The sequence below is a fragment of the Leptidea sinapis genome, chromosome 2 (genome assembly GCF_905404315.1).
Source record: "Leptidea sinapis chromosome 2, ilLepSina1.1, whole genome shotgun sequence".
In the NCBI taxonomy this organism is placed as follows: Eukaryota; Metazoa; Arthropoda; class Insecta; order Lepidoptera; family Pieridae; genus Leptidea; species Leptidea sinapis.
In genome coordinates, this window is record NC_066266.1 from 26,864,570 (window position 1) to 26,936,658 (window position 72,089).

The window sequence follows — 72,089 nt, forward strand, 5'->3', positions numbered from 1 at the left end:
TAAAAAGGACTCCAAAGAGAATTTAATTTTGTACATAAAAACTTTATAGTCGGTAACCTTCTTTTAAGAATTGGCTGAAAAAAAACTTCAAAAACAAAACCATTCCTTTTTCAAAGTGGACGTTTCCGGATAACAATTTTATCATTCACATTTTTCTTTCTGTTTTAAATTTTTTTCAAGATCGATGGGTCTTGTTTAAAAAATTTATGCTAAAAAGCACATAACATTTATTTATCATGCCTCTTTCAGTTGAAGAATGTGCTAGGATCATGGCTTTTCTGGAACTAGGCATCAGTATGCGTCGCACTGCAAGAATGGTGGGTGTGACGGTACGAACGGTCCAGAAGGTAAAGCGAAGGTACGAAGAGACTGGACACCATCTGAGGAGACCTTGTAATGGCAGACCCAGGTGTACCAGTGCCCGAGAAGATCGTTATTATTTCCACTGTGTTAAGAAATCGCCACCAAAATGCAGTTGAAGTCCAGCAACAGCTACTTCAGACCCGGAGGGACTACATTAGTGACAGTACAGTGAGAAGAAGACGTGCTGAAGCAAATTTGAAACCCCGAAGACCAGCGAGTGGCCCAAAACTCGAGAGTCAGCATCTAGTAGCGAGACTGCGATACGCCCGTGAACACATGCAGTGGGATGAAGAAGAATGGTCAAGAATTTTGTTTGCAGATGAGTCTCGATTCTCCCTTTACACTTCTGATGGAAGGCGAAGTGTTTACAGGTGAGCGATACCTTCAAGCCTGCATCTCAGAAAGAGTCCAATACGGTGGAGGCAGTGTACATGTATGGGCTGGCATATCTTCAGAAGGTCGCACAGAACTAGTAGCCATAGAAAATGGCACCCTCACTAGTCACTGAGCAAAGATATGCTCAAGAGATTCTCAATGAGTATGCAGGGCCGAATTTAGCGAATATGGGTGATGGATCGATGCTGATGCATGATAATGCCCGGCCACACACGGCTCATATCGTACAAGAGTATATTCAGGAGGTCGGTATCAGCGTGATGGCTTGGCCATCAAGAAGTCCTGACCTCAACCCGATTGAACATGCCTGGGATGAGCTTGGGAGGCTAGTCAGAAATCGCAGACCACCACCTACTACCCTCAGGGCACTAAAGCAGGCCCTGGTAGAAGAACGGGAGAATATTCCCCAACATCGGCTCCGAAACCTAGTGTTCAGTATGCCAAACCGGCTCGAAGCTGTAATCAGAGCTCGAGGAGGCAATACCAGTTATTAAAAATTAAATAACATGTTTCATCATAAATCACATTTTAGTTGAATTTTTTTTACACTAAACTAAAAATGTCTATTTTCATTGTTATATCTTTTTTAAGTTAAAAATGTTACTAATGTATAATTTTAGTTTCTAAGAATTAAAGCCTATAAATTTTGCAACAAAACGTTTTTAATCTTAAATCTCTACCTTCTATAGTTAAGAAAAAAAAAATAATTTGAAAAGTGTGATACTTACTTTTGCAGGCCAGTGTATGTTCGTAGCATACTCGAGTATTGTACACAAATTTGGAACCCTCAGTATGATATATATATTAACAGATTAGAATCAATCCAACGCAGATTTGTTAAATACCTTGAATATAAGTGCAAGACATACGACAATGATTATGAGTCAAGATGCAGGAGATATCATATATTACCACTCCACGAGAGACGCAAAATAGCTGATATTCTATTCTTAACAAAAATAGCACAATGTCACATTGACGCTCCCCATCTTCTCTCGAATATAAATTTAAATATTCGCAGAATATCTGCAAGACATCCTAAATATTTACATATACCCCACTGTGCGTCAATTACAAACAAAACTCATTCTTCTCAAGAGCATCTCACTGCGTAAATAATCTTAAAGGCTTTCGTGATTTTGACCTGTTTAATTCATCCACAAATTCTATCAGATCAAAAATTACTAAAAACAGGTTTAATGTGTTTCCCTAACTGTTACTATAAACATAATTGAACGTAGTGTTTAAATTCTCTCTGAACATAATAAATGTAATACCTATGTAATTATTAACAAACTAGCTGACCCAGCAAACGTTGTATTGCCGATATTAAAATCGCGATACAAAAGTAACTGTTGATCGTAGATGGTAGAAAATTTGTAGTTGTATGTATTTTTTAATGCTGACTCATAATCAACCACCCTTAACATTTAGGGTATGAAAAATAGATGTTGGCCGATTCTCAGACCTACTCAATATGCTCACAAAATTTCATGAGAATCGGTCAAGCCGTTTCGGAGGAGTACGGGAACGAACATTGTGACACGAGAATTTTATATATAAGATTATATATAATACTTGTATAAGAAAAAAAAAGAAAAAAGATGTACCTATATTACGCTATGTGTTATTAGAAACAATATGCGGAAACTATTAAATGGTGTAAAATGTTCACACTATTATTTAGTAATTAAGTTATTGTAACACTAAGTTTTCCAAATAAAATACAAAGCAATCTAACTTTTAAAAACCGTTCCGTTACCTGTAACGGTACCAACTTACCCCTTCCTACTCAGGATTTTTTTTAAATGGACAAATGAGCGTACGGGTCACCTGATGTTAAGTGGTCACAGCCGCCCACATTCTTTTACAACACCAAAGGAATCACAGGAGCGTTCCGGGGCTTTTAGAAAGGTGTACGGGCTGATTTTAAAGATATCAATGTCAAGGAAGAAAGGTCACTGAAAACGGCACTGTAAGGGAACGCCAGGCATCCTGATGGTGGAGATGATATCTTAAATGTGGCGAGTCATGCGAAAGTGGAATTCGGCGGCAGGAATCAGGTCAAGCAGCTGTTTGGAACACTCCCAGCAACGCCAAGGGATCTAGCCGTTCACAGAGCACTGGATCCCCGACAATTCGAGCAGCTATGCGTTGCACGCGGTCAATAGGTTCGAGCTGATAATGGGGTGCGTCGGATCAGAGATGACAGCAATACAGGCAGTATGTGGTGTTCCTGCGCTTTCGGAGAGCGCTAGAATATAGGTCAGCTTGAAGTATTACCGTGATCTATTAATGAACCCCAGCTTCTTCGGAGCCAATTCCTTGACACCTTCCAGATGACCTATAGACATGAGTCCTCATAATCTACTCTTTAAAAAACCCTTGACACTCACACCTCACAGACATATTTTCGTAAGTTTTAATCGTAAAAAAATACTTTACACAAAGTTCATTAAATTTATAATTTGTTAAAATAATTAAAACATTCGAATAACACAAAAATAGTTGTATACTAGCCCTGGGTAGGTATTTGGTAATGGTTGCTCAATAAGTGTAAAAAATATCGATAAACTGTAATTGTGAGGTATTCCCTATTAACACTTTCACTGCTAACTCTTATCTTTAAGATGCACTTTTACTCATCTAATAAATAAAATTCTCGTGTCATGGTGTTAAACTTTGAACTCCTCCGAAACGGCTTGACCGATTCTCATGAAATTTTGAGTGCATATTGAGTAGGTCTGAGAATCGGACATCTAATTTTCATCCCCCGAAATGTTAAGGGTGGTCCACACGAAATTTTTTGACATTTTTTTTAAATTTGTTTGATTATGAGTTAGCATTAAAAAATACATACAACTTCATATTTTCACCCATCTACGATCAACAGTTACTTTAGTATCGCGATTTTAATATCGGAAATACAACGTTTGCTGGGTCAACTAGTTTTTATATAAAGTTATTCCTTTTTTACATCTCTTTAAAATGAAAATAAAATCTGGTAACTAATTTGTAGCCTTGTTCCTTAATAAAAAATTAAATTAAATTAAATCAATTAGTCTCATAACCATTACCGTGAGTTTACGACATAAAAGGCGACTAACGGCCATTCCCAATCTACTATCTACAGATAGAGATAAAATACTACCTTCTACTGTCAGTAAATAGCTGTCTATAATCTGAAACTGTCCCAATATACCCGATAAGTCACTCTTATCGCCTTATATTGGGATACGTGAATTACAATTTCCATACAAACTTCTAAAGTCGCTAAGCTATACGTCGTCCCATTGACAGAGTTACCGTTGATAAGTTTATTGGGACAGAAAAGTCAACGATAGTTACGAGCTTTATCTCAAGTAAGAGATAGACTGAATATTGGGAATGGCCGTAAGAGATACATAGAAGGGGGATGGGCAGCAGCAGTTATTTTATTTATTTTTATTCCACAACATTCCTTTTCCATACAAAAAGCATCCTACCGAGAAGCGTCAACATCTACTGCGATCGCAAATGGCAGAAACTCCGCCCCAAATGGCAACAGTCACTGTAAGGCCCCGCCCCTCAGTCCCCGTCGGCCCCACACGTGGTAGCTACGGTAGCAGTCACATGAGCGACGGGGCAGAGTGCGAAGAATCCCCGGGTTCAGCAGCGCTACAAACGAAGACCATCAACCCTGGCAACATATAATGTCAAAACACTGTGGACCGACGCGGACGAGGAGTTGGAGGAAGCTTTGAGCAGGATCAGCAGTGTAATGACAAAATACATGACATCCGTAGGTCGCATCTAGCCCGCTGTATAATCTTTACAATATAAGTGAACGCAACTGTTTTAGTGCGTTTTAGTTCCGACCACGAAGCGTGTTTGCGTCACATTAGGAAGATGGGAAAAGATAAAATAAAGTATGTAGGAGTAATATCACATTCTATATTCACCCCCTTATTCATAATGGTCCGCTAACTTTAAACAGCCCCTAAGGAGTGTTTTTCTCAATCTGACTTAGGTAAATAGAAGAAGACAGAGTGAGAATTGGCAATGGTTTAAGTTGGCAGACTATTATGAATAAGCGGGTAAGTCTTTATTGAAACTGAACAGTTGATGGCATGTTCTTGTGATATGTGCCTTTGACCACTGTGGGTATTTCTAGTAATAAAATTAAAACTGCCGACGATTGTTGAGAAGTATATTAGTTTAGATTCAAATACACACATATATAATATACAAAATCTTAATTTGATTAGCCAATTGAATTTAATTACTTACAAAATGCAAATTTATACGAAAGCTTACATTTTAACTAAGACTTGAACAAAACAATGCTAATAACTATATTTATAACTACTTATACAATACTATGATTGCATTAAATTAAATAACTACTTTTAAACAAACCGTCTCCAAATTTAAAGTATAAAATAACAAAATAAAGGCTTAGTTATATACACCTTAAAGGTGTGCATACCTTTAATATTACCTTCCGAAATCGGCATACACCAAAGTCGTAAGTGTCGTACGGCACACTACACCCTCACCAAGTTCTGAACCTTATTTTCTTTATAAGATGGTTTATTTTGCAAATTCAAAAACACTTTATTCATGTAGGTCACAGAAATGACACTTATGAATGTCAAAAAAAAAATATATAAATATTGTTTCTTATTGAATTTACCGCTACTTCGTAAAGGGTTGAGCTAATGAAAAGAAGTAGCAAGAAACTCATTGCCACTCTTTTAAGTCAAGATTTACATTTTAGTTGTTTTACAAATCATTTCAATTACAATATATGCAGTGACGCAACAAAAATACTCAAAAGTCAAAAACTGAAAGGCTTACATGAGTAAGTCAAAAAAAGAAAAAAAAGTAAATTAATACTTATAAACACAAGAGTTATTGAGTATAGTAGATGCATCAATCCACACATACCGTAAATAAATAGAGGCGAGCATTTCATAAAATAAAATATTTAATAACTTTAACTTTAAATGAAATAATAATAATAAAAAAACACATCAAGCAGACCTCGCGGTAACAAGATCATCCAGCCCCCATCTATAGCTTTCTGATACACTAAAAGCATCCTTATTATAAGCAATCTATTAATACAAGTAAAATTAAACAATTTGTTATGTTTTTGAAGTGATAACCCTCACTTCTAAGATTAATACAAAAATAAAATTTGAAGACAAATTTTTATGAACGATGTGGGAATGGAACCCGACGACCTGTCGCGTTCCGTGCGAGTGCTTTTCCAACTCAGCCAACCATTCAGATGAAGCCACAACTCTCAGGTTGGCAAAAAAAAAAGATTTTATGACGATACGTTACTCGAACGGTTAACTCAGTTCGAAGAGCACTCGCACGGAGCGCGAGAGGTTGTGGGTTTGAGTACAGTCCGTTCATAAAATTTGGCGTTAGGAAAAAAGTTAAAAACAAAAGAAAAGATGATCCTTTACGACAGTATACTACCTATTTACGAAACAGCTGGCCTCAGGAACACCGAAAAGAAAACAGTAAATGAATATTTAAAACTTACAATTATTAACACTGCCTTAAACTTACATTTGTACATATTATTATAGTCATCAATATTTGTTAATGACACTCCTATAAAATCAATGCATAAGCAACAATGTTAATACTTCTTCTCTACAAGTTCTTGATTACAAGAGACTTTATTTTGCAGACAAACTGTTCAGTTTTGCGGAGTTATGTTATCTTATGAATCTTTCTGTAAATGATTAAGTTAAAAAAAAAATTGCCAGATACTGACGATAGAAGTGAAAACTTAGAAATTTTAGTATTAAAATTTGAAATTTCATAATGTTTTATAACTACTTAATTATTAATATCAACTATATTCAATAATATATTGATCAGTCAAAAACACTATATCAATAATGCACAGTAAATACTCATTGAACTTTGCTCAATACGTCAGCTGTATAGCTATAGTAGATATGATACTGCTATAACAATTTCGGTGACGCGGAATATTCTATACTTTAATAAGACCTTTCTAATGTGTTCACATGAGCCTCATATAATGTAGTACTTAGAAATGAAACAAACATTGGTCTGTACAACGTAACTAAGAGGCTTTCATTAATAGAAGAGGACTACAGAAGTAATTATTATTACATATTATGTTTCTGTATATGTTTAACAAGAGCTTGTTTCTGATTAAATTTCAGCGAACAAATGTCACAAGTATATATAACATCATCAGTATGTATTATTTTATGCAACATCAAATTAGCAGAATCATTAAAACTCTTACCACAAATACTACACGAGTAAGGTTTATCACCAGTGTGAATTCTTTTATGTTTTTTTAAAGAAGCCCATTGATTGAAACTCTTACGACAAACATCGCAAGAGTAAGGTTTATCACCTGTATGTGTTCTTTTATGTGTAATCAAAGTACCAGATGCACGGAAACTCTTACAACAAACATTACACGCGTAAGGTTTATCACCGGTATGAATTCTGTTATGGGTCTTCAATTGACCAGATTCACTGAAACTCTTACCACAGTTATTACACGAGTAAGGTTTATCACCAGAATGTATTACATTATGTTTCTTCAATGTACCATATTGAGTGAAACGCTTACCACAAACATTGCAAGAGTAAGGTTTATCACCTGTATGTGTTCTTTTATGTGTCTTCAAAGTACTATTTACACGGAAACTCTTACCGCAAACATTACACGCGTAAGGTTTATCACCTGTATGTGTTCTTTCATGTGTCTTCAAAGTACCAGATTCACGGAAACTCTTACCACAAACATTACACGCGTAAGGTTTCTCACCGGTATGTATTCTGTTATGGGTCTTCAATTGACTAGATACTCTGAAACTCTTACCACACACACTACACGAGTAAGGCCTATCACCAGTATGTATTCTTTTATGATTGCTCAAATTACGAGATTGATTGAAACTCTTACCACAAACATTGCAAGAGTAAAGTTTATCACTGGTATGTATTAATTTATGGTTCTCCAATTGACCAGATTGATAGAAATTCTTACCACAAATATTGCATGAGTAAGCTTTATCTGTATGTATTCTGTTATGTCTCTTCAAAGCCCAAGCTCGATAGAAACTCTTACCACAAACTTTGCATGTGTAAGGTTTATCACTGGTATGCATTACATTATGTTTCTTCAATGTACCATATTGACTGAATCTCTTACCACAAACATTACACGGGTAAGGTTTTTCACCTGTATGCATTATTTTATGTTTCTTCAAATTACCACTTTGAATGAAACTCTTACCGCAAACATTACACAAGTAAGGTTTATCACCTGTATGTAGTCTTTTATGTTTCTTTAAAGAACTACATTGATTGAAACTCTTACCACAAACATCGCAAGAGTAAGGTTTATCACCTGTATGTGTTCTTTTATGTGTAATCAAAGTACCAGATGCACGGAAACTCTTACCACAAACATTACACGCGTAAGGTTTATCACCAGTATGAATTCTGTTATGGGTCTTCAATTGACCAGATTCACTGAAACTCTTACCACAGTTATTACACGAGTAAGGTTTATCACCAGAATGTATTCTTTTATGATTATTCAAATTACGAGATTGATTGAAACTCTTATGTTTATCAACAGTGTATTGGCATTTTCGTCGCTTTAAATCATTGGATCTTATTCCGCTATCATTACTAGAGTGAGAAATTTCATGTGTATGTATTGTATTATGTTCCTTCGAACCACCAATTTGTGAGGGCGCTGTACCAATAATATTATAAGAATAAGCATTTTTATCTAGATCCATATTGTTATGTTGGTCAAAATCAACAGATTCAGTGTTCGTTTCACTTAAGATAGTGGCAGTAGACTTTTTATTTGCATATCTTTTATTTTCTTTCTTTGATTCGCTAAATGAACTATACGTTAGACCATTAATATTATCGGGATGGGGCTTTTTATCTGCATCTATTCCGTTATGTCCGCCCAGGTCAGATTGATTGGACAAAGAAGTTCTAGTAGCTCCAGTTACATTGTTTGAATGCGACTTTTGATCTGGAATTGATTTCTTTGTTATCTTTAAATCAACAGACTTCTTGAACGTACTTTCACTCTTATTGCAAGGAAGGATTACTTCTGCGTATTTTTTATTGTTTAGCTCATTACGGACTGCTAGTTGTTTAACTGTAAAGTATAAAAGTAAAATTAAATAAAAAGAGATGTTTAATTCAGGACGTACCTAACAATTCCTTCGGTTAGAGGAAATGTCCTTTGTAAATAACATTTGTATTCTAGACATAGGAATATGTTTATGTATGATGAGTCAGATAATCATAATTCACACAGTGTAACTAAAGTATGCACTAGTTTCATTGTATAGTAGGGACAATTTAAGAGTTTGCATTAGAAACTTCATATTAACTGGACACTGGGCGATTTATCTATATTTATAATTTAGCCTATAGGAGTCATTAAGAGCATTACCCCATCTAACCCTGTTTGATTGGTGACAATACCAGTACTTGAGCAGAGATATTAGCTCAAATTTTAAGCATGTCTCCTTGATTAACTACTGAAAAAGGATTTTATATGACATTAGGTCAAAAGCTTTGGACAAACCCAAAAAAACATGCACACACCTGCGTTTTTCTATCAGTATAGTACAGAACAGTCTGCTTGAAAAGGCACAGAATTGCGTATTCCGTTGAAGTTGCGGTCTAAAACTAAACTGCGCGTCATAGAAATTCATTGTCATATCTAACTGTTCATCAACTATTCAAAAAATAAGCTGAGATTGTTCACAATGATATTGGCCGGTTATTGGATCTCTCCTATTTTTAATGACAGGTACAACCACTGTCATCATCATCTTGTCTGGTAGATAACTATGGCTAATGCACAGTTTGCAGAGTTAATTGAGGACTATGGAAAGGTGTACACCACCATATCGCAGGTGCTCAATGCTGAGGCCATCGTGACCTGGTGATTTCCCGAATTTCATGGTTTTTATCGCCGCTTCAACCTTTTCTAGCGTGAAATGCAGTAGTCTCTACACAGAGTCCACAGTGCTACGACCATCGTCTCTATAATTAATTGCACAGGGCTTAACTTTAAATTTCGCCTTAAACATATTGGCTATATTGTGACATCCACTACCACCTACTTCAACCGGAGAGCTCGGCCTTGCGTTCATACTACTCACTACACTAAATGTTCGCCTCATACGATGTAGACAAGATGTCTATTTTTATTTGGTCCTCATTCTTGGCACCATTTGAGTGTACTTTCAATTACATTACGTGACTCCCTCATGTCATCGTTATATGTCCCACATACCGACCTTCAATGCCACACTCAAGACTGAAAACAAAGACGAGCCCTCACATGAGCGGGTCCACAGGTCCAGATGCTCTGCCACCTTTTATAATAAAAGATTGCCTGCGCATTCTAGCTGAACCAGACAAGGAGAACCAGAGCTATTCTGGTAAACTATTACATATTACTCCGAAACAAAGTTGATAACCCCGATACCCTGAGTAGAAGAGGAATTGGTGGCTTGAGGTCTTAATACGTCAAGAAGTTGTCAGAGGAACTTGGTAGTCTACAACCCATCACTTATTAATAATAATCTTACCATCACAATGATAATTAACATCCTCCAATCTGACCAAGCTCACTCTTAGTTCTTTACTACATAGCTGCTTGACTGATAATATATTGTTTGCTTGTTCATCTAAATGCCAGTTTGGTGTCCAACCTGAAAATTTTATAACAATAAAATATAAGATATTAACCTTACAAGTTTGACCAGATCTACGCCGGCAGATGATTCCACAAAGTGGGTGTTTGAGGCAACAACAGCTGTATAATATATTACAATATCATTACCTGGTAACTCATGCTCTTCCACATCTATCTCATCTTTACACTCCTGCTTAATGATCGGTTCATCTTGCATGTTGTCTTCGTTCAGATGCCCATCATGACAGTCTGGCAGATTGACGAATTCTGAAATTACAGAAGATACAGCAAAATTAATATACACCCTGCGACTGGAACTTTTAAAATTAACTATTATGTGGGAGGCCAGCCAGTCTTGGTGCATAATCACACGGCACAAAGCCGAATGGCTTGGGTCAGGCACCACAGACTATTTTGCATTGGCGTATGCTCTGTCCAAACTGGTCGAGTCGCCAACGCGGCTTACAGATGTGGATAGCCATATGTCGTCCTTATTTGATTGTCTATTGACTACACACCCCGATAGTTAACAGTTCGCTATCGAGGGACCTTTTTCGGAACGTCAGACGATTGGTCCGGAGTGTAGTGCCTATCCAACTGCCATGACGCAGACCACCAGCGACCCACCACTTTTGGCACTACAAGTCAGCATATTTTGCTAGGATGCGCTCTTTTTTTGCATGATACCCTTGATGTTACGTTTATTTCTCTTCGGATGATCCCAAAGCCAAAGCAGCAGTCGATGTGATAATACAGGGAATGTATATTTTTATACAAAGTTTTGAAGTACCTATCGGTGGGAGAACACAGCCCTATTGCAATGCGTCAGTTAAAGCAGCACCTGAATGCAAAAACAGGCATATCCTATTATAATATATCAAGCCAATCGCTACAGGACGAAGTGTGTTTTAATAGTACGTGTGCTATAACAAACGGGTCGCTATAGAGCAAAGTATATTATTTATAGTACAACACAGGCCGGTCGTTCTTTGAAAAGCTGTTGAAGGAATCGCGTCTTATTTCAAATCAGTGTTTATAGCAGACAGCCCTGCTTCTTGTGACATAGTTACGAATTCGTTTAATTCCAAATCTTCCGTGCGTATAGACGTTAGACTGATCACAGACAAAAGTCTGAAGCGTGCATGAAAATTAAATCAAATTCATCTACAGGGCCAGATGCTGTGCCACCTTTTATTCTAAAAGATTGCCTGCACATTCAAGCTGAACTACTAAAATACTTGTTTAATTTATATTTTCACACTTCGACATATCCCGATTACTGGAAAATATTGAGAGTCATTCCTATCCCTAAAGAGTGAAAATTGAGAATTTCAGACCTATTGCCATTCTCCGTGTTTTTGCTAAGCTGTTAGAAATTGCTATCAACAGTCAGATTAAGTAGCAAATCAACATAGGTTTCGAACTGGTCGCTCCAACTTGTTAAACCTCATTAACTTCGTAGACTACGCCAAAACTGAAATAGATTTTGGTCGGTAAATTGACGTTGCTTACTTTGACTTAAAAAATCTTTCGACGGACTAGAAACGAATGTCCTTTTGCAGAAGCTATCCCTCGTAGGAAATTTATAGCGTTTTAACAAATAGCTGAATTCAAATCCGATACTTTTAGAACATCTTCAGGGGTAAGTGAAGGAAGCAACTTGGGACCCACTTTATTTTTAATCATGATCTGCCTGAAGCTGTTAATCTTGCCAAATGTTTAATGTTTGCAGATGACTTTAAACTCTTACTCCAGCGATAGGCGACATTTCAAATTGCAGTTTACTCGAACAGGATATCAATAATGTTTGGGGTAAAAATAATTCCTTTGAATTTAATGAGTCTAAATGCAAAATCATAACTTTATCTCACAAACATCTCAATATCGTCTCTAACTACACCTTGTCGGGCGTAATACTGTAAAGGGTTACACAGAGTCGAGACCTTGGTCTGACCATTAATGTATAGCTCACTTTTAGCGACCACATCAATAAAATCTGTAAAGAACCGCATAAACTGTTTCGATTAGTTTTGCGCCAAAGTAACCGTTTATTCGATCCGCGTGTAATTATCACACTATATAATGCCTACGTGACGACATACGTTAAACGCCCATAGACATTGTAGACAAATCAAACAAGAGTCAGTGTTGCCCACTCAAAAAATAATTAAAATAAAACAGAATGGACGGGCAATTTAAGTTATTTTTTTACGAAATAAAATTTGAAATGCAGAAACAAACAAACATTATATTCGAAAAAATTAATCAAAAGTTACAACCCCTTATAGAAGAAAATAAAATCATGAAAAACAAAATAGAAATTTTGGAAAAGAAGATAAATAATAAATATTTGGAAAAAGAAAAATAACATTATAATATTTGGATTGCCAGAAGAAGAGAAATCGTCATCAGATTTGCTCCAAAATATAAAAGATACATTGAAAACAGATCTAAAAATCACTCTGGAAGCAACCGATGTTTCGTAGGTTCATCATATTGGTCCTTTAAACAAAAAAAAGTCAAGCAAGACCCGTTTTGCTTGCGTTTACAAATAGCTGGAAGGCAAACGAGATACTGAAAGCTAAAAAAACGCTTAAAAATATCCATGTTACAGAGGATTTTCCTAAGGAAGTGTTAGAAAGAAGGAAAGAATTGAAACTCTTGGAAGAACGCGCGAAAGGAAAGATTGCTTAACGAAAAAAGGGAAAAGAGATCTATCTACTTCGCCAGGAAACCAGACAAAGAGCAAAAATCCAACAAACGCTTACTTATCAAAAGAAAACAGGAAAAACGGATTCGATATTATAAGACTTAAATCAAACTTACAAACGAATACTTCTAACTCATCTCAAACTAAGTATCAATTCAACACTACAAACCGTAGACAGGATATACCCAACCCGGCTGGTCACCGTGGGATTTTAAGTGACCAAAACCCTCCATCACATGGATCAAGCATAAAAAGCCAAAGTTCATCAAAAATTTGCATGTATAAAGTCACTAGCTTCAACAACACGCTTTCTAGAACTAATCCAAGCACTAGAAAATGTAAATCATGATATTATAGGCCTTGCTGAAGTCAGAAGAATAGGATACGAGATTGAACACAACATATCTTTAAAAGAAAGAAAGTTCTGTTTTAAAGGCAAAGAAAAGGTCTTCATGGAGTGGGCTTCTTAATAAAGAAACATTTAAAACCCAATATAGTTAACATTAACGGTATATCCGAAAGAGTAGCCTTACTTCAAATAAGACTCGAGAGCAAAGTATTATTGCATATGAACAAATTCTATAAAGATCTAGAAAATAGCCCGAGATCTAGTAGACGAAAATCTCCTAGTTATGGGAGATTTTAATGCGAAGATTGTACACGCTCAGATTCACGATCGCCTAATAATGGAACAGCACGGTTATAGCACCAGAAATAAAAGAGGAGAAAGACTTCTACAATAAGCCTATGAGATATGATATCACCTGGATTTCTCCAGGAGAGAGGATAAAAAATAAAGTGGACTACATACTGAGCAACAAACCATAACATATTTCTAACTTAGAAATATTAATTAAAGTTAACTTCCCATCTGATCATAGACTTGTGCGAGCTTCAGTCACTTTATATGGCAAACGTTGTTTTGCCATATAAAGTATAAATCACGCGATAGTTTTATAAGTAATAAAATATTGCCTATATTATAGCCTGTACATCATTTTGTTCTATTGTCAATAGTTTTTGCAGCGCACGCAAAAATAGGTTTTCGATTTTACACCTTGTGTTACAAAATAGCAATTTTATTACGGATCCCTAATTTTGAAAAAAAAAAACATAGCCTATAGCCTTCCTCGATAAATGGACTACCCAACACTGAAAGAATCATTCAAATCGGACCAGTAGTACCAGAGATTAGCGCGTTCAAACAAACAAACAAACAAACAAACACTGCAGCTTTATATATTAGTATTAGTATAGATTACAAAATCATTACCTGGTAACTCATGTTCTTCCACATCTATCTCATCTTTACACTCCTGTTTAATGATCGGTTCATCTCGCATGTTGTCTTCGTTCAGATGCTCATCATGACACTCTGGCAGATTGACGAATTCTGAAGTTACAGAAGATACAGCAAAATTAATATACACCCTGCAACTGGAACTTTTAAAATTAACTATTATGTGGGAGGCCAGCCAGTCTTGGTGGATAATCACACGGCACAATGCCGAATGGCTTGGGTCAGGCACCACAGACTACGCGGAGCGATCTGTGCATAATTTTGTATAGGCGTATGCTCTGTCCAAACTGGTCGAGTCGCCAACGCGGCTCACAGATGTGGTTAGCCATATGTCGTCCTTATTTGATTGTCTATTGACTACACATCCCGATAGTTAACAGTACGCTATCGAGTGACCTTTTTCGGAACGTCAAACGATTGGTCCGGAGTGTAGTGCCTATCCAACTGCCATGACGCAGACCACCAGCGACCCACCACTTTTGGTACTACAAGTCAGCATATTTTGCTAGGATGCGCTCTTTTTTTGCATGATACCCTTGATGTTACGTTTATTTCTCTTCGGATGATCCCAAAGCCAAAGCAGCAGTCGATGTGATAATACAGGGAATGTATATTTTTATACAAAGTTTTGAAGTACCTATCGGTGGGAGAACACAGCCCTATTGCAATGCGTCAGTTAAAGCAGCACCTGAATGCAAAAACAGGCATATCCTATTATAATATATCAAGCCAATCGCTACAGGGCGAAGTGTGTTTTAATAGTAGGTGTGCTATAACAAGCGGGTCGCTATAGAGCAAAGTATGTTTTTTATAGTATATTTATTTATTTATTAAAGCACACCACATCATATACAATACAATTTTCTTAATCTAATGTTACAATTAGTAGTTCTAAAGTATACGACAATTATGGTGAACATAAAAATTACAAAAAATACTCCCTAAATACTTCTGAAAAATAGAACTAATACTATCTAAACTATAATAAAAACAAAAAATTAAAATGAAAATGAAAGTACAAATTATAACTTTAACTTATTAAAATAATGAAAATAATGAAGACGAAAAAAAAAGAAAAACTACTTATTTGACAAATGCGATTGAGTACGAGCTAAGTGTTTAACAACACTTTCTTTAAACCTGACCAGCCCACCACCGAATATATCAAGTTCTGAATTGGTATCGTTTAACTTATTGTACTCGCGAAGAATTCGAGCGAGAGGCGCCTGAACTCCCAGGTTGGTTTTTACAGAAGGAACTTGGAAGATTCTCTTGATTTTGAACCTTGGGAATAAATATGGGACAGCAAGGTTAATATTCTGCAAGAGGTTACTACATTGTATTTGACCGTTTAAGAGTTTGTACAAAAATATTACTCCGGAAAGAGATCTCCGATCAAGCAATGAAATCATATTAAATTTCCTGAGGCGCTGATGGTACGGGTGTCTATGAGAGAATCCAGTACTAATGTATGCAAGGTGTCGTGTGAATGCTCTTTGGATACTGTCGATGCGTTGCGAATGGATCGTATATAGGGGATTCCATATAATACTACCATATTCGATATGACTAGAGCGTTATATAGAATTGTTTTCGTTTTGGAGCCGAAACAATTCGAGTTTCGCTTTAGAAATCCTAACATTCGTGCCGATGTGGTAACTACTTTATTATCTTGTGCAATAAACGTTAGTTTGCTATCAATAGTTACGCCCAAGTCACGAATTTCCTGCACTTCTTTTAATGGTGCGCCATCGAGCTCATACACTGTAACAAGCGGTTTTTTTTTCTAGTGTACTTAATATGAAAACATTTGCTTGCATTTAGGATCATACCATTTAATAGGCACCAATCTTTTATACCATTGAGATCACTTTGAACAAAAGCAGCCTCAGAGGCAGAGTTGATAACTTTATAAATGTTTAAATCATCGGCGAAGAGAGATGCTTCACAATATTTGATATGATTCCTAACGTCATTCACAAATATCAAAAAGAGCAACGGTCCTAGGTGGGATCCCTGGGGAACACCAGATCGCGCAATATATGAATTAGATTCAGCGCCTCCTACAACTACTGACTGAAGTCTATTATGAAGATATGACTCGAACCACTTCAATAAGTTTCCTCCAATTCCATAATTACTTAGCTTCTGAATCAATAAAGGGTGACTGACTTTATCGAAGGCATTACTAAAGTCTGTATATATCGCATCAATCTGGCGCCCATTGTCCAATTCTTGACATACTTCGGTGACAAAAGAGATGAGGTTCGTTTGAATTGAACGGCCCTTCCTGAAACCATGTTGTTCATCGGAGATCAAACTGTCAATATTTTTGGAGATAACAGGATGAAGGACGGATTCAAAAAGCTTGGAATAACAAGACAAAATGCATATAGGACGGTAATTTTTTACGTCGGTAATATCCCCCTTTTTATATACAGGTACAACACGAGACTTTTTCCATTCTTCAGTATAACACAGGCCGGTCGTTCTTTGAAAAGCTGTTGAAGGAATCGCGTCTTATTTCAAATCGGTGTTTATAGCAGACAGCCCTGCTTCTTGTGACATAGTTACGAATTCGTTTAATTCCAAATCTTCCGTGCGTATAGACGTTAGACTGATCACAGACTAAAGTCTGAAGCAAGCGTGCATGAAAATTAAATCAAATTCGTCTACAGGGCAAGATGCTGTGCCACCTTTTATACTAAAAGATTGCCTGCGCATTCAAGCTGAACCACTAAAATACTTGTTTAAATTTTCTTTTCACACTTCGACATATCCCGATAACTGGAAAATATTGAGAGTCATTCCTATCCCTAAAGAGAGAAAATTGAGAATTTCAGACCTATTGCCATTCTCCGTGTTTTTGCTAAGCTGTTAGAAATTGCTATCAACAGTCAGATTAAGTAGCAAATCAACATAGGTTTCGAACTGGTCGCTCCAACTTGTTAAACCTCATTAACTTCGTAGACTACGCCACAACTGAAATGGATTTTGGTCGGTAAATTGACGTTGCTTACTTTGACTTAAAAAATCTTTCGACGGACTAGAAACGAATGTCCTTTTGCAGAAGCTATCCCTCGTAGGAAATTTATAGCGTTTTAACAAATAGCTGAATTCAAATCCGATACTATTAGAACATCTTCAGGGGTAAGTGAAGGAAGCACCTTGGGACCCACTTTATTTTTAATCATGATCTTTCTGAAGCTGTTAATTTTGCCAAATGTTTAATGTTTGCAGATGACTTTAAACTCTTACTCCAGCGATAGGCGACATTTCAAATTGCAGTTTACTCCAACAGGATATCAATAATGTTTGGGGTAAAAATAATTTCTTTGAATTTAATGAGTCTAAATGCAAAATCATAACTTTATCTCACAAACATCTCAATATCGTCTCTAACTATACCTTGCCGGGCGTAATACTGGTAAAGGGTTACACAGAGTCGAGACCTTGGTCTGACCATTAATGTATAGCTCACTTTTAGCGACCACATCAATAAAATCTGTAAAGAACCGCATAAACTGTTTCGATTAGTTTTGCGCCAAAGTAACCGTTTAACCTATCCGCGTGTAATTATCACACTATATAATGCCTACGTGACGACATACGTTAAACGCCCATAGACATTGTAGACAAATCAAACAAGAGTCAGTGTTGCCCACTCAAAAAATAATTAAAATAAAACAGAATGGACGGGCAATTTAAGTTATTTTTTTACGAAATAAAATTTAAAATGCAGAAACAAACAAACATTATATTCGAAAAAAAATAATCAAAAGTTACAACCCCTTATAGAAGAAAACAAAATCATAAAAAAACAAAATAGAAATATTGAAAAAGAAATTATTTAGAAAAAGATAGAAAGAAAAATAACATTATAATATTTTGATTGTCAGAAGAAGAGAAATCGTCATCAGATTTGTTCCAAAAAATAAAAGATCGTTGAAAACAGATCTAAAAATCACTCTGGAAGCAACTGATGTCTCAAAGGTTCATCGTATTGGTCTCTTAAACAAAAAAAGTCAAGCAAGACCCGATTTGCTTGCGTTTACATCATCATTAGATCAAGCATAAAAAGCCAAAGTTCATTAAAAAATTGCATGTATAATGTAAAGTCACTAGCTTCAACAACACGCTTTCTAGAACTAATCCAAGCACTAGAAAATGTAAATCATGATATTATAGGCCTTACTGAAGTCAGAAGAATAGGAAACGAGATTGTAGACGACATATCTTTAAAAGAAAGAAAGTTCTGTTTTAAAGGCAAAGAAAAGGTCTTCATGGAGTGGGCTTCTTAATAAAGAAACATTTAAAACCCAATATAGTTAACATTAACAGTATATCCGAAAGCGTAGCCTTACTTCAAATAAGACTCGAGAGCAAAGTATTATTGCATATGAACAAATGAACAAATTCTATAAAGATCTAGAAAATAGCCCGAGATCTAGTAGACGAAAATCTCCTAGTTATGGGAGATTTTAATGCGAAGATTGTACACGCTCAGATTCACGATCGCCTAATAATGGAACAACACGGTTATGGCACCAGAAATAAAAGAGGAGAAAGACTTCTACAATAAGCCTATGAGATATGATATCACCTGGATTTCTCCAGGAGAGAGGATAAAAAATAAAGTGGACTACATACTGAGCAACAAGCCATAACATATTTCTAACTTAGAAATACTAATTAAAGTTAACTTCCCATCTGATCATAGACTTGTGCGAGCTTCAGTCACTCTAAAAACACAAAATCTGAGCAGAAAAAACTTCAAACAATTCAAAAATCCACTAAAATCTGAAACAGAAACAGTAAGGTACAGAAGAACACTAGAAGAAAACTTATAAAAAAAATTAAATATTTAAAAAATATAATGATGTTCAGAACTACTAAAATAAATTGGAAGAGGCCACTAGTCTTAAAACTACAAAGGAAAAAACCATAATATCATAAGATATTCAAAAATAGTTCCTTAGAACTAATAAAGAAGAGAACGGAACTAAAGACGGCTAATAACAAATCAAAAGAATTAAAAGAAGAAATGGTATCGGTATATAAAAAGACGCATAAAGCAATCAGAGAAGACTATCAAAATTACAGACGGACAACCTTAGGTAAAAAATTGTTGAATTAGAGCCAACAAACTACTAAACTCACACAAAAGTTGGATTCAAGATCTCAAACAGAATCAAAAGAAAATTCAAACAAGACAAAACATAATAAATTGCGTAACATCCTACTACAGAGAACTTTATAAGGAACCACCACATTCTTATATCTTAAATGAAACTACCAATGAGTGTAAGAACAAAAATAAAACTTCAACTGGCAAGCTTTGAATAATGCTAACAAAAAAGTTGCCCTACATATGAACACCAGTAAAACGAAAATCTCAACGAATCACCACCATAAGCCTATAGAAATAGACTTCCAGACAAGCTACTTGCTAGCTAGTATTCGGTATAACCATTCGCCTACTCCGAGTAGAAGAGGAATTGGCTTGAGGTCTTAATATGTCAACAAGTTGTCAGAGCAACTTGGTAGTCTACACCCCATCACTAATCAATAATAATAATCTTACCATCACAATGATAATTAACATCCTCCAATCTGACCAAGCTCACTCTTAGTTCTTTACTACATAGCTGCTTGACTGATAATATATTGTTTGCTTGTTCATCTAAATGCCAGTTTGGTGTCCAACCTGAAAATTAAAAAATAACAATAAAATATAAGACTTACAAGTTTGACCAGATCTACGCCGGCAGATGATTCCACAAAGTGGGTGTTTGAGGCAACAACAGCTGTATAATATATTACAACATCATTACCTGGTAACTCATGCTCTTCCACATCTATCTCATCTTTACACTCCTGCTTAATGATCGCTTCATCTAGCATGTTGTCTTCGTTCAGATGCCCATCATGACACTCTGGCAGATTGACGAACTCTGAAGTTACAAAAGATACAGCAAAATTAATATACACCCTGCAACTGGAACTTTTATAATTAACTATTATGTGGGAGGCCAGCCAGTCTTGGTGGATTATCACACATGACACTGCACAATGCCGAAAGGCTTGGGTCAGGCACCACAGATTCCCTTTGGATAATCCCAAAGCCTGTGCCGATGCAGCAGTCAATTTTTATACAAAGTTCTGAAGTACCCATAGGTGGGAGAGCACAACCCTGGTGCAATGTGTCAGTTAAAGCAGCACCTGGCTGCAAATAACAGGTATATCAAACCTGGTCTATGGCACTGAGCACAAAGGATCCGAATCCACCAGAGTTCCAAAGAGGAAATATGCCTCCAGATTCTTTAAGCGGCAAATCACCTATGCGAATTCAAAACTCATAGTCAAAATCGGTGAGGCACTTTCTAGTTGCTCTTGATAACTTCAACCAGCCGTACCTGTCGATACTGCAAATGAGGAATGACATCCTGGCTCGTACGGAAAGAGAAATCAGATCTTCTGTTCACTCTTTAAATTCTAAAGCCACTCTAGACAATAACAGAAAAACAACACCGCCCATCCCACGGTGTGAGAGTTCTATGCCTGAAGTACAGTTCAGACAGTTCTTCTTAAGTTTATAAGAAGAAACAATGTTGTATCTCATAAAATTATATGAAAATTACCTGGTATTTCCTTTTCTGAGTCTTCAATGAACTGTTCAATCTTCATATTTTAATACTTTTGATGGCCTTGAAAAACCCAGAGTACTTTGTTCTGGAAAAGCAGATGTGAGAAGATGATTGGGCAACTACCAGCAGTTTTGTTAAACTAGACACAATGTGTAATATTTATATAATTAGCTTTGGGTGTGAACACATCTAATTAAAATATACATATTTATTTAATATAGAAGAATTTTAATAATCATTCATAAATAATGTGTGGCTGAACTTCCTAAGCCAATGTCAGCAATATTATTATATACTATATTACTTAATATAAAATGTTAACAAGTACTATCAACATCATGGAGAACCATAAGATATCCCATTTAATAATATAACTGCTATTATTTATTACTGTGTTAGCCACATTATTTTATATAATTATCACTTTAGTTTAAAGAACACTTTTATGAGTAGTGACATAATAAACCAAATATTTTCACAATAGTCCCAACATTATTTTATTCTGTTTATTTTGGTAATGAACTGATTGTAATTATAAAGAAATAATAAAGGTGTGACTTAGTATCCTAGTAGTAGTTGGTTGTAATATTTATAATGCCTTTTTCTATGGAACAGTTCATTTTCTTGTAACAAGAGTGGTAGCATTATAATTGTGGACTAAAACTCTATCAATTATAATATTTTTTACCTCATAATTCATGCTTTGGGATACTATGTTTTAACCAATAATATAAATAGAATTGTAAATTGTTGAATATTATATGGTTAATGTGAAAATCTTTCCTAATCTTCCTTGAACCAATTATATCCTCTTTTATTTAGAAGCTTTATAAAAGCTTCTAAATTAGTCAGCAGAGTACAACGTGGACCACATTATGTGGTTATTATTCAACATCAGTGATGATTTGATGGAGAGTTAGCTAACAAGGAGTGACTGTGACATATTGTTGTGAAACAGATGTAGAAAATCCCGACACAGGTGTATCACGATTTGATTCATAAGGTGGGCCTCTAATCTCTATCCGTCTTCCCTTACCTCCACTATCTATAAAAGAGTAGTTCGACCACACAAACGTCTCTGCCTTCAAACTTAATCAAAAGTTAAGACGATCCAATGAGCTGACTGAAATTAATAAAAAAACTAAGTTTAGTCTATTTTTCCTTACTTCTCTTAAATATAAAACAAACACGAACTTGAGTGAAATTCAATTATTTTCGGACAATCACACACATTTTAGATTTGTTTTAATAATTTATAACTATTTCAGGAAGCCACATGCTATGAATTACATTAAAAATAAAAGCTATTAAATGTTTCAATGACGACCTGAGTGCATTACCTATTTATGGTAAAATTTAAAAAACGACGGAGGCGGGAGGCACCTTTCACAGATAACGAACTTATTCACTTTAAACATAGAGAATTTAAACACTACGTTCAAGAGACGGGAGTGCCATACAAAATAATGAGAAATGTCGCTTGTATTGCACTAAATCTTGATACCAACATAATCAACTAGTGACGTAATATCAGAGCTGCCAATATAATAAATATATAGGATTGGAATCAATCCATAATTTTTATAGATAACTATTAATATATATATTATTAGTTAATTATCGTATATATATAAATATATATATATATATATATATATATACTAGCTGACCCGGCGATTTTGGATTTAATTAATTTCAATATTTTAATAGGATGATATATATAAAAGTAAATAAAAAAAATCAAGTTCGTTAATTATTCTTTATTGGCTCTGTATTTTGGTGCATGGGTTGCACTCCTCAGTGAAGCACCTTGTGATAGGCGACATTTACCGTTTTATTATCATGCGCAAAAGCAAATAACGCAGATGGTATACCATCCCGTGAACATGCCACATATAATTTATTGAACATGGGAAATGGATTATCTAGATTCAGACCACAAACTTTCTAGGATTGGCCTTCAGATTTGAATGATCTGGGCGAATGCGAGACGGATCGGAAATGAAAGACTTGCGTGCTAACACGACATGCAAAATGTTCATGAAGTAGTTGCTGCAGATCTTGAATAATTGCTATTATCATTACTGCATTGATCTCTTGACATCGATCAAGTTATTCCTCCATGGTGCCTATGGAAGTATAAATTTCTTCTTGTGCGTCGAAAATTATCTAGAAGTTGTTGATCTCTGAGGTTTTCCTGGACAATTTCGTATTTCCATCCAATCCGTTTTACGGGCTGCCTCGCATTGCTCTTGTGATTCATAGCACGACGTCTAACGCGGTTCTTTTCACCTGCAATTTCTTATTCTTCTTCAGACCTGTTGAAGGTCACCAGTTGATCAACGACCGACAGTACGGCTTTCGCCAAGGTCGGTCGGCAGGAGATCTTCTGGTATACCTAACACATAGATGGGCGGCGGCTATTGAAGGGGAAGGCAGTTAGCCTGGATAAAGCGAAGGCCTTTGATCGTGTATGGCACAAGGCGCTCCTCTCAATACTTCCATCATTTGGGCTTCCCGAGAGCTTGTGCAAGTGGACCTCCAGCTTCCTCACTGGGCGCAGCATACAGGTCATTGTCGACGGACATTGCTCGAACCCGAAGCCCGTGAATGCTGGAGTGCCCCAAGGCTGTGTGCTATCTCCTACGCTGTTTCTTCTGCATATCAATATGTTGGACACCTCCATCATACATTCACACATCGCTATGCAGACGACAGCCCTGGTGATGCCGTATACACGGGCCATGCAGGTCTCTCTCGAGAAATCGTCGACCAGTGCCGGTAGAAACTTGTGTCTTCTATCGAGTCCTCTCGCGAGAAGGTCGCGGAATGGGGTAAATTGAACCTTGTCCAATTTAACCCCCAGAAGACTCAAGTTTGCGCGTTTACCACTAAAAAATTGTCGTGTCACCGCCCTTCGACAACACTTCCCTTTGGGCCTCGCCTAGTATCGGAATACTAGGTCTCCAAATCTCGAGCGATTGCCAATATCGTGGTTATCTGGAGGGCAAAGCCAAATTGGCTTCGAAGAAGCTGGGCGTCATCAATAGAGCACGGCAATACTTCAAGCCGGTCCACATTCTAGCGCTCTACAAAGCGCAGGTCCGGCCACACATGGAGTATTGCTGTCATCTCTGGTCTGGTGTACCCCAGTATCAGCTCGATCCAATTGACCGCGTTCAACGCAGAGCAGCTCGAATTGTCGGGCACCCAGTGCTCTACGAACGGCTGGATCACTTGGCGTTGCGCAGAGACGTCGCTTCATTGTGTGTCTTTTACCGCATTTATCACACATGAACACTCCCCAAGTGTTCCGAAGAGTTGTTTAACCTGATTCCTGCCGCCGAATTCCACCTTCGCACGACATGCCACAAGTTAGGATATCATCCACACCATCTGGATGTGTGGCGGTCCTCCACAGTGCGGTTTACAAGGAGCTTTCTTTCACGTACTACAAAGGTGTGGAATGAACTTCCTTGTGCGGTGTTTCCGGGACGATACAACATGGGTACCTTCAAAAAAAGCGCGAACACCTTCCTTAAAGGCCGGCAACGCTTCTTCTTGTGATTCCTCTGGTGTTGCAAGAGAATGTGGGCGGCGGTGATCACTTAACACCAGGTGACCCGTACGCTCGTTTGTCCTATTCCATAAAAAAAAGCTTATGACACGACATTTTGTCGTGTCATAAGCTTTTTTTTTTGTGTGTGGTCGTATTACTTTGAGAAATAAATTTTGATAAAGAAATTGAACGTATTCTACTAGGCTTGAGTAAGCATTATCGGAACTGCTTACTGTGAGTATTTAGTATATCGCGTAACATAAAACTTACTGGTTGGGTGTTCAATAGAAGTTCGATTATAGCATAAAAGAACTTAATTTATCTGAATTATCTTGGAATCTAGTTTAGGTATATTAATTAGACTCTAAATATCGTAGGTAGGCTATGGTTATTGGCATATATGGAATGCACGCCCCTGCTCATTCATGGGATATGTAATGACTACTTGCATTAACCTTTCCGGATCGGCGCGCTCCGGATCTCGCTGTACACTATTGATCGGCAAGCTTCCGGCAATTTCGCGGCATTTTCCCCGTGTGTATTATTTTACGTGTAGTTATAAAATGCTTATAACTAGGGTGATATGAGTGACTGTCACTGAAAGCTATTGAAACATGCTATAAGACCATGTATAAATTATTCATATTGTCTTTCTTTTTTTTTTCACACAGACTTTTCATTCGAAAAAAAGTGTAAAAATAGGTATATTTTAAAATAAATATTTTTATTATTGTTAATTACTTGTTTTATTTATTTCCTTTTATGTTTTTGTAATGAATAGTATATGTTAATTATAAAATAAAGCTTAAATCTCCACAAAGAACGATCTTCGTGTAAAGTCTTGATAACGACCGCTCGCTGCGCCGGCCGGGAACAAGTGGACACATAAGTGCTTTGTCCGTAAAGCTATGACGTCGAATATTGGTGGCCTTGAATCGTAACGGATCGAAATGTGTTTGGGAATTCACTCGTTCATAACTGCGTAGGCAAATAAACCATCTTGTACACCTAATAAGGGTGAAAACTGGATGAGGTAAAAAAGTGCCCCGCGGCACAGCCGCTCTCATTGTTTTTTGAATTACCAGTGCCCGCGGGCACGGCCGATGCGGAAAGGTTAAGATGAGCTCAGCCATTTTTTCGCAAGGAAAATGCTAATTTGTACAATAATTGAATGGATTGGTTTCTTAATAATAATAAATCAGATAAATGTAACTTATTTCTGATGAGATGAAATGATTAATGATGTTTATTTAGATTCCTGGTTATTATTATTTTATTATTAAGTTCTTATTGAAAATAAAATACTTACCAATAATACGAAATTCTCCCTTGCTTCATATTAACTACAACACTTTTGATTTTAAAGATTGCAATTGAGTAATATGGCATTTTAACTATGTTACGCGTGTACGTTTCTAATGGTATGCAATATATTGGATTAATATGGCGTGGTGCTACACCCACTTGCCCTTTGTATCTCGAAGTATTTGTGTGGCATGACCCAATAATGGCAAGCAGCTTGTCTGCTTGCTACTCAACGGTAGCAGATATTTTTTTCGTTAAATATACACAGAGTAAGACAAGCTATACGATATACCACAAGAAAGGTAATTTGACAGACTATAAAAGATTTTTTTTTATTTTAAAACTTTATCTGTGTAAAATACGACAAGCCGTCAAAATTTTTGTATTATCGATGATGTTTTAGTAACTATTCTATTACTAATAAGTAACTTTGAAGTATATTTTAGATAAAAAGAATCACTACATTCATTAGTAATAATCGAAATGTAATCTGTAGGTAAATCTAAAAAAAGCATGACAGCCCTACTTCATACGAAATTTAGTTAAATTACGCAGTATCTATTGTTTAGGTTATCTAACAAAGCGTTAGCTTGTTTAAAAACAAAAGCGTCGACGTTCGTTTTTATAAACAAGCCCAATTAATATAACTTCAAAAGCAATAAATTTTATTTTGTAACCCGAGCCCGTTGTTGACCTTGGCGTCGGTAAGACACGAATGGCTCGTGCGCCACGCGCGACTTTCATACTTTGTCTTTGAATCAAAGAGATGGTTTAGAATGAATGATCGAGAATGGAAACTGAACTTTGAAAAATAACAATAACTTGAAATGACAGAACCACAATTTGTGTGCCAATTTTTATTACGTTATAAAATTGCACTGTCTTTTGGAAAATTTCGAAGATTTTCAATTGCTTTTCGGTTAATAGATTTCGCTATTTCCTATTACGACAAAACATCACTTCAGATTCGTTAAAAAAGTTAATACTAAGTATTTAATTACGGATGATTCAGTGATGTGAATTGACATGTGAACTCGACAAAGCTATTGATCTTGCATCTCTATCGCATAACCCATTTATTTAATTGGTCCAATGTCAATTTTGGAGCAAATAAACAAAGATATGTCATGTGATCGAGCTTATGAATAGTATTTTTGTGATTTTATTGTTTTGAAACATATTTGGTGTGAGATATAGATGTTTTCTTCAACTTCAACTTAGAAAGGATAAGGCCATGGTTGGGTGTTGTGTGTCTGGTTGCCAAAGTAGTAGTTCAAATTCAAATATTTTTATTCAAAATAGGATGTGACATCACTTATTGAAAGTTAAAAAACTACCACTCATTCCAAAATGAATGCCTCAGACCTGAGAAGAATGGGCGAAAAAAACTCAGCGGGCTTTTTTTTTCATCAAAAATTCATTCATTCTTTACAATTAAAGTAACATTTACAAAGTAATATTGTATAATTAAACTTATTATTTAATAGCCTGAGGGCGGTCACTCCATTCCCAATCTGTGGTATCATTAAGAAAGTCATTTATGTTATAGTAACCTTTACCACACAAACGTTTTTTAACAATTCTTTTGAATAACGTTATACTTTTGTTTTGAACATTTTCTGGGATCTTGTTGTAAAAGCATATACATCGCCCCACAAAAGACTTACTAACTCGACTTAGCCGAGTAGTAGGTATCATAAGTTTATGTCTGTTCCTGGTGTTATTCAAAAACACTTTATTCATGTAGGTCACAGAAATGACACTTATGAATGTCAAAAAAAATATAAAAATATTGTTTCTTATTGAATTTACCGCTACTTCGTAAAGGGTTGAGCTAATGAGAAGAAGTAGCAAGAAACTCATTGCCACTCTTTAAGTCAAGATTTACATTTTAGTTGTTTTACAAATCATTTTAATTACAATATATGCAAAGTGACGCAACAAAAATACTCAAATGTCAAAAACTGAAAGGCTTACATGAGTAAGTCAAAAAAAGAAAAATAAAGTAAATTAATACTTATAAACACAAGAGTTATTGAGTATAGAAGATGCATCAATCCACACATACCGTAAATAAATAGAGGCATTATGTGAGTATTTCATAAAATAAAATATATAATAACTTTAACTTTAAAAGAAATAATAATAATAAAAAAACACATCAAGCAGACCTCGCGGTAACAAGATCATCCAGCCCCCACGAGTAGCACCCGTTCACGAGCATGACGCATGGACCAGCCATCGCCTCCCTCGCCCATATTTTAGGGAAGGGAACGACCCGCCCCACGTCGCCGCCACAAGCAGAGGCATTTAAGCGAGCATGACGATACCTGTCACGAGAAATCTACCGAATAACAAAACAATTCAAGTTCATCTACATAATATGCAATACTTACTAAATGCCTCTACTTATAATTTTGTTTCAAATTACATAACTCATGATAATAATTATTAAAATTGATTTAAAAACAGAAACAATATTAATATTTAAATTATATAACTACAATGACATTTATCAAACTAAGACAGACATGTAACAGCCCAGCAGCTCAGTCCCAAGGGTTCTTTAGATCCAGATATTCAGATATTTAATAGTACCCTTTTGTATACAACTTTTTCTTTAGCACTGATGTATATTCATTTAAAGGTAAGTTCTGACCTTATTATAAAAACGTATACACAGACCTCTGAATGAATTTGTGACTTTTTGGAGTTGACTTACATGAACAGCAAGCCTATCCCTATTTCTAGTATTGACATTATGAGTGTCACTAATTTTTTTAAACGAATTTATATTCTTTTTACATAAACAAGGTTTTCATATATGTATTGCAATGTCAAAGTCAAAACTTTTATTTCCTTAAATTTTTCCCTTAGTGACACTCTTGGTCCTAATTTATAGATGGCATGAATAGCTCGCTTGTGCAGTGTGAAAATGGTGTTAACATCGGCAGCATGTCCCCAAAGTAAAATACCATATGTCATCAGACTAGACTATGAAAATAGCTGAAATAGTTGGTCTATTCCTCCTCGCGGTATTTTAATCCGTAAGTTGCCGAATTTTTTTAACTGCGTATGCTGCAGAACTAAGCTTTTTCGCCAAATTCATAATTTGAGGACCCCACTGAAGTTTGGTATCTAAGGTAATCCCTAAAAATACGGTTGTATCTACAGGTTTCAACTCATCGTCTTTTACTACAATACAACATTATGGTTATGACAGTTTCTGGCAAATTCACTTATGTGCCTATAAACATACATTACATTATCAAGAATATATTGAGAAGCAACAGTCAAGATGTTAATTTCTTTGAATTTTGCTCTCAATGATTCTTTAGGACCTAGGTTATAAATAGCGCGAATCACCTCTCCGTTTAACAAAACATTTGCATTTACATTTTTGACATTTGGTACGCTAAATTTAATGTATTTAGTTTTCTTGCTATTTAACAATAGGTTAAAGTAAAATTTTAGGGGTTAGCTTCCACAGGTGAGTATAGATTTAAACCTAACGTTTTCAAAATAATTTGTAACAAGCTCGTATCAAATAATTTTTTTTTCAAATATTCTTTCAAAACTATTGATTTTTGATCCATAGTCACCTACTTTCAGTAATTTGTCGTAATCAAAATAAACATAACATAAAACAGTGACAACCAAAATGTTGCCATAACATAGATATAGTTTGACCCAAGTTATAAGGTAATGATTTATTTTACACCTTATTTTATCCAATTTTACTAAAATAACATACAGCAGGTATTTACTATTAGTATTAATAATTTACAACGGTATATTTGTATGTAGTAAGAAAATAGAACGACATCTGTACATTATCCTGTGATTGATAATAAAACAAGGAACATGATATAAGGATGTTAGACAATGTGTAGTAAAATAATAAACAATGTAATCTTTTTCAGGTTTCCATTAGATAAAATATTAAAAATACAATGGATAAAAGCAAATGGTCTGTACAACGTAACTAGGAGGCTTTCATTAATAGAAGAGGACTATAGAAGTAATTATTATTACATATTATGTTTCTGTATAATTATGTTTAACAAGAGCTTGTTTCTGATTAAATTTCAGCAAACAATTGTCACAAGTATATACATCACCATCAGTATGTATTCTTTCATGCTTCATCAAATTACTAGATTCACTAAAACTCTTACCACAAATATTACATGAGTAAGGCTTTTCACCAGTATGTATTCTTTTATGTGTCTTCAAACTAGCAGTATGGCTGAAACTCTTACCACAAACATTTCACGCATAAGGTAAGACTTATCACCAGTATGTAATCTTTTATGATTCTTAAAATTACCAGATGTATTAAAACTCTTACCACAAACATTTCACGCATAAGGTTTATCAACTGTATGTATTCTTTTATGCTTCGTCAATTTACTAGATTCACTAAAACTCTTACCACAAATATGACACGAGTAAGGCTTATCACCAGTATGTATTCTATTATGTGTTTTCAAAGTACCAGATGTATTGAAACTCTTACCACAAATATTACACGCGTAAGGTTTATCATCTGTATGTATTATTTTATGCTTCGTCAAATTACCAGATTCACTAAAACTCTTACCACAAATATTACACGAGTAAGGCTTATCACCAGTATGTATTCTTTTATGTGTCCTCAAAGTAGCAGTATGTCTGAAACTCTTACCACAAACATTACACTCGTAAGGTTTATTATCTGTATGTATTATTTTATGGCTCTTCAAATGACCAGATTGATAGAAACTCTTACCACAAATATTGCAAGAGTAAGGTTTATCATCTGTATGTGTTCTTTCATGTGTCTTCAAATGATCAGATTGATAGAAACTCTTGCCACAAACATTACACGCGTAAGGTTTATCACCGGTATGTATTCTGTTATGGTTCCTCAATTTAGCAAATTCACTGAAACTCTTATCACAAATATTACACGAGTAAGGTTTTTCACCAGTATGTATTCTTTTATGACTGTTAAAATTTCCAGATCGCTTAAAACTCTTACCACAAACATTGCAAGAGTAAGGTTTATCACTGGAATGTATTATTTTATGGTTTTTCAAATTACCAGATTGATAGAAACGTTTACCACAAATATTGCAAGAGTAAGGTTTATCACCTGTATGTGTTCTTTTATGTATCTTCAAACTACCAGATTGGCTGAAACTTTTATCACAAACATTACACGCGTAAGGTTTATCATCTGTATGTAATCTTTCATGACTCTTCAAAGCACAAGCTTGATTGAAACTCTTACCACAAACCTTGCATGCGAAAGGTTTATCACTGGTGTGGATTATTTTATGATTCTCCAAACTGCCAGATCGATTAAAACTCTTATCACAAATATCACACGAGTAAGGTTTATCACCTGTATGTATTCTTTTATGTTTATTCAAATTACCAGATTGATTGAAACTTTTACCACAAATATTGCAAGAGTAAGGTTTATCACCTGTATGTGTTCTTGTATGTGTCTTCAAAGTTCCAGAATCACGGAATCTCTTACCACAAACATTACAACCGTAAGGTTTATCACCAGTATGTATTCTGTTATGGATGTTCAATTTACCAGATACACGGAAACTCTTACCACAAACATTACACAAGTAAGGTTTATCACCAGCGTATTGACATTTTCGTCGCTTTAAATCACTGGTTTTTGTTCCGCTATCATCACTGGAGTGACAAATTTCATTTATATGTATTGTATTATGTTCCTTCAAACCACCAAACTGTGTGGGCATTGTACCATTAATATTATAAGAATAAGCCTTATTATCTTGATATATATTGTTATGTTTGTCCAATTCTATAGATTCATTGTACGTTTCACCGAATGTGGTGGCATTCGACTTTTTATCTGTACATCTTTTATTTTCTATCTTCGATTCGCTAAATGAATTGTGTGTTGGACCATTAATATTATCGGGATGAGACTTTTTATCTGCATCTAATCCGTTATGTCCGTCCAGGTCAGATTGATTGGACAAAGAAGCTCTAGCAGCTCCAGTTACATTATTTGATTGCGGCTCTTTTTCTGGAATTGATATCTTTGTTATCTTCAAATCAACAGAGTGATTGAACGTATTTCCACTCTTATTGCACGGAAGGGATATTTCTGCGTTTTTTTTATTGTATAGCTCATTACTGACTCCTAGTTGTTGAACTGTAAAGTACAAAAGTAAAATTTAATAAAAAAGATGTTTCATTCAGGATGTACCTTCGGTGTATGTATATAACATTTTTATTCAAGAAATAAGAATATATTTATGTAAAATGGGTCAGATACTCATAATTCACCCAGTACAAAGTATGCACTACTTTTATTGTTATAGTAGGGCCAATTTAAGAGATCGCGTTTGATACTTCATATTAACTGGACACTGGACGATTGGTTAATAGCTATAATCATAATTTAGCCTATAGGGGTCACTAAGTGCATGTCACACAACCCCATCTAACCTTGTTTGATTGGTTAACATACCAATACTTGAGCAGAGATATTAGCTCAGGTATTAAGCATGTTTCCCTTCTTAACTACTGACAAAGGAAATTATATGACATTAAGTCAAAAGCTTGAGACAGATCCAAAAAACATGCATAAAACTGCGTTTTTCTATCAGTTAAGGTGCTCAAAGCTGAGGCCATCGTGACCTGGTGATTTCCCGAGTTTCATGGTTTTTAGCATCACTTGAACCTCGACTAGCGTGAAATGCAGTAGACTCTTAACAGAGTTCACCATGTCTACAATGTTACCACCGTGGTCTGTACAAGTTATTGCGCAGAGCTTAACTTTAAATTGCGCCTTCAACATATTGGCAATATTGTGACATCCACTACCGCCTACTTCAACCGGAGAGCTCGGCCTTGCGATCATACTACTCGTATGCTGCCAGACTTTCCCCAAATGTTTCGCCTCTTACGATGTAGACAAGATGTCTATTTTTATTTGGTCCTCATTCTTGGCACCATTTGAGTGTGTTTTTAATTACATTACGTGACTCCTTCATGTCATCGTAATATGTCCCATATACCGACCTTCCATGCCACACTCAAGACTGAAAACAAAGACGAGCCCTCACATGAGCGGGTCTACAGGTCCAGATGCTGTGCCACCTTTTATAATAAATGATTGCCTGTGCATTCTAGGTGAACCAGACTAGGAGAAACAGAGCTATTCTGGTAAACTATAACCTGTTACTCCGAAAAAAAGTTGATAACAGTAATATATAAAGTTGTGCATTAGAGGTGAGGGCGCCAGATAGCACTGTCCGTTCAGGCGTCTGCCTCTTTTTAGGGTATCGTCACCAAAAGACAAAAACGGAACCCTTATAGATTCGTCATGTCTTTCTGTCTGTCAGTCCGTCACGTTTTTCCGAAACTATAAGAACTATACTGTTCAAAATTCGTAATATTCTGTGAACTGTATTAAGATTTTCACACAAATATAGAAAAAAACGCAATAGATTTTGGGGGTTCCTCATACTTAGAACAGAAACTCAATTTTTTTTTTCGACAAACCCATACGTGTATATCTATGGATAGGTCATCAAAAATTATATTGAGGCTCTAACATCATTATTTTTCTTAACTGAATAGTTTTCACGAGAGTGACTTCCAAAGAGGTACAATGTGTGTGTATTTTTTAAAGTAAGAGAATGATAAAACTAAAATAATATATGATGTACACTACCAACTTCCACCGATAAATGGTTTGAACGAGATCTAGAAAGTATTTTTTTAATAAGTCATAAATCGTAAACCACAATTTACCATTCATTCAATCAACTTTTATAAACATTGGGGCGAGTCCGACACGCGGAAAAAGCGGCCAAGTCGCTTTTTCCATCTAGTAAGAACGCGCTCATATTTTTACGAAAATGCGAATTGAGGCATTTACCTTGCTCAATGCTCTTATTGCTCAGCACCAAGAATAAGATGTTTTAGTGTTACTTTATATGAATTTAATAAACTTTGTTTATGAAACCTTTGACACGGTATGCGATTTTACGTTGCTGTAGGCATACGGAAGAAATTATTATTCATATCATTAAATTTCAATTAGCAAACGAATTTCCACCGATTTTGTATTTTTTGTTGTATGTATTTTTTAATCCTGACTCATAATCAAACAAATTTAAAAAAAAATGTCAAAAAAATAAAAAAATAAAATTTCGTGTGGACCACCGTTAACATTTAGGGGTATGAAAAATAGATGTTGGCCGATTCTCAGACCTACTCAATATGCTCACAAAATTTCATGAGAATCGGTCAAGCCGTTTTGGAGGAGTACAGGAACGAACATTGTGACACGAGAATTTTATATATAAGAAGTTAACCTCAATATATAAAATATTAACCTTACAAGTTTGACCAGATCCACGCCTGCAGATGATTCCACAAGTGGGTGTGTGAGGCAACAACAGCTGTATAATATATTACAACATCATTACCTGGTAACTCATGCTCTTCCACATCTATCTCATCTTTACACTCCTGTTTAATGATCGGTTCATCTCGCATGTTGTCTTCGTACAGATGCCCATCATGACACTCTGGCAGATTGATGAATTCTGAAGTTACAGAAGGTACAGCAAAATTAAAATACGCCCTGCAACTGGAACTTTAAGAATTAATTATTACGTATGAGGGCAGCCAGTCTTGGTGGATAATCACACAATACCGAAAGTCTTGGGTCATGCACCATAGACTACACGGAGTGACCTGTGCATAATTTTGCATTGGCGTATGCTCTGTCCAAACTGGTTGAGTAGCCAATGAGGCTTACAGATGTGGACAGCCATATGCCATCCTTATAGGATTAAAAAACCAATTATTAAGCAAATAACAAATGCAAAAGTTCTAAGGAGGAAATATGCCAATAATTCAAAAACAACAACAACATATGTCAAAATTGCCAATTCCACTGCCATCTCTACGGGATAACTGATACTGGCTTCTTCTTACAAGAATTAATCTGCAATGTGAGTTGGATCAAAATTCCAATGTGACTTTGTCAACGGAAAAGCTAATTGTCAAGGAAGCCTCAACCGCTATATTTAGAAGATAGTACATGACTACAATTTCAGAATTCTCTCTCATAGTATGGGTGTGCTAACAGTGCTGGAGAACTACATATTCACTTCAACCCTAATATATGAGTATATTATACATGATATCTAATCTCTGAAACATGTTGTCTGTAACAACAGGGTGAATATGGATTATGGAACACAGGTGTACATTGGGTAACAATGCATTGGATTAACTGGCAAGGTGGGGCTCAGTGACTCATGTGGCTGGCCACTCTTCTGCTGCTCTTCAGTCAAATGTGAATATACTCCCTAACTGACAATCTATGTAATACACAAAGGACAAACATGACAACTTTTCAGACAGTTAAAAGAAGCTATCACTACCATGAACTATCACCCATACTCATATGTCAACTAATCAGTTTAAACAGACATAATATTCATATAAAGGTATCTTGATGGTCACACATTAGTAAATAAGCCGATTTTAACAATGGGCCTTAGTAAATAACAATCTCCCACCCAGAAGTCTGTGAACTTTCCAGAAATGTTCTGAACTTCTCAAAGCTATGCTTGTTGGAGATACTGGCAAACTATTAATGATTATCTGTTTAATAAGAAGAAACAATGTTGTATCTGATAATATTATATGAAAATTACCTGGTATTTTCTTTTCTGAGTTTTCAATGAACTGTTCAATCTTCATATTTTAATACTTTTGATGGCCTTGAAAAACCCAGAGTACTTTGTTCTGGAAAAGCAGATGTGAGAAGATGATTGTGCAACTACCAGCAGTTTTGTTAAACTAGACACAATGTGTAATATTTATATAATTAGCTTTGGGTGTGAACACATCTAATTAAAATATACATATTTATTTAATATAGAAGAATTTTAATAATCATTCATAATTAATGTGTGGTTGAACTTCTTAAGCCAATGTCAGCAATATTTTTATATATATTACATATAAATAACTGCTATTATTTATTACTGTGTTAGCCACATTATTTTATATAATTATCACTTTAGTTTAAAGAACACTTTTATGAGTAGTGACATAATAAACCAAATATTTTCGCAACAGTCCCAACATTATTTTATTCTGTTTATTTTGGTAATGCTCTGATTGTAATGATAAAGAAATAATATAAATTTGATAAAAGTTGAATATTATATGCTTAATATTAAAATCTTTCCTAATCTTCCTTGAACTTTATAAAAGCTTATAAATTAGTCAGCAGAGTACAACATGGACCACATTATGTGGTAATTATCCAACATCAGTGATGATTTGATGGAAAGTTAGCTATCAAGGAGTGACTGTGACATATTGTTGTGAAACAGATGTAGAAAATCCCGACACAGGTGTATCACGATTTGATTCATAAGGTGGGCCTCTAATCTCTATCCGTCTTCCCTTACCTCCACTATCTATAGAAGAGTGGTTCGACCACACAAACGTCTCTGCCTTCAATCTTAATCAAAAGTTAGACGATCCAATGAGCTGACTGAAATTAATATAAAAACTAGGTATAGTCTATTTTTCCTTACTTCTCTTCACGGACGAGCAAAAAAAGAATGACTACGCGCCGTGATATTAGCAAGTGAAGCACTGTTATGCTAGTGGGTGTGCGGTTACGGGGGATACTAGTTATACAGTTTTTTCTCCCATAAATAATAATATATTATAGGCTACAAATACTTATAATGTATCGTTTTTACACTTTTTCACAACACACGTCGGATTTTTTAAAATATTTTTTTTTTGAAACGCAAACTTATCTGTCATAGACGCAGACAATTCTCTTAATGGCGGCCTATCGAGTATCGAGTATCGACTATCGGCATGTAGTAGTGTATAGACTTACACTACTTGTAAAAGATTAGTATTCAAATTAACCATCGCATATCATAAAGTTAACGCTTCGCATATCACAATAAAAGCTATTTTTACTTGCGACGATCATAACACTGTTGTTTTAGATTGAAAAGTATTGTAAACACTCTTGCTATAAACATTAGAGCTATTTCTACTTGCAATGTGACGAAAATAAATAACATTTCGGTTTAGCCCACCTCTAGTAGTGTAAGTGCGTGCGTGGGGCTATGTATTTGCACGTTAATCGGCTTGTTTTGGTGCTAAACTGTTAAGTAAGGTGACACGGAGTCCTTATTTTTTGACTAGTCCGTGCTTCTCTTAAATAGTAAACAAACACGACCTTAAGTGAAAATCAATCACACATTTTAGATTTGTTTTAATAATTTATAACTATTTCAGGAAGACACACGCTATGAATTACATTAATAAAAGCTATAAATTAACGATCTAAATGCATTATTTCTGGTAAAATTTAAAAAAGCAACAGAGGCACCTTTCACAGTAAACGAACTAATTCAGTATAAATTAACTTTGAACATAATATGATTTTGACGTTTCGCTACGATACTTTGCCTTTGAATCAAAGAGATGGGTTACAATCATGGATGATCGAGAATGGAAACTGAACTTTGAAAAATAACAATAACTTCAAATGATAGAACCACAATTTGTGTGACAATTTTTATAACGTTATAAAATTGCACTCTCTTTTGGAAAATTTAGAAGATTTTCAATTGCTTTTCGGTTAATAGATTTCTCTATTTCCTATTGAGATAATACATTACTTACATGAGAGATGAGATACGTTAAAATCTATCGCGTAACCCATTTATTTATTTGGTCCAACGTCAATTTTGGAGCAAATAAACAAAGATATGTCATGTGATCGAGCTTATGAATAGTATTTTGTGATTTTATTGTTGTCAAACATATTTGATGTGGATGCCTTTCAACTTATAAAACATAAGGCCATGGTTGGGTGTTGTGTGTCTGGTTGCCTAGTGCCAAAGTCGTAGTGAAAGTAAAATCTAGGAGTTAGCTTCCACAGGTGAGTATTGCTTTTCACCTAACGTTTTCAATATAATTTGTAACAAGCTCGTATAAAAAAAAAATTGAAATATTCTTTCCAAAACTATTGATTTTTGGTCCATAGTCACCTACTTTCAGTATATTTTTGTAAAAATCAAATTAATGTAATTTGTCGCGTGCCAAGCTGCCACACCGCGCGTGTCGCACGAGCCATTCGTGTGTTACCGACGCCAAGGTCAACGGGCTCGTGTTACAAATTAAAATTTATTGCTTTTGAAGTGTTTGGGCTTTTTTATAATAACGAACGTCGAAGCTTTTGTTTTTTAACAAGCTAGCGCTTTGTTCGGTAACATAAACAATAGATACTGCGTAATTTAAACAAATTTCACAATTTTTATGATTTTTTAAGATTTACCTACTCATTATATTTCGATTATTAACTACTAATGAAAATAGTAATTTTTTATAACTAAAACATACTTCAAAGTTACTAATTAGTAATAGAATAGTTACTGAAACATCATAGATAATACAAAAAAGAATTTTTAAATCGACTGCTACAGATAATTTTTACGGCTGACCGCATTTTGACGGCTTGTCGTAGACAGATAAAGTTTTAAAATAAAAAAAAACTTTAGTAGTCTGTTAAATTGCCTTTCTTGTGGTATATCGCGTAGCTTGTCTTACTCTGTTTATATTTAACGAAAAAAAAACTCTGCGCGCCCCCTGCGAGCAGACATAATATGCCTGCTCAGCACCGGTACAGTGACAACCAAAATGTTGCCATAACATATGCAGGATGTCCCAAAGTTATGGGACATGAAGGGAAAGTACCTTAAATATCGAAGATAGTCTATTTTACTGAAAGAAGACTATATGTTATTTTTAAAAGTTAGTAATTCTGCATTCAAATATTGTCTAAACAATACTTGCCTCGTCTGGGAATCGTACCGACTTAAATGTAAAAAAACACCCCTTCTCTTATCATGCCAATCGAAAGAATGGCCAAAAACTAATTTAACTCTTCTTAAGTAACATAGTGTTTTAAAAGAAAGTAGTTAATTAAGGCAGTATTTTTTTGTAAATTAATTAATTAAATGCTCAGAATGTGATCTCTCTTGTCTTACGCAAATCGCCAATCTTTTAATGAGTCCGCTGCCTGTTGATTTTCTTATCATTTTATGGTGAATACTCGATATGATATTGCACAATTCTGTTTGTAACTCGCCCACGTTCTCGTTTCGCGTTTTGTATAGCATATCTTTCACAATATCCCCAAAAGAAGAATAATTTTTAATAAACAAGTACGTATATAGGTAGCTGAACTATCAAACTACTAAATGTAGACAGTGAGTGCTATTTCTTGACGTAGTAGTTATTTCAGTAACACTGTCCCTTTCAGTATATCCCTTGCTAACTGCAGAAGAATCAATGGATCATTTTCTTCTTCTCCCATTACCTTATTGTAATAAACCCTCAACAAAAAGAAATTCATAAACAATATAAGATACAAAAAATAATAATGGTAATCTTAAAACTTATTGGGAGCCGTCGTTAGTAAAATTGTAAAAATGGGACCCTCACTGTAGATACCTTTCGGTTTTGTTTTGGTGTCTGTATGTTTTTTTTTATTTTTTGTATAAATAATTGATATCATCAATGTGGCTATATATTACCATCAATATTGATTTTTTTTTATAAAATCAATGACACATTATCTACTACTTTATAGCTTTTACTACATGAAGTCATGAATTAATCGTAATTTAGGCATAAATCACGGTGTACGGTAAAAAATCATAACTGATGAATTAACTGTATTTTTTCTATACAAATACGAAGCAATTAGCAAATTAGAGTTATCTCTTTTTCGCTTGCGATAATTGCATTTACTATCCTTCTTTGACGTGTAATCGTAATGTAGTGTGCTATTGCAATGATAAATTATTCATGTGTGCGTTAGTGTATCATTTTCAAACACCGAATGTTGTCTACGTAACCTATCTATACTTTTAAATATCGTTGTACAGAAACTGCAAATATTGCTACTTATTATTTTGAAACTTGCGATGTGTGCGGGTGCAAAGTTGTGGTCAAATCGTTATCTGTTGATTGTGATGATAAACTAAACGGCTAGCTATATACAGCTCATCATACAAGGGTCTTCCAAATTCTCTTGAATACTTCCGTGCGACTTTACATTTTTGATCTTCTTTCCAGAAGTCTCGCCATATATTTTTTAAGGAGATTATTATTACATTGTTATTATAATAATCAGTCATAGGAACATGCATTACATTTCTGACGTCAAGAGCATTGACCCCTTTCATGTTTTTATTATAAATCTATTGTTATATTTTTATAGTTTGACTTTAAATTCGATGGAGTTTTGACAGTTGCCATTCTTTGACAATTTAGGTTTCATAAACCTTTCCTGCTTTGAACTTTTTTTTATAATAACAAAAACTCTGGAACAGAATTACATAAAGTAAACTTTCTTTATAACATTGTATCTATTTTTTAAATTCAATGTACATTATTTTAACTGTATACTTAAATATAAAACACAGTAAAACAACATATTTATCACTCATACGACATTGTCGTCATCATCATCATCTACTCGGATTATAAAAGAATCTCTCACACTATCCATCAGATCATTAAAATGGAATATTTTATCTTCTTCTATAGTAATTTGGAGACTGAGCGTTTGGAGATTAAATAAAACAACTGCTTGAGTAGTATATAGAATGTGAGGAATATGTGGAATATTTATTTTACTTCAGTTACACGATATATATACAAAATACTTAAAACTAGTTAACAAAGTACAATTGTTACTTAAAAATTATTTACAAGTTTAGAAATTACACACCAATACTAAAGCTTACATTTCGACCAATAGTTAAACGTTTCATTCAATAAGAATTGAGAATAATATTATGTGTTCTATATCGCTCTAAAACTAATGCTATCGCAGTGAGCCGGCCAGCGAGCGCTTGTTTAAACTCGCGTCGATGCTCGATCAGCGGATGTGAATGAGCACCCACTCTGTCGCTCATTGATTTAAATTGAATGAATAGCGATCGACGCCGCGACGCGCTTTAGTAGAGTACGCTCGGCCTTGCTGTGAGGTTGTGTAACGCGAGCATATGACAGGTCACGTGAGTATATCTGCGGTCTTCGAGAGAACGTGACGATGCTTGTACTTCGATGAGATGACTACTGGTGATCTGCATGATTCTATGACTTGATGTACAGCATTATGAAATGGTTCTTATAAGAGCTAATATTACGGTATATAAAATAATATGTTCTTTTAAGAACGAATCTTTCGGCATACGCTTATTACAGTTAATATTATGCACGATTTATATTTTTACGATCTATAATGCTACGAAGGTATCACGTTACAAGTTAGATATTAGACATATGTATTAATTGATGTTATTAGTTGTAGGTACAGCTACAGTAATATAATATTTGAAATTTACGTATTCTTGCCATTTTTTATGACCACCAATATCGATAGAGCACCGCGAGGACGCATCTTCTAGTGAGGGAGAAAGGTAGACTTTCAGAGAACATCTTACGAAACCGATTCCTGTGACTGACCAGGTTGCAGGTTCATGGTAAAAAATTCAACACATAAAAAACTTAAAAACCCACTAAATAAGACGTAGCAGCGCAATAAAACTGAACACTAAATTGCAACAAACACTGTAAGCACATTCGAGCATTCAGAGTAGGAGAAGCCGAATGACACGCATAACAGACAGACATCATTCTTAATTTTAGGTTTGTCATATTGTTATAATATATTGGCTCTTGCAAGAAGTAAAGATTTTACAAATAATGAGGTTTTTCTAAAAAAAGGTTTGCAACCCATGGATTAATTGACAGGGATTCCTGTACTAGAAAAATAATTTCCTTAATAATTATTACAATTTCAATTATATGACGATAAAAATCTAATTACTATTAGGTTTGTATAGGTGAATATAAAACCTTAAATTCAAGGAATTATTTTTTATTTTACTTAAATGCTTTTGCTATTTTTAGTAACACTGTTTCAAAGTTGGCATCACTCCTGCATCATATCAGAATTCCACTGAATTTAAAATTAGACTTTAGACTAAGCGAATTTCTTTCTACATTAAGATTTACTTTAGAAAATATATCTTTATATATATATATATATATATATATATATATATATATATTTCTTGTGTGCGTGTGTATGTCACTGAACTCCTAGACGGCTGGACCGATTTTGATGAAATTTTTTGTGTGAGTTCAAGGGGATTCAAGGATGGTTTAGATTCACAATTCAACTACCTCCTAAACGGCTGGACCGATTTTGATGATTTTTTTGTTTGTTTCAGTGAATTTGAGATTGGTTTAGATTCTCAATTCCGTTCATATAATATAATTCTCCTGCTCATGTGTATGTTAATGAACTCCTCCTAACGGCTGGACCGATTTTTCAAATCTAAGACGTGTACAGAACAACGTCTGTTGGGTCCACTAGTCTTAATATAGATTTACAAATTCAAATATTTTTATTCAAAATAAGATATTATATCACTTATTGAAAGTCAAAAACGGCCACCATTGCGAGTATGCCTCAGACCTGAGAAGAATGTGCACGAGAAACTCAGCGGGCTTCGTTCTTTTTTATAAAAAGGTGGTTACAATAAAATATCCTACAGTAAAATTAATTATTTAATAGCCTGAGGGCGGTCACTCCTTTCCCAATCTCTGGTATCGTTAAGAAAATCATTATGTTATAGTAGCCTTTAGTACACAAACGTTTTTTAACAATTCGTTTGAATTTCGATAAACATTTGTTAAGACCCCTAATATTAGAAATATTTCTGTATTTAATCATTTTTGTAATGACAAGATCGATTAATAGTAACTCGGTTATCTTTCAAACTATTTAATTTCAAACTATTTTTTTTAATATTACTCGTAATAAATCCTACAATAATCTATATAAAATTGATAAATGTACAAGCCAGTACCAATTTGGTTGTTCTCCTTTCTCGTAAGTAACAATGTTAAGTAATATAAGTAACTGATAATTCCTAAGCACAAAACAGCTCGGTTTAGGGAATCTTTCAGATTCTCTTCAACAAAAATATGGAATTACTTAGATGAGTATCGGGCATATTATGAGTATTTTGCTCTACTAAAAACACAACTTGTTGCGGGGCAATTGAACCACATTCACTGGAAATTACTTTCTCTAAAAGATTTTTTCTGTATGAAGACATAAACACACGCCCACGTGTGTAAGTGTATGTGTAATAAGAACACTTTTTTAATATTACATTTAAAAAAAGGAAGCTCAAGTAGGTCATCGGGGAGCCATAATACATCCACTCCCACTAAACACTTTAGGGAGCACCTAATAATTCATTTTATATTTGTAATGTTTTGTATGGCAATAAAGAATTTATTTAAGTATTAATTAATTAAGTATTGAACTTAAAACCCATCATAAATTTTGCAGAGTCAACAACAAAACACGTCTACCGTATTAACTAAATAGCTTACCTGAGTAAAACCAAATAGAAAGCAGTAAAAGAAATTTTAAAACTAAACTTACAATTATTAATACTGCCTTGAACTTCATCAATATTTGTTGATGACACTCCTATTAAATCAATGTTCACATAAGCAACAATGTATTACAAGGAACTTAATTTTGCAGACAAACTGTTCAGTTTTGCGGAGTTATGTTATCTTATGAATCTTTCTGTAAATGATTAAGTTTAAAAAAAATTGACGATAAAAGTGAAAACTTTCGTAATGTTGTACGTAATCGTTATTTTGTACAAGTAATAGGCACAAAAGTACAGATTATGACAGGCACAAAATATGGCATGATAAAAAATCCAATATTACGAATTTTCTCCAGAAAATGATGACAGTTAAATTTTAAATTACGAAGAGAGTAGATTATACAATTACTATATTTTTACAAAATATACACGGCCTTAATGCTGGCAAATGCACAATTGAATCATAAAAATACAATTTACATACTGGTGACTCGGTATTGTATCATAGTGCGATTTTTCTTTCTTTGCAGGAGGCTGCACACTTTCACTTTATGAATTATCGCTATCAGACATTATATTTGATCGTGATAAATATTATATTATTTAATAATTATGTTAGTATTATTTAATAATAATTATGTGAGATCTGTTTTACCACAATAAACAGAACTTTTGAAATTTGAAGTTACCACAAGAGAAATTACTATGTAATACGTATAGATCGCGCTAACCACAATATAGCGTGGCGTAACGTCGCCACGGCCTGTATCGCCACGCCAACAATCAGGTTAACCTTTTTTAATTTTGCTCAATAGACGATATAATAAGACGATAGAAGTGAAAACTTAGAAATTTTAGTATTAAAATTTGAAATTTCATAATGTTTTATAACTACTAAATTACTAATTTCAACTTATTTACAATAATATATTAATCAAACAAAAACCCTATTTCTACAATGCACAGTAAATACTCATTGAACGTTTCACCAAATCCATTGAATTTCACTTATACGATATACACAGCACTAAATTTGCTCAATACGTCAGCTGTATAGCTGGATACTTTAATAAGATCTTCCTTATGTGTCCACATAAGAGCCTAAAGAAAAAAAAAGTTTTTATGGAATAGGAGGACAAACGAGCGTACGGGTCACCTGTTGTTAAGTGATCACCACCGTCCACAATCTCTTGCAACACCAGAGGAATCACAGGAGCGTTACCGGCCTTTAAGGAAGATGTACACGCTTTTTTTGAAGGTACCCAAGTCGTATCGTCCCGGAAACACCGCACAAGGAAGTTCATTCCACACCTTTGTAGTACGTGGAAGAAAGCTCCTTGTAAACCGCACTGTGGAGGACCGCCACACATCCAGATGGTGGGGATGATATCCTGACTTGTGGCGTGTCGTGCGAAGGTTGAATTCCGCGGCAGAAATCAAGTTAAACAGCTCTTCGGAACACTCCCCGTGATAAATGCGGTAGAAGACACACAATGAAGCGACGTCTCTACGCAACGCCAAGTGATCCAGCCGTTCACAGAGCACTAATATAATGTAGTACTTAGAAATGAAACAAACATTGGTCTGTACAACGTAACTAGGAGGCTTAAATTAACAGAAAAGGACTATAGAAGTAATTATTATAACATATTATGTTTAACAAGAGCTTGTTTCTGATTAAATTTCAGCGAACAAATGTCACAAGTATATATATCATCATCAGTATGTATTCTTTTATGCTTCGTCAAATTACCAGATTCACTGAAACTCTTACGACAAACATTACACGAGTAAGGTTTATCACCAGTATGTATTCTTTTATGATTCTTAAAATTATCAGATCGATTAAAACTCTTACCACAAACATTGCAAGAGTAAGGTTTATCACCTGTATGGGTTCTTTTATGTATCTTCAAACTCCCAGATGGGCTGACACTCTTATCACAAACTGACATTACACGCGTAAGGTTTATCACTGGTATGTATTATGTTATGGCTTTTCAAATGACCAGACTGATAAAAACTCTTACCACAACATTACAAGAGTAAGGTTTATCACCCGTATGTTCAAATTCAAATATTTTTAGCAACAAACTCAGCGGGCTTTTTATAGAATATTAGAAGAATACGAATATATTAAGAAGCAACAGTCAAGATGTTATTTTCTTTGAATTTTGCTCTCAATGATTCTCTAGGACCTATGATAAAAATAGCGCGAATAGCCATCTTCTGCAGCACAAATATTGTATTAATATCGGCACCGTTGCCCCATAGCAATATACCATAGGACATAATACTATGGAAATAACTAAAGTATACTAGTCGCGCCGTATCTATGTCAGTTAATTGTCTAATCTTTTTAACCGCGTATGCTGCAGAACTAAGTCTGTTCGCCAATCCTTCAATATGGGGGCCCCATTGTAATTTGGAATCTAGAGTTATGCCAAGAAATATAGCAGATTCCACCGGTTCTATCACCTCTCCGTTTAACAAAACATTTGCATTTACATTTTTGACATTTGGTACGGTAAATTTAATGTATTTAGTTTTCTTGCTATTTAACAATAGGTTATTAGCGCTAAACCAGTACACGATGTCAGATAAAATATCGTTCACTTCGTCATACATAGCTTGGTTTCTTATCACTTTGAAAATCAGTGAAGTGTCGTCCGCAAACAATAATACCTTATGTTTTTTCTCTATAAGATTAGGAAGATCATTTCTATAGATAAGGAAGAGGAACGGTCCAAGAATAAACCCTTGTGGTACACCCATACTGAGAGGAGTCCCAGGAGATCTCCTGCCATTCACGTCGACCCTCTGAATTCTATTGTTTAGATATGAAGTCAGAAGATCGAGCGCAGCTCCTTTTATGCCATAGTGGTATAGCTTCCTGATCAGCGTTGTATGGTGAACACAATCAAAAGCCTTAGATAAATCACAGAAGATGCCAAGTGCATTCTGCGATTCCTCCCAGGCATCAAAAATATTCTTGATCAGCTCAACACCTGCATCCGTTGTTGAACGTCCCCTAGTAAAGCCAAATTGTTTCAAATGAAGCAACTTATGAGAGTTAAAGTAAGTAAGCATTTGACTTAAAATTATTTTTTCAAAAATTTTTACTAAGGGTCGGCAAAACCGACACAGGACGATAGTTGATCGGGTCAGAAGAGCATCCCGACTTAAATATTGGTGTAATTTTACTATGTTTCAGAAGGTCAGGAAACACGCCACGATTAATACAATTATTAAATACTATTGCCAATTATGGTGCTATGACATCAATTATTGAACTTATTATTTTAACAGAAATGCCCCATATTTTCTTGCCCCCCATGTGTTCTTTTATGTGTCTTCAAGCTTCCAGATAGGCTGAAACTCTTCCCACAAACATTTCACGCGTAAAGTTTATCAGCGGTATGTATTCTGTTGTGGTTCTTCAATTTACCAGATTCACTAAAACTCTTATCACAAATATTACACGAGTAAGGTTTATCACCTGTATGTATTCTTTCATGTTTTTTCAAAGAACCACATTGATTGAAACTCTTACCACAAACATTGCAAGAGTAAGGTTTATCACCTGTATGTGTTCTTTTATGTGTCTTCAAAGTACTATTTACACGGAAACTCTTACCGCAAATATTACACGCGTAAGGTTTATCACCGGTATGTATTCTGTTATGGATCTTCAATTTACTAGAATCACTAAAACTCTTATCACAAAAATTGCAAGAGTAAGGTTTATCACCTGTATGTGTTCTTTCATGTGTCTTCAAAGTATCAGATGCACGGAAACTCTTACCACAAACATTACACGCGTAAGGTTTTTCACCGGTATGTATTCTGTTATGGATCTTCAATTTACTAGAATTACTAAAACTCTTATCACAAAAATTGCAAGAGTAAGGTTTATCACCTGTATGTGTTCTTTCATGTGTCTTCAAAGTATCAGATGCACGGAAACTCTTACCACAAACATTACACGCGTAAGGTTTTTCACCAGTATGTATTCTGTTATGGATCTTCAATTTACCAGATGCACGGAAACTCTTACCACAAACATTACACGCGTAAGGTTTATCACCGGTATGAATTCTGTTATGGGTCTTCAATTGACCAGATTCACTGAAACTCTTACCACAGATATTACACGAGTAAGGTTTATCACCAGTACGTATTCTTTTATGATTATTCAAATTACGAGATTGATTGAAACTCTTATGTTTATCAACAGTGTATTGGCATTTTCGTCGCTTTAAATCATTGGATCTTATTCCGCTATCATTACTAGAGTGAGAAATTTCATGTGTATGTATTGTATTATGTTCCTTCGAACCATTAAACTGTGAGGGCGCTGTACCAATAATATTATAAGAATAAGCATTTTTATCTAGATACATATTGTTATGTTGGTCAAAATCAACAGATTCATTGTTCGTTTCACTTAAGATAGTGGCAGTAGACTTTTTATTTGCATATCTTTTATTTTCTTTCTTTGATTCGCTAAATGAACTATACGTTAGACCATTAATATTATCGGGATGGGGCTTTTTATCTGCATCTATTCCGTTATGTCCGCCCAGGTCAGATTGATTGGACAAAGAAATTCTAGTAGCTCCAGTTACATTGTTTGAATGCGGCTTTTGACCTGGAATTGATTTCTTTGTTATCTTTAAATCAACAGAGTGCTTGAACGTATTTCCACTCTTATTGCACGGAAGGGTTATTTCTGCGTATTTTTTATTATATAGGTCATTACGAGCTGCTAGTTGTTTAACTGTAAAGTACAAAAGTAAAATTTAATAAAAAAGATGTTTCATTCAGGACGTACCTTCGGTTACAGGAGAAGTAGTACTTTGTAAATATTCAAGATATTCAAGAAATAAGAATATATTTATGTATAATGGGTCAGATAATAATTCACACAGTACAAAGTATTCACTGCTTTTATTGTTATAGTAGGGCCAATTTAAGAGATCGCATTTGATACTTCATATTAACTGGACACTGGACGATTGGTTAATACCTATTATCATAATTTAGCCTATAGGGAAATAAACAATAACGTCTTACATGTTATGTAATACATAGCAATCTAATTTTTAAAAACCGTATCAACTTACCCGTTGCTACTCAGGGCATCTCACACAACCCTATCTAACCTTGTTTGATTGGAGAATATACCAGTACTTGAGCAGAGATATTAGCTCAGGTTTTAAGTATGTTTCCTTTCTTAACTTCTGACAAAGGATATTATATGACATTAGATCAAAATCTTGACACAGATCCAAAAAACATGCATACTACTGCCTTTTTCTATCAGTATAGTACTGAACAGTCTGCTTGAGGCACAGAATTGCGCTTTTCGTTGACAGTGCCGGCCTAAAACCAAACTGCGCGTCATGGATATTCATTGACATATCTAATTGTTCATCAACTATCCAGCACCTTAGCAGAGTCTATCTAGTCTGAGAATCGGTCGTCGTCTATTTTTTATAAGTTCCGTTCGGTGAAGACCAAAAACCGAATTTGGCCACTTCTATAATATTTTAGATCAGTTTTATTATATTAGGTGATCAAATATTTAGTTTACTATTAAACAAATCTAACAACTTAAATTAACCTAAACGTAAACGTTCACCGTATTGTCAGCAGTTTTATATGTGCCGTCAAATTTTAAATGAAATGCCCCAATCAGATTATATCACGAGAAGAAGATCGCTTGTCGTATTCCTCGCGGCCGGTAGTGTACAGTACGTCGGTACTTTTCAATTTACCTAATCGCGTTAACATCTCGTGCTTCGAAGAATATTGAACCCAAAGTTTATGATCTTAAGGCTCATATTTTGTGTGCAGTAGCTTAAAATAAATTATAAACATGAAATGTATCGAGTGTAATGAGGCGGTAACAGATGCCGTTGTGTGTAGTGCCTGTCATGGTTCCCTACATTTTGGATGCTCTGGAGTCACAGAGGGTACCTATCGGCGCATGGGCACTGAAAAGAAAGCAGTGTGGCGGTGTGCCCGATGTCGTAATGCCTCACGCTCCGGAACTACTTCCGATGAGACTACTAGCCAACAGGGCATCGCAAAGGTGCTACAAGAAATAAAATCCCTTCGAATCGATTTTGGTGCAGTGCAATCCGACCTAAGCAGCTTAAAAAATGAGTTACAAGTATGCTCAACGGGTATTTCAAATCTCAATACCCGTTGGGATGAATTAGAAACGAGGTTCTCGGCTTTAGAGGACAGGTTAGTTCAAGTCGAAAATAAATCAAAGACAATAACCAAAGTGCAATCTGACCTCGAGGTGGCGAAGCTCTCTATTTCAACTTTAAAAAACATAATTGAAGCAAGTGACCAATACAGCAGAATGAACAATCTAGAGATATCCGTCATACCTTTTAAGAAAGGAAAAAACTTAACCAACATCGTCTTTGATATTCACAATGCTGTGGGTTTGAACTTTGAACCGACAATAATAGACAGCATACATCGCGTACGTCGGTACATTGAAAGCGACTCGAACACCGGTGGCATTGATAAAAACATTGAAGCTACTTTAAGCCCACGACCTCCCGCTATCATAGTTAAGTTTACCCGCCGAATATATAAAGAGGAACTCTTATCAGCAGTGCGAGTGCGTAGGGGTCTTACAACAGCTAACATAGGTCTCACAGGTCCAGCCCTAAACCTGTTTTTGACCGATCACCTTACCCCGGCAAATAAGCTGCTATTGAAGCGGGCACGACAACTCAAGGCCGACAGAAAGATTGCTCATCTCTGGGTGCGAGACTGCAAAATACTAGCACGAAAAACTGACTCGTCTAAAGTGATGATTATTAATAACAATTTCGACTTTAGTAGAATCAATTGACTTTCATGTTTTATATTGCCCTTTTCAATTTTGTCAATTAAAATCAAGTTATTCACTTTTATCGATGTTCTAATCCTTCAAATCTCATTTCTAAATTATAAATCCATTAACTATATTAAAATATTAAGAACTCAATGTCACCGTAACAAAGAAACACGTGCATGTATTTTTATATTCTATAGTCGTTTCTTACTTTCGTTCTACATTACAGACAATAATCAATTGATACCTAAAAAAATTCCAGCTTATTGCAAAGAATTCGCCTTTAGAAAAAACAAGTCATTAACTAACGAGTTATTGGGCGCCTATTGTTCTGGGCAGGTAATCAGGTCGAGCAATGCACCGCTAAGTCGAATAAAATTTCGTAAGTATGTGCATGTAAGATTGAATTTTGTCTATTTTTATTATCTTAGCAAATATATTATTGCACATTCAACAATATGTGTCTTATCTTATGAATTAAAATTAACTTACCAAACCATGCCGGTTGCTTTTGAATTTATAAAATGTATATGTAGGTAAATATGCATAAGTCATGACGGACACAACATTTAGCTGTTATTATCAGAATGTACGCGGTCTCCGCACAAAGTCGCATAGTTTCCATTCCCAAGTATCACAGTCAGACTATGACATTATTTGTTTATCAGAGAGCTGGTTGACCTCAAGTTACTATGATGGTGAATTTTTCAATAATGATTATATTGTTTTTCGCTGCGATAGATCGGTAGAAGAGAGTGGCTTTGAACGGGGAGGCGGAGTTATTGTAGCTGTGCGCCGTAAATACTTGCCTATGCAGCGAGTCTGGCCTTGCTCCTCTCGAGCCTCGTCAGAATGTGTTTGGGTTTCTGTGCCGTTATCAAGAGATAGAGAGAACATTCAAAAATATTTAAATATATGTTGCATTTATATTCCGCATGGTCCCTTACATAAGGACACTTTAACGAACTTTTTTGATATTTGTGGACAGTTAGCTGTAAACAATCCGAATGATAAATTGTTAATTACTGGAGATTTTAATATTTCAGAAGCGCAGTGGCCTGTATCTGACTGTCATAATATGTTCCTACCAACTAATGCTAACAACAGCTATTTAGTTCAAATATTGCGCGAATTTATGTCTTTCTCCGGTATGTATCAGTGTAACAATATTTTTAATGCTAATAAACGTATACTAGATTTAATCCTGTGCAGTGAACGTTGCATAGTATCATCCAGTGATTTTCCCTTAACAAGTGAAGACCCTCACCACAAAGCTCTTCAATTCGAGTTACGGCTGACATACATGCACACACTGAAACCAGCCCCTTGTAAGGTATACTGTTTTTATAATGCAAACTACCAGGAAATAAATAATGAGCTTTGTGCTATAGATTGGTGTAATATTTTTAGTCCTCTGAGTTTAGAAGAGTGTATTCTTGAATTTTATAAAATTTTAAACAATTTAATAAATAAATTTGTTCCACAACGTCCACTACGTTCATCGCACCATAAGCCTCCGTGGTATACTAAACCTCTCAGACGATTGCTAAATACTAAGCAAAAGTATCATAAACTGTGGAAAACGTATAAAAATCCATTAGATTTTGAATGCTTTAAGTCACTGCGTAAAAGAGCAATACAACTAGAAAAAAAGTGTTATGATTCTTACATTAATAATATTGAAGAAAAAATTCACAAACAACCTAAGTGCTTTTGGTCCTATATTAAATCAACAATATCAAAAACTAATTCTAGGTACTCCAGCTACGCTGAATCATGTTATATTCACAATGTTGTCAAATTAAGTGATCGCCGAAACTCTTTTGATGCAATGCTACTTTATAAAATCGTAAATAACCACATTGATGCTCATTTATTACTACAGGCCCTTAGTTTTCAAGTCCCCAAAAGAAATATACGTACTTGTCGAAGTAAACCCTTGTTCGTAGTTAAAAAAAGTAGGACATGCTATGCTGGAAATAGTTATATAAGGCGGACCTGTCGACTTCTTAATGGAAAACTTGCTGATTTAGATATTTTTAAAGAAACCTTGTCCAGTTTTAAAAAGAATATACTAACTGTGCTAAGAAAAAGTGAGATTTGAACGATTATAACTGTTTAACCACAACATTTTTTTTTTATAATTTAGTAAATAAGTAAGTAAGTAATTTAGTAAATCTTAGTTTATTATTAACATTTTTTTTTTTACTAGTGCCTCTTTTTATTTTTATTTTGTATAACTTATTTTTCTCTGCTGTACTTTAGTCTTAATTGTCATAAAATATTAATTTTAAGGAAACTGTAGGTCTAATTCGGTACTAACATTTCTTTGTAAACCTGAATATGTATGTGACTGTTTGTTTCTAAATATATAAATAAATAAATAAAGATTTTGCCGGGTAGTCTTCATAAGTTTGGTATTGATGACTTGACGTCTTAATACCTCAACAAGTTGTCAGTGGAAGTTTGTCTACAGCTCATCACCTTAACGCTCTTGACATTAAAAATTAAAATATAATCTTACCATCACAATTTTGTTCTTCACTACATAGCTGGTTGACTAGCAATATATTATTTGACTGTTCATCCAATTGCCAGATTGGAGTCCAACCTAAAAATATTATAACAATAAAATATATCTGAAATACAAATATATTTTAACATAACAGTTATGTTAACCTAAAAATATTAGATATTAACCTTAAAAGTGAAAGAATGTAAAGTATCAACATCATTACCTGGTAACTCATGCTCTTCGACATCTATCTCATCTTTACACTCCTGTTTAAAGATCGGTTCATCTCGCATGTTGTCTTCGTTCAGATGCCCATGATGACACTCTGGCAGATTGATGAATTCTGAAGTTACAGAAGATACAGCAAAATTAAAATACACCCTACGACTGGAACTTTTATAATTAACTATTACGTGGGAGGCCAGCCAGTCTTGGTGGATAATCACACGGCACAATGCCGAATGGCTTGGGTCAGACACCACAGACTACGCGGAGCGATCTGTGCATAATTTTGCATTGGCGTATGCTCTGTCCAAACTGGTCGAGTCGCCAACGCGGCTCACAGATGTGATACACATCACGATAGTTAACAGTCGCTATCGAGGGACCTTTCGGAACGTCTGACCATTGCCTGATCAGGAGTGTAGTGACTATCCAACTGATTCTAAAGCCTGTGCTGCTGCAGTAGTCCATGTGATATTACAGGGCATGTATATTTTTATACCAAGTTTTGAAGTACCGATAGGTGGGAGAACACGGCCCCCGTGCAATGCGTCAGTTAAAGCAGCACCTGACTGCAAATCGAACCAAAGCACAAAGGAACCGAATGCCAAAGTTCTAAACAACTATGACTACAGATTATTTAAGCGGCAAATCACCTATGTGAATTCAAAACACGTCGTCAAAAGCGGCGAGGGGCTTTCTAGTTGCTCTTGATCACTTCAACCAGCCGTACCTGTCGATACTGCAAATGAGGAATGACACCCTGGCTCGTACGGAAAAAGATGACGTGACGTGTGCCCTTGAGTTGACGCCGGTGCCGGTTTCTCCCGGCAAACTATAGGCCTATAGCTATTACCTCTCTGCTCTTCAGTGATGGACTGCATAATTAACCGCCAGCTCTTGGTATACCTAGAGGGTTAGCAGTTGATCAACGACCGACAGTACGGCTTTCGCCATGGTAGGTCGACGGCTATCGAAAGCAAGGAGAAGTCCTGGAAGTTTGCCTGGATGCAGCGAAGGTCTTTGATTGTGTATGGTACAAGCCATCATAATCATCAGCCGGAAAACGTCCACTGCTGGACAAAGGCCTCCCCCAAAAATTTCCACGACGATCGGTCCTGCGCTGCCCTCATCCAACGTATTCCGGCGATCTTGACCAGATCGTCGGTCCATCTTATAGGGGGGCCTGCCAACACTGCGTCTTCCAGTACGTGGTCGCCATTCGAGGACTTTACTGCCCCAACGGCCATCTGTCCGTCAAACTATGTGCCCTGCCCACTGCCACTTCAGTTTCGCAATCGTTTGGACTATGTTATCCTACGGATAACATATATATATAAATTATAACCATTCATAATTAATGTGTGGTTGAACTTCTTAAGCCAATGTCAGCAATATTATTATATATATTACTTAATATAATATGTTAACAAGTACTATCAACATCATGGAGCACCAGATATACCAATTAATAATTACATATAAATAACTGCTATTATTTATTACTGTGTTAGCCACATTATTTTATATAATTATCACTTTAGTTTAAAGATCACTTTTATGAGTAGTGACATAGGTAATAAACCAAATATTTTCACAACAGTCCCAACATTATTCTATTCTGTTTATTTTGGTAATGCTCTGATTGTAATGAAAAAGAAATAATATAAATATAATTGTTATAAGTTGAATATGCTTAGTATGAAAATCTTTCCTAATCTTCCTTGAACCAATTATATCCTCTTTTATTTAAAACCTTTATAAAAGCTTCTAAATTAGTCAGCAGAGTACATTGTGGACCACAATGTGGTTATTATCCAACATCAGTGATGATTTGATGGAGAGTTAGCTATCAAGGAGTGACTGTGACATATTGTTGTGAAACAGATGTAGAAAATCCCGGCACAGGTGTATCACGATTTGATTCATAAGGTGGGTCTCTAATCTCTATCCTTCTTCCCTTACCTCCACTATCTATACAAGCGTAGTTCGACTACAAGAACGTCTCTTCCTTCAATCTTAATCAAAAGTTAAGACGATCCAATGTGTGTGTGTGCGTTTACGGGGAATACTAGTTGTATAATTTTTTCTTCCTTAAATAATCATATATGGATACAAGTACTTAGAAAGTATCGTTGTTACACTTATTAACAACGCACGACGGCTTTTTTTAAAATATTTTATTGAGACGCAAACTGATCTGTCACAGACGATGACAATTCTCAAAATGGCAGCCTATCGGCATGTAGTAATGTAAGACGTACCTAAGTATTAATACGTCGAGGGGTCGATCACTATACATTCAATTTTAATCAATGAGCGACAGAGTGGGTGCTCAATGCTCATTGATATCGGAAAATCGAGGATCGACGGGAGTATACACAAGCGCGCGCTCGCTGGCCGGTTTACTGCGTTAGCATTAGTTTTAGAGCGAGTGTTCTTATTGTACTATACACATAATATTATTCTCAATTCTTATTGAATGAAAAGTTTAACTATTGGTCAAAATGTAAGCAAGTAAGTAAGTAGTATTGGTGTGTATTTTCTAAACTTCTAAATATTTTTTAAGTAACAATTGTAATTGGTTAACTTGTTTTAAGGGTTTTGTATATATATCGTGTAACTGAAGTAAAATATATCTTCCACATATTCCCTACAGTCTTCATACTACTCAAGCAGTTGTTTTATTGAATCTCCAAACGCTCAGTACCTAAAGTCTGTAATCATTGCACCATGACGAAACGTTCTATTTTTGCGCTCGGTAGGTTTCCTCTATTGTGATAGGCGTATCTCCCTGACTTCGTTGGTTTCATTAAAACAGCGCTGTCTCAAATGAACAGCACGTTGAATAGGTCTTCATATATTATTGAGACAAATTAGTTGGTGTACTTCAGATTCACCATAATATATTTGAACAAAAAATTACAAAAATCAACCGACTTCAAAAAAACTTTTCCAAAACAATATGCACTAAAAAGTAAGAAAATAATTGCGTTTTCTTCTACAAATTAATAATTTTATCTTTAAATTATTTTTAGAGTTCTTCTAAGTAAAATGAAATCATAAATATTAGACTAACTAACAGTTAATCAAATTATTACGACAATTTGATGGAGGTACAACTATTGGTAATTTTGGAGTCGGTGTCAGCCATGGTAGGTTTATAAGTACATACAAAGTTATAGGTGAGATGTGCTTGAGTCGCACTTGTGCCACGTGACGAGGCAAGAGGTGAGAGCGGAAAATTTATACACTTACATTAATAAATTTTAACTGCACCTTCAATAAGCCGTTTGCGTATTTTTATTGTTATTATTTGTGTTGCATCAAAGTGGACTGAAGTAATTATTGCATGTTTATTTGGTTCCCATAAAGCTGTGCGTCCTATTGCTTTTATCTATTGTTTTTTTAGTATTTAAACTAAACCTGAAATAGATTACTATGTTTATTTTTTACTACACATTGCCAACATCCTTACATCATGATCCTTGTTTTATTATCAATCATAGGAAAACGTACAAATGTCGTCCTAATTAACCAACTTCATAAAAATATACCGTTGTATATTATGTATTAATACTAATAATAAATACCTCCGTATGTTATTTTAATAAAATTGAATAAAATAAGGTTTAACATAAATCATTACCCTATAACTTGGGTCAAACTATATCTATGTTATGGCAACATTTTGGTTGTCGCTGTTTTATGTTATGTTTTTTGATTACGACAAATATAAGTACTGAAAGTAGGTGACTAGGGACCAAAAATCTATCGTATTGGAATGATTATTTCAAATAAAATTTATTGAATACGAGCTTGTTACAAATTATATTGAAAACGTTAGCAATACTTACCTGTGGAACTCACTCCTGGATTTTTACTCTAACTCCTGGATTTTTACTTTCACTACAACTTTGGCAACCAGACACAACACCCAACCACGGCCTTATCTTTTATAAGTTGAAAGGCATCTGTTTCTCATAGTTTACAATATGTTTCAAAACAATAACAAAAATACTATTAGCAAGCTTGATGAAATGATAGATCTTTGTTTATTTGTCCCAAAAGTTGACATTGGGCCAAACAAATAAATGGGTTATAGCTTTGTCCCGATCTATCTCAGCCTCAGTTGTATATCGCTTGTCCTTTCTATTTGTAATGAAGTTACCGACGCAACTTTTGTAGCGTTAATATTGTAAGAATTATAGTATGTCGATGGCCGACGAAGTATATAATCCGGCTAAGTTTGAAAGCGAATCGTTTTTTAAAAGATTATTGCCGTCATCTGTCAATCTATCAATGATTGCACGTTTCATACAATCGAGTGAATCGCTTTTTTCTTAGAATTACGCTAGGCTGAATGTAATGACGAATGTATTTGGCATAATCTTGTTACTCAAAGTGAGTATACGCACAAAACCGTAAATACCGAATTAGGTCTTGTATATCTGCCGCCTGACCTTTCATAAGAGTTAAAAACGTAGGTATCTACTATCATAAAATAATGATATTTTATCAAACTCAGATAAGTTTTTTTTAATAGATGTCAAAACGCCCAATCTATTTTGGTATCTAATCTCGGAAAGCCCAAATGATGGAAGATTTGAGAAAAGCGCCTTGTGCATCACGACGAAAGGCCTTCGCTATATCCAGGCCTTCCCCCTTGTTTTCAATAGCCGCCCACCTATGTGTTAGGCTTTATAACACAGGATGCCGGCTAGATTATGGGTACCGCAAATTTCATCCTTAAACCAGTAATGTGTAAGCATTATTGTGTATCGGTCTGAAGGGCGTCTTAGCTAGTGAAATTACTGGGCAAATAGGACTTAACATGTTATGTCTCAAGGTGACGAGCGCAATTGTAGTGCCACTCTGAATTTTAGTGTTTTTCAAGAATCAACGGCAGGGCGTATCAATTACCATCAACTGAACGTCCTACTCGTCTCGTCCCTTTAATAAAAAAAGGTAAACCAGACTTGCCTGCCAACCGACCATGGCGAAAACCGTACTGTCAATCGTTGATCAACTGATGACCTTCTAAGTATACCAAGAGCTGGCGGTTAATTATGCTCTCCATGATTTTGGAGAGCAGGGAGGTAATAGCAATAGGCCTGTAGTTTGCTGGATCCGAACTGTTTTTTTTGTCTGTCAAACTGTCTCCTTTTTTTGGATCGGATGGACAAGGGCTGACTTCCATGAGTCAGGGACTACGCCTTTTGAATAAGAGTGCCAGAATAAACGCATTACCAACGGCGTCAACTCAGGGGCACACGTTCTAAGCACGATTGGAAAATGCCATCCGGCCCGCTCACTTAATTACGTCCAACGAAAACAGAGCTAGCCTAACAATTTTCTGTCTGAACTGTACTTCAGGCGTAGAGCTCTAACACCGCGGGATGGTCGGCGCTGTTTTTGCGTTATTGTCAAGAGTCTGGTTGGAGGCAAAAAAAAGCGCACAGGATCGGCTTTCTCTTTTGTCGTATGGGCCAGGGTGTCATTCCTCATGTGCAACAGCGGCAGGGACGGCTGGTTGATATTACCAAGAGCAGCTTTCGACAACGACCAGAACCTGCGTGCTCCTGTCGGGTAACTGGAATGCTAGCCGATTTTGACGACGTGCTTCGATTTCGCTCGGGCAATTTCCCGCTTATAAATCTGGAGGCACGGTTATATTTTCTCATTTGAACTTTGAAGTACGGTTACTTTGAGCTCAGCGCCGCAACCCAAGTTCGATAAGCCTGTTTTTTTGCAGTCAGCTGCTACTGACGCATCGAACCAGGGCTGTGATGTGCCACCGATAGGTACTACAGAGTTTTTTATAAAAATATCCATGCCCTGTAGTATCACATCAGCTACTGGCGCAAGCACTGAGATCTTCCGAAGGGAAACAAACCTTGCCCCAAGGGTAGGATGCAAGAAAGGTACGCATTCTATCCCAATCTGCTGACTTGTAGTGCTAAAAGACGTGCCCGCCGAATATGCACTCATGACCAGGCAATGGTCGGACGTTCCCAGAGTGGCGAGTGTAGGACAGAGTCCTGGTAACTATCATGATGTGATCAGCAGAACATCTTATAAGGATGGCATGTGCATCCGCATCCGAGAGCTGCGTTGGCGACGCAACCACAAAACCGATAGACATTTTGCGAACTCTTAGATGAAAGGTGTGCCGAATAATGTCATTTATAAATAATCATTTTGCTAAAGTGTGACCTAGTTTTACGTTAACCGATAGTTACATAATAACTGTACGAGTCTTGTTAAAGTATAATAAATTATTAACTATGTTCAGAGACTGAATTCTGACCGTTTGCTTGTTAAATCAAACAACTGCTGACGATTCTTGAGGAATATATATTTTGATTCAGGTACACTATATTTACACAAAATCCATAAAAGTATGTAGGCCAATTACAATTCTTACAATAAAAATTATTTACAAACATTGAAATTTCACACCAACACCAAAGCTAACATTTTGACCAATAGTTAAATGTGTCATTTAATTATAATTAAGAATAATACAATGTGCGCTATCTCTTTCTAACAATATAGCTATCGCAGTAATCGCATGCCGCATTCCAGAACCTCGAGTCTCGACTTACGATGCAATCAATGGCTTTCTCATTGGTTAAAACTGAATGACAGAAGCCACGGTCTTTAGTATCGCGCACGCAGTCGTTCTGTGAGGTTGTGTAACGCGGAGCATACGATTGGTCACGTGAGTATAACTGCGGTCTTCGAGAGAACGTTACGATGCTTATATAATACTTCGAAGAGATGACTGCTGGTAATTTGCACGACTCTATGACTTGATGTACAGCAATATTAAACGGTTCTTATCAGAGCTAACATCACGGAATAAAAATATGTTCTTTAAAGAACGAATCTGTCTGCATACGCAATTAAGGCTAATATGCACGATTTATATTTCTGCGATCTATAATTTTATGAATTTATTACGTTAAAGGTATTAGACATTTCTATTAATTGATGTTAATTTATATTTTATTATAAATTTATATTAATTGTTGCAGGTACTGTTACATATGTATGTTAAAAGTGTTTTGTGAAAATAATTTTATTCTAACAATTGTTTATATACATATAAAAAATGGAAAATAGTACATTAAATCGAAGAAACAGGACTGCTCACGCCCCACCTCCAACAAACGCACCTGCACCACACCCGAAAGATCCGAATCAAGAAGAAAATGTCATGTCACACCAGAGTTACACGCCTGGATATTGTCCATTGATCAGTTTTTAAATGAAGTGTGCTCTATTGCTGCAGAAGAAAAGCTAAATACATTACGGATCAATGCATTATGCCGAAGAGAAGGTAATATTACTTCGCAGATGGCTGTGCAATACTAGTCTCTCAAATCCAAAACTTTTCAAGCGCATTTTTCTATTCACACCCTCCAAGGCCAACTCGACCTATCCCAGCGACTTCAAGAGCTAAAGCTAAGCATTGAGGAGTCTTATAACCTGCCCCGGGGATATCATTTGCTGAGATGGTGAAAAAAGGCAGTAACAATTTCATCCAGCCAAATAGTTTGAGTGAAGTCACTCCAATGACAAATAGAAGTAAAGCGAATAGACGAAATCGCATGTAGAATAAATTTTCTGCCAAGAACAAATGTTGGTTACAAGTTAGCGGCCTGCGCAAGACAAGCAATGATGTTGTCTCATCATCAGCACATATTGTAATCCAGACGCTCAAACAATCTGAACAGCTAAAGCACTCAGGACTGACGATCAATGAGCCTTATAAACGTAATATTTATAGTCATTGGAGTGCCTACATCCTCCATGACCTGTTTATCCTATCAGAACCTACCCAATGACCTTCAAGATTCCAACCTCTAGTCGTTTTTAACCTCAATAGGGTATCTGCATGAATTTTAAAAATACTTAAATTTGATTTTTACATACTAAAAATTATCAAACACATCAAATTATAGATAAAAACATTCTTATTCAATTAAAAAATAAAAATTCTTTCCCGGCAAAATAATTCGGCTATTCAAACGCGCCATTTTGCGCGGGGTTTCTGTGAGGTCAGAGTCTATCCCAAGAATCTATATTGTACTAATAAATGTATGGCCGGTATTTTCCTTGGGTTATAGGTACTGCGAAAACTACTGAACCGATCAGAATAATTCTTGAACCACTAGATGCAGCGTGTTTCGGAGAAGATTTTAGTATATAATACATTGGTGCTTACTTATTTAGAACCTATTTTTTTTACCTACCTTCAACCAATAGCATTGCGTTTCGATGTTTTATATTTCGCGCGTATTAATAGCACTTTTGTATATTTAATATTTATTATTCAGTACAAATTTAATAAAAAAAAAACTATTGAAGATAAAATAAATAATAATAAAGATCAGAAAAAATAATATTAAACTAAATAAAAGCTACAGGCATATACCCTATTAAGTTTAGCCATAAATCAGGCAGGAAGAACGCCGAAACCCGCAATCATATTATTGAAGCTATCACAACCATATGCAAACCTCATATCAAAGGATCGAGTGTGTTTAGTTGGTCATCTTTTGTGAGAGACTTTACTTTTGTCACTTACCACTTGCTTACATTTTAAAAAGGTACATAAATTCTATTGCATCCACCTTAGAGCGCCTATTATAATTATTCTTGTAGCTCAATTCTATTTTCTTATTTAAATTTAATCCACACATTAATCACGATTAATGTGTGGATTGATTAATTATTTAATTCATTTATTACAATCCACACATTAATCGTGATTAATGTGTGGATTGTAATAAATGAATTAAATAATTTTTCAGTATCTGAGTCCAAGGTTTGTGAAGCTGAGAATTGCAAAGAATATCTTTCTCCTAACAAAAATCCATTTACAGCACTAACACAAAATATATAAACACTACCTTTTGACAGGTTTTGTACTATACAACAGACACTTATCATGGATTGTGACCTTATTGTTTTAAACGAATGTTGGCTTACCATTCGACCAAACGTACCTCAAATTCCGAATATATTATGTACAAGAGTACTATACACTACTATCAAAATGATGGGATTATAGTTTATGTAAGAAATAATCTTGATGTCTCTGTCGAAGAATCAAAATATATCAATGAATGTAACAGTTTGTTAGTTAAAATAGGAAAACAATGTGATATTAGCATTTTACAGGTCCTTTTTGAATACAAATAAATTTATTGGGTCTCTAAATGTCATGTTGTTTTTTCAAATTCCCAATATCACTGAAATTCTTACCACAAACATTGCATGAATTAGGTTTGTCACAGCTATGTGTTTATATGTGTTCAAATTACCAGAATCATTGAATCTCTTATCACACATTCAGATGAATCTACATCGCATGCATAAGGACGTTCATTACCGGTGTGTATTTTTCTATGTCTCTTCATAGTACCAGATCCACTAAAACTCTTACCACACACATCACACGAAAAAGGTTTATCACCGGTGTGTTTTCTTTTATGCCGGTTCAAATTACCAGATTCACTGAATCTCTTACCACACACATTGCATGGATAAGGTTTATCACCAGAGTGTATTCTACTATGTCTCTTCATATCACCACATCTACTGAAACTCTTACCACAAATATCACACGAAAAAGGTTTATCACCGGTATGTATTATTTTATGCATGTTCAAATTTCCAGATGCATTGAATCTCTTACCACACACCTTGCATGCGTACGGTTTATGACCGGAGTGTATTCTGATATGTCTCTTCATACTACCAGATTCACTGAAACTCTTACCACAAACATCACATGATAAAGGTTTATCACCGGTATGTGTTCTTTTATGTGAGTTAAATTGATCAGAATAATTGAATATTTTACCACAAATGTCACATGAATAAGGTTCATCATCAGTGTATAGTGCTGCACATTTTAAATTACTGGGTTGAATAGAGGTTCTTTCACTAACATTACTTGAGTGTGTCAATCCATCTGCATCTATTGCATAATGCTCCTCCGAACCACCAGATTGGTTGGGCTGTGTAACATTAATATTACATGAGTTTAACTTTACATCTGGATGTATTGTGTTATGTTTATTCAGATCAAAAGGTCCAGTTATATTATTGGGATGAGAATCTCTATGTGCCATTGTTATCTGAGTATTCTTCAAATCAATATTATGTTTGGACGTAGTAACACTCTTATTATCTGGATTGGTCAGTTCTGTGTTCATTTTATCGTAAGCCTCGTTACTAGCTTCCCGTTGATTAACTATAAAGTACAAAATTAAATTGAATAAAAAATCATTAAAAACGGCAACTAAATTTCTTTAGTGGGGATAATAAGAGAATTCTATGCAAATTGAATTGTTGACATCAGCTTTACTTTACACATGTCAACGGTTGAAACGTAATGTATGTGATCCACTTGAGCCTGTTATTTCAATTACCTGTCTATCATATTTGTTTACTTTAAGAAATACCGCTGGAATGATTTGCACCCAAGAAATTGGAGTATACGCAATTGTACGATGTGACAGATATTCATTATTCACATTGCGAACTACACATTTACAGTTCAGTTTAAACCTTTTAATAGACACTTCATTTGGTGAACCCTATTTATACAACAAGTATTTGTAACAAGCCGGTCGTTCTGGGCAACATGTCCTTTTAAAAATGATGCAAATGGGTCTCTATTATAAGGCACCATGTTGTTTACTATGTTTCAAGTGGGTCACTTCAGGGCAACATATTGTAACAAGCAGGTCGCTATAGGACACAATGTTTTAAAGAATGTAACAAACTTGTCTCTACAGGGCAAAAGTTGTTTTAGAAATGTAGCAAACGGGTCACTATTATGAGGCTCCATTTGATTTTTACTATGGTACTCCGTGTAGAAGGGTAATTGGTGACTTGAGGTCTTAATATGTCAACAAGTTATCAGAAGAACTTGGTAGTCTACAACGCATCACTCTATATATAATATAAAACATGATATTACCATCACAATGATTATTAACATCCTCCAGTCTGACCAAACTCACTCTAAGTTCTTTGCTACATTGTTGCTTTACTGATAATATATTGTTTGACTGTTTATCCAATTGCCAGACTGCATTCCATTCTGAAAATTTTATAACAGAATAAATAACTGAAGTCCAAATAAATTTAAACATAAATATTATGCTAAAAATATGAGTTTGACCAAATCCACACCAGCAGATAATTCCACAAAGTGGGTGTTTGAGGCAACAACAGCTGTATAATATATTACAACATCATTACCTGGTAACTCATGCTCTTCCACATCTATCTCATCTTTACACTCCTGTTTAATGAATGGTTCATGTCCTATGTCGCCTTCGTTCAAATGTAAGTGCCCATGATGACACGGATTGACGAATTCTTAAATGAATTATTATTTAAAAAGTTATTATATAATCCATAAATTATTTTTATAAAGATCATGTCAAATGTGGAATTTTAGTGAGAGCAATAGATTTGGTCAGGGTCATTATTAGTTAGAGATCTGCCTCTAACGAGTCTGCTCAAGCTTATAATATTATTACTATTATTATTAACATAATATTGAGAGACTAGTACAGGAAAAATATCAAATATGGTCTAGGAAGTTGGCACAGTTTTTACGCGATATTCAAAATTATAATTCCTATCACAGTTTTGACTCAGTTTAAAAAAACAATCTAGTCCTAGATTATTAATTAAAATAATTCAGATACACATGTAGGAGGGGTTGGTAATTCAAACACAATTAAAATTTAAATATCTATATTTTACAGTTTCCACTAATAATTAATATTACATTTAATAGAATTTGGGCAGCATTACCCCTTAGAATTCACAATATGTAATGTCCACTCAAACTTTGCGCTCTGGCTTATATAGGGTGGGACCGTCTACCGTGATGATGCCCACGACTGTTAGGTGGCACTGCAGTAGTGCCAACTAAGTTACACAAATCAAGTGAACTAAAGATTAATTAACTATTATAGACGATATGTATAGCAGAGTGATTAGCGATTCTACCTACTAAGCTAGAGGTCCCGGGTTCGAATCCCGGTAGGTGCAAGCATTTATATGATGAATATGGATGTTTGTTTCCGAGTCATGGATGTTTAAATGTATTTATGTATGTTTATATGAATATATGCATGTTTAAGTAAGTATATTGCATTAAATATATCATTGTCTTGTAACCCATAACACAGGCTATATATGCTTAACTTGGGGCAAGATAATTTGTGTAAAAAATGTGTGTCAATATTATTATTATAGTTATTATAATAGCATATAATATTTAGATCTTTTATTTTAGTGATAATTATATTAAATAGTATTTAAATATTAACAGTAGTTAAATGAATGTGATTATTAATTGGGATATCTTATGACAGTTCATGATGTTGGTAGCACTTGTTAACACATCTTTGGTTCTTTACAAAATAAATCAAATCATGTAAATTTTGTCAATTCAAAAGTAATAAATAGCAATGTAATTCTGGATAAAAACTATAATGAACAAAATGTTAACAAAACATTATTAAACACTTATATACAGTATGTATTTTGCCTTTATGAATTAAATGTAGCCACATACTTGTTATAGCATTTGCTGACGATATACAAAACATGAACGAAATCAGTGCATTAATTAAGTCAAAATGTAGACTTTTAATTTTGAGCCAATATCAATGTGCTGTATAATAATTGTCTCACTGGGTCAATGGTTCAATGAAATTGAAACTTTGCACATCAAAATGTGTGATGTTGCCAACCTGCGCACTTCAAGTTCAAAGACAGTTTGTCGGACAGAACAGAAGTGATGAAGCCTATTCGCTTTGCGCGGTGACTTCAAACACGTCAGACCGTCTTAAAGCGAAAAAACGCGAACAGGCTTAGGGTAAGGCACAATCTTATAACGGCTTACAAGAACGTGAACAATTACATACTAGTGCGATTTACATGTTATCAAGGAAGTATTGATACCTAGTAATCATTCTAACTTATTTACATCTCAAATATGTAAAAGATAATATTTTTCAGCTTTTCCATTCTTGAAATAATGAAAGAGAATTGGCGCCAGTTAGTAGCGATGTGAAGAAATTTAGAAACCTAATAAGTATATCTATATTTTACCACTAAAGGATTTAATTTTTTTTTGGATTTGACCATATTGTAGTTTGATATCCGCTTACACTACATATACCAAAAAGATACCCAGGAAAAGATATTTATGTCTAAGATACAAATTTTATTTGATTCAAGGAACTTAACATTTAAATAACTAGTTTAACTAATTATTTTATGTTAGTAAAAATATTAAATTTGAGTATTAGTTATTCCTATTAAAGGTTACCTTAACTTATTAAATCCATCCATCATCCTTTAGAACTTTAAGAAGTAAAAAATATAAACCCAAGCCAATAAATAAACATACAAAATTTCTCTTTATAATAAGACTGTGATTTTTGATTAAAAACGTAAAAAGCCTCCGACTGAACAGATCTTAATCGGAAAATAGGGTCAGACTGACAAATGTAAAACTTATAGCAACGAAAAAGAGGTTTTTTTGTATGGGTTTAAAAAAATACCTAACTTCTACTCCACTGATGTCACTGCAAATCGGATTTAAAATTCAAAATATGCAGCTGAAACTGAAATAGTGTTTACATTGCTGCCTATTGACCAGTAATATTTTAAACAACTGGAGTAAACGCAGAAATGTATAGACATAGCAGTTTAAGCTTGTTATGGTGTCATTTGTGGCATATTTCAGCTTTGATTTTGTATGAGGTGCATTGTCTATATGTATAGAACATCATTGGTTGTAAATAATAAAAAACAGATTTTAAATTATTAATATATCAAACATATACTTAAATATGCATGCTCAATTTTAACAAATACAATAGCCTGCAAGCAATTTTCACTAACTTTTATATCAATTTACTAATAATTAAAACAATACTCTATTTCTAAATTGTATATCAAAATTACCTGGTATTTCCTGTTCTGTGTCTTCAATGAACTGTTCAACCTTCATATTTTTGAATACAAGATCTATTTCTAAAGAATTAGTATGCTACATTGGATTTTAGAACAGCATCCCCTGGGATTGGAAGTCTCAATTGCTCTTGATTAGGCACTCCTGAGGGAATTTTTAAGTTACATTTGAATATGACATATATTGAGTCTTATTTCAATGCAATAGCCATAATTTGGTCACGTTCTAGCATATAAATAGTCAAATTAATTTTTTTCTTTCCAGAAAGTGGTAACAGTTGCGTACGAATGTAACATCAATTTTAATTTTCAAAGCTATTAGTGCACCAAATGAAGGATTTTGTAAACAGCGTTCTCTAGCACTGAGCCACTGAGTGGGCGAAAACAAAACAAAACAACTAGTTCAAAGTTGTATTATTGATTTTAAAATATAACCCACAGCATACTGATGACATAACACTTTTACTCTAACGAGTGAACGTAGTGTTTAAATTCTCTTTGCTAACGAGTAGCCAACACAGAACAATAAGAACCAAACACCAATGAGTAAGACTATGCAGATTAGATTAAAGCACAGATCATTACACAACAACAATGGTTTATCGACATTCAGTGTGGGGCGTTGTTTTTTTTAAATGGAATTGAAGGACAAACGAGCGTACGGGTCACCTGTTGTTAAGTGATCACCGCCGCCCACGATCTCTTACGACACCAGAGGAATCACAGGAGCATTGCCGGCCTTTAAGGAAGGTGTAAGCGCTTTTTTGAAGGTACTCATTTCATATCGTCCCGGAAACACCGCACAAGGAAGCTCATTCCACAGCTTTATAGTACGTGGAAGAAAGCTCCTTGAAAACCGCACTGTGGAGGACCGCCACACATCAAGAACGCAGCTCATGAGATGATCGGTTTCTGCGTTACCACTATGGGACCTGTAGACACACGCAAACTCGAGATATATTAATCATTTATCTCCTTACCTCGCTATCACAAACAACGCATTGAGCGTGTTAAAAAGCACGAGTGCCCTTAGACCTTTTTGTAAACGCAGCAGTTGCGTAATCAACTGCTGCGTTTACAAAAAGGTCTGCTCTGTACTTTACCCGGGGCGTAAGAAGAATAGGGGAGTCCCAGGCCCATGGGTGTCGTAAGAGGCGACTAAGGGCTTTTTAGAAGTGGGAGAGTCACGAGTTATGACGTCAGCACAATTGGGCCAGACTCGTCCGGTTTAATTACCACACTCACACAGAATACCGGCGTGAAGTAGCGGCCTAGTTCCGCTATGTTTCGTATAGGTTAGTGACGAGGACCGGAACTCGCAAGTCTGGTCGTTGTCGAAAGCTGCTCTTGGTAACTTCAACCCTTCCCTGCCGCAGTTGCACATGAGGAATGACACCCTGCCCCACACGGCAAAAGAGAAAGCTGATCTCCTGTGCGCTCTTGTTGCCTCCAACTCGACTCTTGACGACAACGGAAAAACACCGGCGACCATCCCGCGGTGTCAGAGCTCTATGCCTGAAGTACAGTTTAGACAGAAAACTGTTAGGCGTGCTAACGCGTTTATTCCGGCACTCTTATTCAATAGGCGCAGTCTCTGACTCATGGAAGTGAGCCCTTGTCCATCCGATCCAAAAAAAAAGGAGACAGTTCGGATCCGGCAAACTACAGGCCTATTGCTATTAACTACCTCCCTGCTCTCCAAAATCATGGAGAGCATAATCAGCCGCAAGCTCTTGGTATATCTAGAGGGTCACCAGGTGATCAGCGACCGACAGTACGGCTTTCACCATGGTCGGTCGGCAGGTGATCTTCTGGTATACCTAACACATAGATGGGCGGCGGCTATTGAAAGCAAGGGGGAAGGCCTGGCAGTTAGCCTGGATAAAGCGAAGGCCTTTGATGGTGTATGGCACAAGGCGCTCCTCTCAAAACTTCCATCATTTGGGCTTCCCGAGAGCATGTGCAAGTGGACCTCCAGCTTGCTCACTGGGCGCAGCATAAAGGTCGTTGTCGACGGATATTGCTCGAACCCGAAGCCCGTGAATGCTGGAGTGCCCCAAGGCTGTGTGCTATCTCCCACGCTATTTCTTCTGCATATCAATAATTTGTTGGACACCTCCAACATACATTGCTATGCAGACGACAGCACTGGTGATTGCCAATTTCGTGGCCATCTGGAGGGCAAAGCCAAATTGGCTTCGAAGAAACTGGGCGTCATTAATAGAGCACGGCAATACTTCAAGCCGGCCCACATTCTAGCGCTCTACAAATCGCAGGTCCGGCAACACATGGAGTATTGCTGTCATCTCTGGTCTGGCGCACCCCAGTATCAGCTCGATCCATTTGACCGCGTGCATCGTAGAGCAGCTCGAATTGTCGGGGACCCAGTTCTCTATGAACGGCTGGATCACTTGGCGTTGCGTAGAGATGTCGCTTCATTGCGTGTCTTCTACCGCATTTATCACGGGGAATGTTTCGAAGAGCTATTTAACCTGATTCCTGCCGCCGAAGTGCACCTTCGCACGACACGCCACAAGTTAGGATATCATCCCCACCATCTGGATGTGTGGCGGTCCTCCACAGTGCGGTTTTCAAGGAGCTTTCTTCCACGTACTATAAAGCTGTGGAATGAGCTTCCTTGTGCGGTGTTTCCGGGACGATAAGACATGGGTACCTTCAAAATTAGCGCGTAAACCTTCCTTAAAGGCCGGCGACGCTCCTGTGATTCCTCTGGTGTTGATTGTGGGCGGCGGTGATCACTTAACACCAGGTGACCTGTACGCCCGTTTGTCCTCCTATTCCATAAAAAAAAGACAGGTTCACCAATAACTCCCTATAAATTGTGAACATAAAGTGTATGTATAAAATTGTACTAAAATCTATGGCTATATTATACTTATTGTATCTGACTGGTTTTGATGACACTAAGGCCTGGTATCCACCAAAGAGGGGAGGAAAGATGTATTTTGATAACGTATCAGATTTCGTTGTTTCCACATCTCTCCGCGTAGCTTATATGGAAATGGATCCAGGGGAGAGGAGAGATGTCTCAATTTTCTAATGAATTTCATGCTGCCTCGAACAATCAAGTGGCGCAGCAGAGAGGCTTTGCATGTATCACTTGACTTATTTCGAGTTCCCACACCTCACATCTCCTCTCCGCTTGGTGAAAACAGCCTGACAGCTTATCTCCTCTCGTCTCCGGTTTGGGGGATACCGGGCCTAAAATGGTTACATTTAAAAAAAAGATACAAGTTAGTAAAATGTAGTTTCTAGCTTGTTTTATACATATATATAGCTTTACATAATATAAAACCGGTTGATTTTTCTTTTCAATGTCAAATTTTCACATGTGATGAATTAAGTTCTATCACTGAGAAAATTCCAAATATATTGGCAAGTCTTACTGCCTACAAAATTTTTATCTAAAGATTCTACTAAGCTATCTTGATATTGATATTATTATAAGTGTTGCCAACACCAACACAACATGCATACAAAGGTTTATATATAGGCATATATCAATATCATAGGTTAATCTGAACCCTGTTTTACTATTGGAATGTAAATATTGATACTTAAATTAAAAGTTTTATTTAAGAAAATAGGTATTATTTTTCACTAATATAATTATTGTTAGGTTTAAATAACTTTATTCTCATTAATACCTATTGCCACTTACATGAGAAATTAATTTTTTAACAATTAAAGTAGGTACGTAGGTACAAACAATGATTTTGGTAGGTACAGAATGCAAATTGAAAAGATATAAAACAACCTGCATATGTTATTGAAATGTTTCATAATTATTGAGTATATGCCTTTGGAGGATCGCTTTAAAAGATGTCAATGTTTTGGCATTTCTAATTTCTGAGGGCAGGTTGTTATATATCTGAACTCAAAGGTTATTGTCTGTTTTCCATTACTTTTCACCATTGGCAGCTCAATATGACTAGCTGTTCATGTAATAATTCTGGTTAAATTCTTTTTTTAAAGAAGGTTGTGTTAGTGTGAATTATTTTATTTAAAACCTTGAAAACGAGAAAGCATGTAGTGTGTGTGTATAATTGTGTGATTGTCATAATTTTTGTTTTTGTGTAGATTTTTGCTGTGTAGACTTCAACTAAGTTAAGTAGGGATAATTAAACGGTAGCTTTACTAGTTTATTTTGTGCTGTCTGTAGTTTAACTAATTTCTACTTTGCAGTACAACCCCATATTTCTATGAGATACATAATATTGTAAGTAATCCCCATAGACCACCAAACAAGTCTTTCGATTCTTTGGCACTGTTTGAAGCATCTACATGACAAATCAATGGAATGCTAAGTTAATAACTGATTAATATGTCAGTTTATATAATATACGCCTTTATTCAGACAAGTATACAAAGTGAACGGTTAACAGTTAAAGAATTTATTTCTCATAAGAATTTTACAAATTCACTTTTAGAGAAAACAATTAATTGATAACTTAATTATAAAAGTAAATGCCGGCAAGCTTAGTTTAACTATCGTTAGTAAAATTATAAATCTAAATATTATTATAAATATAATATAACTCTAATTTGTTAAGATATCGTGTCAGCGGGCGAACATAGTCTGGCTCACCGTGGCCGGTGCCCACTGGCAACCACTGACTTACTACTAACAGTTGTCACCTAACACTCGCCGGTATGTTTTAGTTGTTGGGCCGAGACGAGTTCAGCACCAAAACCAGTTGAATAAAGGTTGTGTCTCAGTAACAGACTATTTCTATTTTTCAGCTATATATTTTTTAATATCAATGATGCACATGCACTAACTTTTTATTTTTTTTAAGATAGATAGTTGATTTATATGTTATGTTATAATATACTAATAATATTACACTATATTATTATATTAAACTACTACATACTACTACTATAT

General features: G+C 35.4%; 4 protein-coding genes and 1 pseudogene across 4 annotated transcripts in view; all 5 read right to left on the reverse strand.

The window, feature by feature from the left end:
* Positions 1-4,934: 4,934 nt before the first annotated feature.
* LOC126974288 (zinc finger protein ZFP2-like) lies at positions 4,935-30,368 on the reverse strand (annotated as a pseudogene).
* Positions 30,358-32,198, reverse strand: LOC126977780 (zinc finger protein 665-like). The gene has a single exon (XM_050826418.1). It carries the CDS (start codon positions 31,779-31,781, stop codon positions 30,378-30,380), a length of 1,404 nt encoding a protein of 467 aa, XP_050682375.1. The 5' UTR covers positions 31,782-32,198; the 3' UTR covers positions 30,358-30,377.
* A 14,508-nt stretch (positions 32,199-46,706) lies between these two features.
* Positions 46,707-48,377, reverse strand: LOC126977796 (zinc finger protein 239-like). The gene has a single exon (XM_050826419.1). The coding sequence runs from the start codon at positions 47,957-47,959 to the stop codon at positions 46,952-46,954; it is 1,008 nt and encodes a 335-aa protein (XP_050682376.1). The 5' UTR covers positions 47,960-48,377; the 3' UTR covers positions 46,707-46,951.
* A 13,547-nt stretch (positions 48,378-61,924) lies between these two features.
* On the reverse strand, positions 61,925-63,420 carry LOC126971435 (zinc finger protein 239-like). Its single transcript, XM_050817756.1, has one exon. The coding sequence runs from the start codon at positions 63,385-63,387 to the stop codon at positions 62,482-62,484; it is 906 nt and encodes a 301-aa protein (XP_050673713.1). The 5' UTR covers positions 63,388-63,420; the 3' UTR covers positions 61,925-62,481.
* An 8,159-nt stretch (positions 63,421-71,579) lies between these two features.
* The window catches only part of LOC126978149 (uncharacterized), a 1,768-nt gene continuing 1,258 nt past the window's right edge, over positions 71,580-72,089 (reverse strand). The window contains exon 1 of the mRNA XM_050826905.1: positions 71,580-72,089. This exon is cut by the window's right edge and continues 1,258 nt beyond it. The gene's annotated coding sequence lies outside the window, so the exon portion shown is untranslated.

Coding starts and splice junctions, on each gene's coding strand:
- LOC126977780 (XM_050826418.1), bottom strand. CDS start 31,781: ATGCCCACACAGTTTGGTGGTTTGAAGGAACATAATACAATACATATA.
- LOC126977796 (XM_050826419.1), bottom strand. CDS start 47,959: ATGTATCTAGATAAAAATGCTTATTCTTATAATATTATTGGTACAGCG.
- LOC126971435 (XM_050817756.1), bottom strand. CDS start 63,387: ATGAACACAGAACTGACCAATCCAGATAATAAGAGTGTTACTACGTCC.